The sequence below is a fragment of the Phocoena phocoena genome, chromosome 10 (genome assembly GCF_963924675.1).
Source record: "Phocoena phocoena chromosome 10, mPhoPho1.1, whole genome shotgun sequence".
NCBI classification, from domain to species: domain Eukaryota; kingdom Metazoa; phylum Chordata; class Mammalia; order Artiodactyla; family Phocoenidae; genus Phocoena; species Phocoena phocoena.
In genome coordinates, this window is record NC_089228.1 from 71273961 (window position 1) to 71344658 (window position 70698).

At 42.9% G+C, this 70698-nt stretch overlaps 3 protein-coding genes across 6 annotated transcripts; 2 read left to right on the forward strand and 1 right to left on the reverse strand.

Moving 5' to 3' along the window:
* Window positions 1–6553: 6553 nt before the first annotated feature.
* Window positions 6554–18342, forward strand: APOBEC2 (apolipoprotein B mRNA editing enzyme catalytic subunit 2). The gene is made up of 3 exons (XM_065886032.1): window positions 6554–6718; window positions 14687–15250; window positions 17906–18342. The coding sequence occupies exons 1-2, from the start codon at window positions 6588–6590 to the stop codon at window positions 15228–15230; spliced, it is 675 nt and encodes a 224-aa protein (XP_065742104.1). The 5' UTR covers window positions 6554–6587; the 3' UTR covers window positions 15231–15250; window positions 17906–18342.
* Window positions 18343–20295: 1953 nt separating this feature from the next.
* OARD1 (O-acyl-ADP-ribose deacylase 1) lies at window positions 20296–25722 on the reverse strand. 3 transcript variants are annotated; one of them, XM_065885555.1, is made up of 6 exons: window positions 25646–25722; window positions 25026–25105; window positions 24548–24692; window positions 23449–23507; window positions 22308–22420; window positions 20296–20931 (listed from the first exon to the last, which is right to left on the reverse strand). In XM_065885555.1, the coding sequence occupies exons 2-6, from the start codon at window positions 25062–25064 to the stop codon at window positions 20829–20831; spliced, it is 459 nt and encodes a 152-aa protein (XP_065741627.1). In that variant the 5' UTR covers window positions 25065–25105; window positions 25646–25722; the 3' UTR covers window positions 20296–20828. The 3 variants fall into 3 exon arrangements, with proteins under 3 accessions (XP_065741627.1, XP_065741629.1, XP_065741628.1); XM_065885556.1 differs by lacking the exons at window positions 22308–22420; window positions 25646–25722 and having other exon boundaries at window positions 20914–20931; window positions 25026–25064; XM_065885557.1 differs by lacking the exons at window positions 22308–22420; window positions 23449–23507; window positions 25646–25722 and having other exon boundaries at window positions 20882–20931; window positions 25026–25064.
* Window positions 25723–26359: 637 nt separating this feature from the next.
* Window positions 26360–56710, forward strand: NFYA (nuclear transcription factor Y subunit alpha). Of its 2 annotated transcripts, XM_065884980.1 has the most exons (10): window positions 26378–26492; window positions 32440–32587; window positions 34144–34230; window positions 36955–37101; window positions 40739–40870; window positions 41073–41178; window positions 42361–42509; window positions 44894–45067; window positions 45848–45949; window positions 56104–56710. In XM_065884980.1, the coding sequence occupies exons 2-10, from the start codon at window positions 32513–32515 to the stop codon at window positions 56155–56157; spliced, it is 1026 nt and encodes a 341-aa protein (XP_065741052.1). In that variant the 5' UTR covers window positions 26378–26492; window positions 32440–32512; the 3' UTR covers window positions 56158–56710. The 2 variants fall into 2 exon arrangements, with proteins under 2 accessions (XP_065741053.1, XP_065741052.1); XM_065884981.1 differs by lacking the exon at window positions 34144–34230 and having other exon boundaries at window positions 26360–26492.
* The last annotated feature ends 13988 nt before the right edge of the window (window positions 56711–70698 follow it).

A 70698-nucleotide genomic window follows, 5' to 3' on the forward strand; every position in this document is an offset into this window, starting at 1 on the left:
CACCATCTCATGTAGGCATTGCAGATACTTGCTACCACCTTTTATTCGTGTTGCCAACTAATTCTAGAAATGAAACTGGCCCTCCGAGAGGATGCACCATGCCTGTCACGTGACTGTGACTTCTGCAGGGCAAGCTGATACCACAAGTCCAGGGGTCCAGATGCCTCTAGTTTGGGATATTGGCCCTAGAAGGAAGCTTGATTTGGGCAGTGTCCCAAGCCCTGGAATAGTATGACTGCCCGGCACAGCTTCCTGGCTTTGTGCAAAAACAGCTGGAAAGGGCAGGATCTCCAACCCCAAACTCGTAACCTCTGACCCCAAAGTCATCCTTAAAATCCCCCTCAGCACCAGCTCCTTGGTTCCTGAGTGGGAGCCTCTAATCCTCCAGCCTCCCCACCTGCCTGGCCTCTTGCCCTTCCTCTACCCCGCCTCCCAGTCCTGAGCCCGGTCTGGAGCACACACTGCCCTCAGCCCCTCCTCTCTTGTTACCTAGAGTTGTGCCCAAATCGGATCGGAGCTGCCTTCTCTCTTTGCCAGATGTGTCCCGGGATTCCACCATCCAAATCACGTGTGTGTGCTTCTGTGTCCTTGGGCAGTGTTTCTCCATTTGCCTCTGAGTGGGCACCTGGTGTCTGAATATGATTCACTCGGTGGGTAGGGGAGAGGCAAGGCCTTCACCAGTGTCTGGAGAGGTGGGGAGCAGCTCCAGGTGAAAAAACAACCCCAGGAGGCAGTGTGATGTCTCATTCTACTGTATCCTAGTTCCCTAGGTTCCCTAGTTCCCTAGTTCTCCCCTGATCCCTTCATTCTTCTTCCTTTTGCCAATGTCTGCAGAATGGGGATACATAGGGGCAGGTGAAGTGGGGCAGAACGGTAGGTGTATGTCCAGTGGATAAACGTCGGTCGGCTGGGCTGGGAGGCGGGCAGAGTGCAGGAAGTGTTTTCTCTGTGCATCTCTGGTCCCTCCTACCTACGGGCAGGTAGAGGTGATGCCCTAGTGGAGGCGTAACTGTCAGGCCCGGGCCAGGGCTCCAAAGTCTTGCTTCCCTTGTGGTGGCCACCATCCAATCTATTTCCTGGGGTTTCCCTGCACTCCAAGCCCAGTTTCAGAGTCTTCCCAGAGGTCCCTTTTCCCGTTGTTCCAGAAAACAAGCACAAGACCCTTTTGTTTTAAAGATTTATCGCTGATCCTCGTCAGTGACGAACTAGTTACCCATCCAAACAAAGCCTGACTTTGGGGGGATCCACTCAGATCTGGCACCCCTGCCACTTCCATCCTCAAGCAGAGTCCACCGAGGCCCTTCCCCCCTACCTAGATTTCAAGGACCCTTCATAACAGAGGTCCCCTCTTCTGGCACGGGAGTTAAGAGAAGCCCTCTTTGTCACGCCAGGAGCCTCAGTGGTATCTAATCAACCCCATTTGTCCCTCTAGTGTCTATACCTCTGAGGTCCCCCAGCCTGCCCAGAAATGATCTGCTCAGAGGAGCACCCGAAAAAGCCCCTCCCCCCTCCACCTTCACCTACTCCAACACATTTCTAAGGGCTGAAAGTCTCTCTCAAAAGTTGATTGTTAAGTTTATTGCCTTCTCCCAGTAGGTTCTTCAAACACCCTTTCAAAGGGGAACACTATTAGTCACCTTAATGGGCATGACTCTTATCAGATCGCTCTCCTCGAAGACTCAAAGCACCAGCCACGGGAGCCGGGCGGTGCCAGGAGAGGCCACTGGAATGGAAGACCGCGCGGGGACCAGGAATAAAGTCCCAGGTGTCACCATTTTCCCCAGGGCGGTGTGTCCTGCATGGCCAGACAACCGTGATGTCCTGCACAGGAGGGGATTGGAAACTCCCACCTGCCCTGTGACTCTAGAGCCTCCTCCCTTCCTGGCCTCAGACTCTGGAGGCCCTTGGCCCCCATCCCACACCCTGCCAAGGCTCTTGGACACTCCTGTGTTTATGTCAACAGAGCGGTTGCTAGCGGGGTCAGGCTCCTGCCCGCCAGGGCTGTGCCTGGTGCCCGTGGCCCGTTGTTTGTGTACCTCGTCTTGGTAGTGACTGAGGGGCGGGCACGCCAGGGCTGGGTCTCTGGGGCAACGCATTGTTGGGGTCCCAGCTGTCCCTGCACATAAAGCACCCACTCTGTCAACGGGCTCGCGAGGTATCTTCCTTCGCAGAGTGAGAATGTAGACCTTCTCCTGGTGAGGCTGCTATTTTCCTCCAGCCCGCCACCCCACCCCGGCCTCTCTACTCCCTTCCCAGTGACGGCAGCTCGGCAGCCTGCCAAGACCCAAGGAATAGCCGTGCCTGACCCTGTCTCCTCCTCTCAGCCACCTCCTAGAACCTTGGAATATTTTCTGAAATGACCGTGGGAAATGGGGCAGGGAGAGGCAGGCCGCAGCCTACCTGGGCCTAACCCAGCTCCTCCCAGACACAGAGAGGGGCCTGGGGCCTACGGAGACAGATTGGGAGAATTCCCTTTTGGGTTTCCATCCCCACTCACCCGCTGTCTGGTGTCTCTATACCTATACCCCCTACACACACACACACACACACACACACACACACACACACACACACACACACCCCTCATATACTAATTGCTTCCAGAGCCCAATCTCCCTGCAAGAACTCCTTCTGCCCCTAGTCCCCTTCTTGCCCCTCCTCCCTCAGAGCCTGGCCTCAGGGGTCCTGGTAGCAGTAGGGACTCAATGGTAAAGGAGTTAAGACTCTGGAACCACAAAGCTCTGCTCTCACTAGCTATGTGACTTTGGGGGCAAGTCACTTAACCTCTCTGATCTCAATCTCTTCACCAATAAAATGAGGATAATAATAGTACCTACTCCAACACCCTTATGAGGAGTAAATGAGTTCCTTTGCGTGACCTGCTTAGAGCCGTGTCAAGCCCCAGGGCGGGTTGGGCCCGTGTCAGCTCTCATGTTACTGAATTCCAGCCAGCGTAACCCAGTGGGAAAAGCATGGAACTCGGAGGCTGACAGACTTGGGTTCAAATCCCAGCACTCCACTGACCCCACTGAAATAAATAGATACCTTATTTCCCAGTTTCCTCTTCTGCAAAAGGGGTGTATTGATAGAAACGGACCCAGCAGTGTTAACACGGGGGGGGTGGGGAATGCCTGCACTAAAAAGAGTATAGTGGCAGCTGCAGGAGCAGGAATCCGGCTCCTGGCACCTGATCCCCCAGATTAGCTACTGCGCTCTGGGCCCAGCAGGGGAGACTGGACTGACTTGGAAAGGAGAGCCACGGACCAGGCAGGAATTTGTGCCCCCAAGAGGTGCCATAATTAACCAGAGGGAGTCAGAGGGCCTCCAGGGAAGGAGGGTTGGAAAGGAGCAGTGGAAAAGGAAACTGTCAGTCATCAGTCCAGGGAGCGTCCAGGGCACTCTCCCAAATGTCAAAGGTAAAAGTGTATGGATGTGGTAGGAGTAAGGGGTCACATCTTCAGAGAGGATCAGCTTGGGGACCATCTCCCAACATCACTCAGAGTCAGAAAATTTCCACACTGTTCATCTCCACCCTGCAGGTCTTCAGGAGCCAGCCCTGCTTCCTCATTTTCATCCCTTTACCATCCTGGAATAGAGAGCAATAACTCAGCCTGCATCGCAGGTGGGAACACTGAGGCCCACCCAGAGATGCTAAGTGATTTGGCCAAGATCACACAGTGAATCAAGGATTGAGATGTGGATATGAACATGGATTTTTTTTTTTTTTTTTTTTTTACTCCTCCCAATCTAGGGTATACACTACAGCCAAAATATAAGAACCTATCCTCAGGGAGGAAGTCTTCCCCACAAGGGAACAGTGAGCTGAAAGGATCCCTTCTCCCCACTTTCCTCCCTGCAAGACATTTTACTCTTCCTCAGTCGATCCAAGCACATCACTGTAGCTGTGACCGGAACGCTTTAAAGATGTATTCATCAGAACTAGCTGGGTGCAGCCCTGGAAATAAGAATGTAGGTTCAGAAGACCTGGACTTAAATCTTTGTATGATCTTACACAAATCACCTTTCTGAGCTGCAGGGCCCTGACCTGCAAAATGAACACGATAATACACATCCACGTGAGACTGGCATGAGGACCAAAGGCGATAATGAGAGCCTGAGTGCCTGAATGACCCCAAATGCTATAAAAGCTGGGAGCTGCTCCTGGTGAGGTAGCACCTTATTCCTCTCTGGATTCCTGGTGTTTACTGCAGTAGTGCCTGGCATGTAGGAGCCCTAGATAAATGTTGATAAAATAAAAGAACGAAGGAAACTCTTTGCATTTAAATGCTGTATGTTTGTGTGATGATAATAATAATGTGTGTTTGCTATTTATCAGTTATCACTGCCTTTCTTTGTGGACACAGGCACTACTACGGCTACCCTGTGCTTTACATCCCTGGAAAAATGACTGAATAAAAAAAAATAACTTCTGGATAAGAATGCTTTTAGTAATAAGCCTAATAGGTAGGGTGACCATATAGTTCACCTATACTGGGGCACTTTGGGAGTGAAAGGGAAGGCAGTAGTAATTATGCCTGGACAACAGATATAAACTATGATTATCCTGGGCAAACCAAAATGCTTGGACATCTTACTCATAGGACGCAATGTGGCTCAGAACTCTCCGGAGGGGAGAGCCCCAAATCCTCCAAATCATCCTAACTCCTATTCTCTACCCCGACCATGGAAGGGGTCCCCTACCTTCTCATTCCCACCACCCACCTGCACTGGGAGCTGCGTTCAGATCAGGTCCCCAGCGTTCTTAGGTTCCTCACTTTCAACATCTAGGTGACTCTGACCCACACTTCTGCTGCCCTGAGAATGTCCTAGAATGTTTGCACTGCCCCAGACACAAAAACCCATGGCCCCGGCTAAGCACCCACCGTGTCAACTGCAAAAATCATCCAGCCCCTCCTGATGCTGTTCCAGCTCAGGGATTATTCCAGGGGCCCCAGTCATCTCTCATTAGTTTCAATAGTCTTAAAACCAGTTCTTCTGCTTCTGCTCTTTCTCACCTTTGCTCTGTTCTCAGCAAAGCAGCCTGGGTGATCCTACAGAAATATGTCAGACCATGTGTCCCATCTTTTCAAAGATAATGGCTTCCTATCTCACTCAGAGAAAAAGCCAAGGTCCTTATAACAGCCCTTAAGGCCCCAGCCTACTTATCCTTTGTTTATCTCTCTGACCTCATCTCCTAGGACTCTCCAGCAATGTGTATGTCCTTACTTGTTCCTCAAACACACCAGGAAAGCTCCCACCTCAGGACCTTTGCACCTGCTTTTCCCCTCCCTTGGAACACTTTCCCCTTAGATAACCCTATGACTATTTCCTTCACCCTCTTCAGATCTTTTCTCAATTATTTCCTTCTTCAAAGTTCTTCTCTGGCCACCCTATAAAAACATGTCACTCTGTCCCCCTTCCCTGCCTTTTCTCCTTAGCACCACCAAATAGACAATATATATTACTTATCCTGTATATTATTCAACCCCCTCAAGCTCCGTGAGGGCAAGGATTTTCATTTGTTTTGTTCTTTGCCATACCCCAGTACCTGAAACAGCCCCTAGCATATAGCAGATGCTCAATAAATATTTGTTAAATGAATAAAGGACCAACAGAGAGGGAACATACATGGCAGTTGGACATTTGGCCTCAGGAGTGAAAAGGCCTGGTTTTAATCCTGGCCCTGCCATTTTGGGGCTTATGACCGTAAAAAAGGCCCTTAACCCTTCTGTGCATCTTAGTTTCCTCATGTGTAACATGGGATGATCCACACTGCCTCCCAGGACTATTGAGAGCATTAAGTCCAATTTCACATATAAAACACTAAACTCACTGCCTGGCCTCTTTCCAAAACTAAGCTTAGTAAATGGCAATAGTGTAACTTCTGGAGGCGCCCAGTCGATGTGACATTGCTTATACATCATAACAGGTAAATCAGCATCCACTCCCTTTCAGTAACAACTCACAGTTTCTTTCCCAATTTGCACTACTCATCGCCCCCTGTCTCAGGACCCTCTTTCCCTGAACCCAAGTCTCCCCAGCCAAGCTGGCCTGGGTCTCTTTGCAAATGCCCCTTTCAACACAAGCCTTGTCCTGCTTAAACCTCTGAGAGAGCTTCCCTCCGAAAACTCACCCACCCTAGGTCCCTTCCACGATCTTCCCAGGCGAGCTGGGTGGGAAAGAAAGGTGAGGGATACATGGTGAGGGAGGGTGAGAACAAAGAGAATATGAATACATGTGTGACCTGGTGTGGGGAGGGAGAGCAGGCCAAGCCATCCCCACCTGCCAGCTTCCTGTCTGCTGCTGATAAATAGGGGATACCGATGGCCAGATTTTCCATTCCCCCCATCCCGGCACCCGCCGTCACTCAATTAAAAAAAGACAGAGCGAGAGAGCCTGGGGGAGGGGCCTCTGGTTATAAAGCCTGTGGGCCAGCGGGTGAGCACACTCCCGGACGGCCAGATCCTTTTCCTGTCACCCCCAGGCAGATTTAGCTGCTGACAGCTGCTTGGGACTCTGCCTCCAGGCCTTGGCCCAGACCCGCCGCCTCTCCTCTCTCTCAGAGACTCTCAAGCCTCAGCCCCTCCATGGCCCAGAAAGAAGAGACCGCCGCGGCCACGGCGCCTACCTCACAGGATGGCGAGGATCTGGAGAACCCGGAGGACCCCAAGAAGCTGAAGGAACTGGCGGAGCTGCCGCCCTTTGAGATCGTCACAGGGTGAGAGCTGGGTGTGCACTGGGTTCCTCCTCCCTAGAAGAGCACCGGCTGGGGACAGGCTGGGGGGACTTAGGATGGTAAGAGTAGGGATTGGGGTCACCATGCTGCAGCCATGAGAGTGCACACGTGTGCACAGCAGGGGCTGCAGGGGACGCAGCAGCAAATCTCTCTTGGCTTCTCAGACACCTCCAGTCAGGTGGGGAAACTCCGTGGAGGCCAGGGCCCAGAGGAGGAAACTACCCCGGAGGCATCACTTGCCTCTCTGGGTAGAGGTTGTTTAGTCCCAGGGAATTTGGTAAAAACATGGGATGCCACCGGTACATTTCAATATGGTCCCAGAGTAGCCCCCCCCTCAACATCTCTCTCTGCTTCTGAGTGGGCCTCTCCTCTACCTGTATGTCTCTCACTCTTTCTTTAGAGCTTCTCTCTGGAGTAGATGGTAAGACAGGAAAGACAGATCCATCCTTTCCCAAGCTAGAGTGAGAAGCGTTTTTTTTTACTTGCTGAATCATTTCTGAGTCTCCCCAGGGGCTGCCTACATCTGCCCCCCAGGGAAACAGAGAAGTTACAGGCCAGGCCCAGAGCTTCTGGGCAGAGGAGGGGTTCCAACACCCTCAGCCACAGCCTGCAGGAAGCAGGATCTAGAGCAAAGAGTGTTGAGGCTCCAAAGAGGGGGCTGCACACAGGGTCCCCCTGTCTTCTCCAGATTATGTCACTTCCAGGAATGAAACCAAGCTGTCTTCCTCCTCTTCGCTCTCTGTCCCTTTGGCAGAAGATTCTGCTAAGTTCCTAATCAAAGAATAAGAAGGGAGTATGTGGGGCCACTAGGATTCCTTCACAGGAGTCTCCAACAATGCCCACAGCAGACGAAGGGCCACAGGAAGAGAAACTTCAGGAAGAACGGAGGCCTGATGCCTTCAAGGGGCAGAAGGGGCCCTGGGAGGCAATTTGGACTTGCTGTTTGAAGCCGGGCAAGTGCTTTTCCAGTCCTGGCTGCAGTTTTTTCATTCGTAACATGAGGAAGTTATACTAGTTGATTCCCAAGGTCCCTTCCAACTCAGCGATTCTCCGATTTCTAACAGAACCTGAGGGAAATGCATCCTAGTTCCTGAGGCAAGGCTTCAGGAAAGAGCCCCGGAACTTGCACTCACCCATGGCCAACCAAGTAATGTCCCCTTCAACCCAGGATTAAAGGAGCAATGGGGCACAGATTAATACATTCACAGGGAGAGCCTAGGGCCACCAGGACAGGAGAATCCTCGATTCCAGTGGCTCTCTGCGGAAGGAGATCCTTTTTCTAATACCTAAACATGCTGGTCCATGCTGGCCTTGGTCACATACACACACACGGGCACGTGCACACCCACTCTGCACACTGCTGTGATCTTGTGATCTCCCCGGCACAGGGCAGGGTTGCTTCAGAACAGAATTAGAGTACGTTTGTTGAGTTGAACATGCTTTGAGGTCTCAGGGTGGTTGGTTTTGAAAGGTTAAATCCTCTGATGTCACTTGCATGTGTCTGGAGCTTTATAATCTCGGCACACTTCCATAGGCCTGAGTGCCTTCAAGCCTCGGCACAAGGCCAGGAGAGGAGCTATATCATTGCCACTCTACAGATGGGGAAGCTGAGAGTAGGGGAGATCCAGTCACTGCTCCAAGACCACAGAACCAGTAAGTGGCAAGTTTTCTGACTCCACCCTAGCATCCTTTCCACTGGTCTCCCATACAGAGCTCCAGCTCTCTCCATCCTCGAGATGGTGAGGCTCAGAGGCTTCCCTGACCCAAGGCTCAGAAAAAAAGGCACAGTAGGGCAGCTTTCTGGGCGCTCTGAGAGCAGTTCAGGGGGGAGGTGGAGCCCTTCGTGTTTCCCAGCCACAAGGAACAGCTGTGGAGATCTGTCTCCTGGGCCCCTCCAAGTAAACAGACAGCTTAAAATAGCCTAGAGGTGTGGCTGTGTCTGTGCCGGGACAGGAAGAGGGAACAGCTCTCCTCTCTTTCGCTCTCCAGGCGCCCTGGCATCAAAGGACCAGCAGAGCCTGGACTCCCACGGGGGAGAGGTCTAGCCACACTGACCCTTAAAACAGGGCCCCAGACTAGAACCGCAGATGGCTTTTCAGGAAACAGTCTGAGGGGAGGAGGGAGTACCGGGTAGGAATAAGGAGAGACATGCCCACTTATCGTGATTCTGGTTTGAATAGGGCACTCGGGATAGAAAGCAGATCTAAGATCCCTGGTGGTCTAGTGGTTAGGACTTGGAGCTTTCACTGCCAAGGGCCCAGGTTCAAACCCTAGTCGGGGAACTAAGATCTCACAAGCCTCGTGGCATGGCCAAAAAAAAAAAAAAAAAATTAGAAAGCAGACCTAAGAACATTAAAAATAATGTGGTAGGGCTTCCCTGGTGGCGCAGTGGTTGAGAGTCCGCCTGCCGATGCAGGGGACACGGGTTCGTGCCCCGGTCCGGGAAGATCCCACATGCCGCGGAGCGGCTGGGTCCGCGAGCCATGGCCGCTGAGCCTGCGCGTCCGGAGCCTGTGCTCCGCAACGGGAGAGGCCACAGCGGGGAGAGGCCCGCATACCGCAAAACACACACACACACACACACACACACACACACACACACACACAAATTATGTGGTAGAAAGTGCTAGAGAAAGGTCTGTAACTGTGGCAGTGTGCCCAGGCCCGCTCATGCCTCTCAGCTGAGGGGCAATCGGGTGCATCTCTTACCAAGTCTGTGTTCACTAAATCCTGTTGGTTTCCTGAAATCTCCATAATGGGTGTGTTTACAGGAATCAGCAAATGTTAGAAATCAGGGCTTTTAAAACACATTTCTTTCAGAGAGCTGTTAAACCAGCACAGCACTGAAAGAGAGAACCCTCTGAACAGGAGGAGAGCAGAGGAGGGATGTGCCTAAGGGGTAAGATGTGAGGCCCGGAGAAGGTACCATCCGTCGGCACCAGGTTTAATTTCTCGAGTGTCCACTGCTGTCCCAAATCTGAGAGGTTGGATTACTCAACCTATCTTTCAGATGAGGAAACCAATCCTCAGAGGGAGAAATAATTTGCCCAAAGCTAGTGGATGGAGTAGGGTGTGAACCCCAAGACTCTGATTCGCATCAGTGATGCAAGTACATCTAAAAAGGCCATAAAGAAGAGTCTTTTATATTCAACAAATATTTTCTGAATAGGAGACATTTATTTACTGCCGGTTTCCCCCAGAAATATTTAACCTCCATGAGGACGGGGACTCTGCCTTTTAGGTGCTTTCTCCCTAGCACCAAGAATGGTACCCAGCTCCTAACTGGTACTCAATAAACATTTGCCGAATAAGTGAGTGAACTCATGATCGAGCACCTATTGTGTGGTAGGCTCTCTGCCAGACATTCGGGTAGGGAATTAATTGCGGAGAGGGCTTCTTGAGGAGAGAAGTTCAGGATATATATATGAAGATCCAGCAGCGCTAGGCTCACAAGAGAATTCCACTGGATCATGCCTGCCTCTGAATTCGGCATGCTTGAGGGAAGCTCTGGGGCACCGGAACGGGTTGGCTCCCCATGTCTCCACCCCAGCTGCAGCTCTGCCTGGCAGCTCCCCTTGCTGTGTGTTTGTCTTTATCTCTAGTTACGTTGTGTATGATTTTACATAAGCTGAACCTGCTATCAAAGGGATTATTCTAGAATAGAGATAAATGGCACAGGCAACGAGTCTCCTTCCAACCACTTCTCTAGCCCCCAGTAGTTTACTCCACCCATGTGAGGAATGGAGAGGAGAAGCAGAGTTCAGAGAAGGGCCAGGCAAAGAGTGAGGGGCCTTCGACACCACTGTTAATGCCATGGCCCCTCACCCCTCACCTGGAGTCTGGAGCAGGCTGGGAAAGTTTGTTCTATAAAGAACAGAAGACGGCCACTGACTCTGGCCACCCTGGCCTCCACTGAGGGTTGGGGGAAGGTGGAAGCTCACGTGCAGAGATGGTGTTTCCCCGGGAAACAGGACGGGCCCAGGGCTCTGGGAATCCCATCCAGAACTGTCAGTCAGGAGCCGGCAGTTCCTCAAACCCCTTCTTAGCTCTAGGAAGTGGGGCTGTTAGGACACTCTGCTTCCCTACACTCCTCCTCTGACGATGCCCACTCCTGGCATCTTTGAAAAGTGGTCTGGAAAAGGGAAAAGGAAACTGAAACTGGCAATTCTGCCTCTTTCAAGTAGGTCACGAAAGGTCTCGTGAGCAAAGCGGAAACGAGTCAACACTCAATTACCTGTGAGTAGATTTTCCACTCCATGGATTATTTGGGGGCAAATGTTTAAACTTGGACTAGCTTCCACTGCCCTCCAGGTTGCTTCCTTTCACTGTCTAGATTTATGCTTAGGAAATGCAAATGTTTTTTAATGTGAAGGTGAGAATATATATATATATATATATATATATATCACATCTCTTCTCCCTCCATCAAGCAGACCTTTGTCCCACTTTTTTCTAGATATAAGGATCCTCCACTTCCTGCCTAGAGAATTGCCCAGAAACCGGGGTCTAAGCAGATGAAGTTTGAATGGCCTTGTCTGCAGAAAGTATGAGGAAGTGGTGCCTAAAGAGGTGCTGAAGTTGGCAGGAGGGGGCAGGAATCACGCTGTTGGTTTCTGTGCTTGAAGAAGGGACTGAGTCCAGGTGAAGGAATCTACCATCAGCATCTCTCTCCTGACCACCACTCCAACACACACACACACACACACACACACACACACACACACACACACACACACTTTAGCGTAAAATATCTGCTGGGGTTGACAGCAACAGGCTATAAGTAAGTGTGGTACTTGGGCATATCATGCTACTAGAAAATAAAAGATGTTTGTGATTATCTACGAGATCCCTGTCACTACTTCCTTCCTTCCACTAGTGGGCATAATAGCGTGATGTGATTCTGTAATGTAACCCAAGATGGCCGTGTTGGCTAGCTCTCTGGAGAAATTTCAGACCTCTACTGCCTCTGTTCTCCTGGTAGCCCTCCAGGGCCGAGCTGTTTCAGTCTGTGGGAAGCCCAATGAACCTCATTCAACCTTTATGCTCCTTCTAGAAGACCAAGAATCCCACTGGGAAGCCAAGCACGCTCGGTCTCTGAGCAAAGCCCAAGGAAAGACGGGGAGCCAGGATCTTCCATGACTTTCCCTTTTGCCCCTTGGATGCCTTCCGTTCCTGAGGTCCCTAGTCCAGAAGGCCCTGCTGAGGGACAGGGTAGACCATGGGGCTGTTGGCCCACGGCTGTGGAAACTGATATTTACAGAGAGGTGAACATTCTTCCTCTCCCTTGGGTTTCCGGTTTCTCTGGGTCCTCTCCTCTTGCCTAAAGAAGAGGAGGATGGGCTGAGAGAAGCATCAGTTGTAGACCATCCAGCCAACCTGCAACTGCACACTGGGCCACACATGTCCTCTCGGCTGGGCTGTACTTGGCAAAGTTGGAGCAATACTTTGGGGTTTCCAGAAGGAAACCTGAGGGACCAACAGGCAGCTATTGTGGAAGCCCCCAAGCCAACCAAGCAGCCATGAATCGTTCCAAAAGTTTTACCTGAGAATCCATCGTACAGGTAGCTCTGGACTGGACTTGGGGAAGTGGTCTGGCAAAAGGCCTTGAAGAAAGGAAATCCAAAAAAGAGGGGATATATGTATACATATAGCTAATTCACTTCGCTGTACAGCAGAAACTAACACAACATTGTAAAGCAACTATACTCCAATTAAAAAACAAACAAACAAAAACAATTTCAGCAAGAAAGGTAAGCTCTGTGCTTCTCGGGAGAAAAAAAAAGCCACTCTAGGAAGTGAAGGGATCATTTAGCAACTGGCTGAGTTCAGGAGTGGTCTGGTGGGGTGGGTTTAATGGGGGAAAGCCCAGTGTAAGTGAATTCCCAGCAGGGATTGAAAGAGGACAGGGGAATCATCTGGCCGTCCATCCTCCCCAAATGTTAAGTAAATATAAACACATTCAACCAGGGACAGAGGGACTTAGGGAGCTAAAGATAGTACCCGAAGGAATCCCAGGGCTGGGTCCCCAAACACATCCATCTCCACAAGGGAAACTTAACCTGACAGCAGGGGACATGGAAAGCTGGCTGGAGAAAATGTGGTGATGGGGGACGGAAGGACTGCAGGAAAATAGCTCAAGTTTCCTCAGCTCTTTGGCACCTGCCACTTACCCCTAAGAAGCCAAGACCCTGGGATACCAGGGATCCCTCTGCAGCCCAGGGAGCTGGGTGACCTCTCTGGGGGAAGGGAAGGGGTGTAGAGAAGCAAGAGCAGAGTTAATGGTTGCCATGGGGTATCTTCTGGGGCAACCACAGAGATTACATTTTTTAAAAGAAAACATTCAGCCTCTCCAGCTGGTCCTCATCCACTCCGCTCCTTCTGACCTTTTCAGTCTCTCCTGTTGCAGCCTCTTCATTCTCCTTGGACTTCAAACCTGCACAAATCTTCCCTATTTTCGAAAAACATGCACATACACGTAAAGATGAAAACAATCTTCACCTCTGATGCTTTCTTTAGGCCCTCTCCTTTATTCTCCCCTTATTACTACTAAACTTTTCAAAACACCTGGCCTTTTTATGCTGCTTTCATTTCCTAATCATCCATCTCCCCTTGGACATATTCATTACCAAGTCTGGTGCTCTAAGACACCAAGTGGGCTTTCTAAATTTCAGGCTTTTCCCCCAGCTTCCCTCTCTCTGCCTAATGCCACCCCGGTACTCCTCCATGGACCTCACTTTCATTATACCTTTCTTTCCTCAGGAACCTGTAACAATTCTCTATTGGCTACTGAGTCAAGGCTAACCTCTCAAGAACCTTCATCACATGTCCTCCACTCTACCTCTTCATTTTTAGTAGTCCTCTACTGTTCTCAGCTGTCTTCTTTACATCTTTTCTTTCCAGCTATAATCTAGCTGCTAGATTACAAGCATCTGGAAGGCAGGGGCCAAGTCTTTTATGGTTTTGAAATGTGTCAATACTATACAAGTTAATTCATATCAAGGTACCCTTAGGGTAGTCTGGCCTCAAAGATAAACATTCTTGGACACTTATATGACAACCCTTCTTTCACCTGAGGGAAAAGACAGACTTGAGAAAAACAGTCCTTGGGAGAGCCTGGGACTGCAAGTTTTAGGCCATCCTGTACCTAAGATGTAATATCCGTGACTGACAAGGAGAGATATGAAAGCATGAAATGTTATTACTCTGTCATGAGATATTTTACAGGCTTGCTACTTTGTAAAATTACTATTTGAACACTGCTTTTCAAACCTGGCCACATAGAATCATCTGGAGCACTTTTTTTTTTTTTTTTTTTTGCGGTACGCGGGCCTCTCACCGCTGTGGCCTCTCCCATTGCGGAGCACAGGCCCCGGACGCGCAGGCTCAGCGGCCATGGCTCACGGGCCCAGCCACTTCACAGCATGTGGGATCTTCCCGAACCGGGGCACGAACCCATGTCCCCTGCATCGGCAGGTAGGCTCCCAACCACTGCGCCACCAGGGAAGCCCTGGAGCACTTCTTAAAAAATGCTGATGCCTGGGCCTCCTCCAAATGTTCTCATTTAATTGGCTTGGCGTGGGGCCTGGGCGTGGACATTTGTAGCTCCTCAAGCGGATTCTAACGTACAGCCAGGTTAAAGAGTCACTGAATTAGAAATGTGAGCGTGTGCTGCGTGCTGGGAGTGAAGGTGGAGTGCTTGGAGACCTGTGCTAATGAGGTGTCCAGGATGCACACCTCACTCCAAATTCTCTCCTCTCCTTTAGATAAACATTTGAATTCCTTCGTGTCTTTTTGTCACTGCTGTCAGTGTAGGCAAGTTCTGTTTCGGTATTGAGAGTGAATGCGTCTCAGAGGTACTTATCTTGGAGAGCCATCCACTCCATGCTAGTCCTAGAACAAGAATTCATCATTCTCTCTCCTTCCCTGTGCCTTTGCCTCCTTGACCCACAGGGAGCGGCTGCCTGCCAACTTCTTTAAGTTTCAGTTCCGGAATGTGGAGTACAGCTCCGGGCGGAACAAGACCTTCCTCTGCTATGTGGTTGAAGCGCAGAGCAAGGGAGGCCAAGTGCAGGCCTCGCGGGGATACCTAGAGGACGAGCACGTCGCCGCCCACGCGGAGGAAGCCTTCTTCAACACCATCATGCCAGCCTTCGACCCGGCCCTGCGCTACCTGGTCACCTGGTACGTGTCCTCCAGCCCCTGCGCAGCTTGCGCTGACCGCATCGTCAGGACCCTCAACAAGACCAAGAACCTGCGCCTGCTCCTCCTGGCGGGGCGGCTCTTCATGTGGGAGGAGCCTGAGATCCAGGCGGCTCTCAGGAAGCTGAAGGAGGCTGGCTGCAAACTGCGCGTCATGAAGCCCCAAGACTTCGAGTACGTCTGGCAGAATTTCGTGGAGCAAGAAGAGGGTGAATCCAAGGCCTTTGAGCCCTGGGAGGACATTCAGGAGAACTTCCTGTACTATGAGGAGAAGTTGGCCGACATCCTGAAGTAGGCGAGTGGGCTCAGCCTCACGTGAGTCTTTTCACTGTTAACTTGGGTAGAAGGTCAGGTGGAACGAGTGGTCTCTTTGATTTTCCTTTGATAGGATTTCATCTCTGTTTTTGGTTGGTTGTAAAAACATTCTTAGAAGATCCCTCCTTGTTTTCTCTTTCTTCTCAATTCCTCTCCCTAAATCCTTTTCTCTCCTACTCTTTTATATCAAACTGATTTTCCCCATAACTTGGAGTGCTCAAGGGTGACAGGAATCCAGAAGCTTTGATGAGACAGAATGACTTTCATAGTAAGATTTAGATGGTGCACGGACCTGTTACTGAACAGCAAAGATATTTCAGCCCCCTAAGCATGTCCTCATGTCCACCTGTTCAGACTTACTAACTCTGGACACCTTCTAGACGCCCTGCCGCCACCCCATTTGCAATCTTACCATTCCATTTTTCTCTAATGTAGGTTCTGCATTCCTACAGGGGCATTTTTTTTTCATTTTTGGTACTTTTGAAAGTCCCCGAATGGATCTGTATTCAACTTTTTGGAAGCCAGAGAAGCTTTCATGTTTTCAGACAAATGGTTCTGCTTTGAGGGAGACCAATAATTGCTGTTTGAATGTACAATGCAAGAACATTTCCCTAATGTTGAGAAGACCTCATCAGAACTTGCAGAAAAATGATGACTGCGGGGAATGAGGATAATATAGCAACAAGTTCTGCTATACAGCAATGTTTAAAGGGTTAAAAGATGTTTGTAAATTAGGCAGCAGCTCAGAAGTAGCCTCCTACAGATATCAAGATGTGATAGGAGAACTGGAAGTAAAGATTAGCTATTTAAGCAAATAATTAGGATACCATTAAGGCAAATTTGGCCTCTTGCTGAGGGTAAATTAGACGGTTAGAGAAACAGGCCGATTGCTCTCAGGAAAGAGGGTAAAGGATCCTTTACTACCTCCTTTTGAATTTCATCTGATCTAGTTTGCTCCCATAGAAGTGCAATGACTAAGTCTCTTTACAAGACCTGAGTTACCGATCAAAATTTTCCCATAACAGAGAAAGGGTCTTCACCACCCTCTTATCCAACTTTAATTCTGGAACACCTCACTTATTAATAAAACATGAAAGCAGCATGCTTCCATGAAGATATTAAACTTATTTTTGGTGTCTCTCACTCATAATAGTCTAAAGAGATGTTGCTTCATGGACACCTTTTGGAAACCTAAGTGTTCCAGGGCTTGATGTTGGCAGGTGTTTGCTATTAGACATGCAGACAGGGTACCTGATCATTCTCCAGCTGAGCGTTCACCAATCCATGAAGACACAGTTTTTGGCCATTTCTTACAAAAAGCAGGACCCATTCACTGAATTCAGTGAGACTATGGTCAGGTAATGCCACATGGTACTTTGCTCACACAAAATAAGACCACTCTGAGTGGTGGTGAGTAGTAATACAAACAGATTTCTAAGGATGGCCTCTGAAAATACAAAATTAACTTAAATTCCTTGAAGATTTTATTAGTATAGGGACTGTCACTCGTAATTATAAACCCTACATAGATTATGTAGAATGATGACTGGTAGCCTAATTTTAACTCGTGTACTTTCCTCTTAAGCATCTTTCAGAGTCACAGGCCACTTCTTCCAGCTGCCCAACTAACCAGACGTCAGAGATGGATGTGTGTGTGTGTGTGTGTGTGTGTGTGTGTGTGCGCGCGCGTGTGTATGTTGTCCATTAAGTCAAATAATTAAATAGCTAGGGCTTTCCTGATGGCGCAGTGGTTGAGAGCCCACCTGCCGATGCAGGGGACACGGGTTCGTGCCCCAGTCCGGGAGGATCCCACATGCCGCGGAGCAGCCGGGCCCATGAGCCACGGCCACTGAGCCTGCGCGTCCAGAGCCTGTGCTCCGCGACAGGAGAGGCCACAACAGTGAGAGGCCCGCGTGCCGCAAAAAAAAAAAATAATAATAATAATAATTAAATAGCTAAACCTGCTATAAAAATTAAGCATTTCAAGGAGGATTAAAAAGAGCCTTTAATTTTGGATAACTGAGAGTTATATCTTTTGCTAATCTAAATAAACAAGTAAAATAGATAAATCAGTTTGAGGGAAAAGTCCATTTCTAAGTCAAATTATTTTTAAATAAAATATTATTGGACATGTTCCACATTATAAGCCTCCTTCCGTTAGTGTACATAACCGTATTACCTGGACCCATTAACATGCTTCCCTGTACTCTATTTTAGTTGCTCATATTCCTGAAGGGAAAGGTTAAAATGTACCAAGTTAAAAAAAAAACTTGGCATGAAATCAAACTGTCATCTAAAAGCAAAGAACTCCGCTTAATTAAAATACTCTCAAGAAATGAGCATTTGTTAAAGAAAATTTGTCTCGTATTTCTTATTCCGTCTTTTTGAAAAATGACAGAATAGGATTTAACCATATATTTAACTCAAGATAACATATTTAAAGCAGATCTCTTCTGGGGCTTTCTCTGTGCGAACCACACCAAAACATGAATGAAACAAATCCAGTCCTGAGTAAACCGGAAATCACAGGAGACTATGGAGAAATTCAGGCACTTGCTGGCAGGGGCACAAAGAAACCCTAACTCAAAAGGAAAACCCTTCACTGTTTAGGGCCAGCAAGGCTCTCAGTAACATGCTTTCTGTTTTCTCACTAAGGTCTGTCTGCTGCCACCAAGAGACAGCAATGACACATGTGGCCATCTGGGACATGCCTGACTTCCCAATACCACTTGGAGCTGGACAACATTTGACACGAACCAATCCTACTGCACAACGCCCTCCGAGGACTCAAAATACACCTATGCTGTAAATCATTTAAGCTGTGCCTCTCTCTCTAAGGCTGCTCTTGGGAAAGAGGAAAATGAGCTGCGAAGAGAGAAACGGCAACCATATACGGGCACCAGGCATCCACGGGGCTGAAGGTCCGCATTTCCCTCAACTGGGCTGCTTAGGTCGAAGAGCCTCAGACCCAAAGTCTGCACAGATCTTTGAAATATGTCCAGAAATGCATCTTAAGTTGGGTTCTTTTTTTAAGAAAAACAGCAACATTAATAAAAGAGGTGGTGTGGTCTTTCTGTGACCAAGTTTTTTAAGGAACTTGGACATTTAGAAGTTATTATGGACAGTAAGCAAGTCCCAGGAATAGGGATGTCCCAGGCTATGAAGCAAGCCATGACAATATATAAAGTGGGAGGAAGGCTTAAACCAGAACTTGCCTAGGCAACACAGGATGTACTAACTCTCCCATGCAGACTTCACACCTCGGTCTTGACCTTCATGAAATATTTTCTTCTGAGATTAGCTGTAAATGAGTATCTTTTCCCTCCTCTGAAGACAAGGAATATGGCAGAGGATGAAACAAGAGGCACAAGAAATCTGTTTCTAAGGTATATAAACATCCCAAGTGCCAATTCATAGGCAATTAGCACCTTGATTAAAGAGGAAAGGGCAAGAAGTAGGATTTCAATGTTCAGATACACATAATGTAAGAATAGTCAGTATGTGGTACTTGATGGCAACGGCAGGATGGTGTCAAAAGTCTCATTTCTTAAAAGGCTTGTTTGAGTCCTATGTAGAAGCAAAATTTCACATGTGAATTTCTGGGTGTTTCCCAAACTCTAACTAGGTTTCCAGGAATAATGTGTCCATTCTGAGTATCAGGCCATGCCTCCTTTCCCCAGGCTTCAAGTGTGATAAGTCATTGGAATTTGACCCCAAGACTATCTGCAAATGACAAAGCACTTTATCACATCCCTGCTGAATTCCACTCACAGCCAGACCTCCACAAGACTAGGTTTTGTTAAAGAAATATGAAAGAGGCTCATACTCCATGAAAAAAATTAACCCTAATCCCTTAAAATGTAGAAGCAGCCTAGAAAATCAATGTTTTGACCCAGTGTTAAGATTTATTTGCATAGTTAGGCAAAATACTTTAATTCTAACTTTCCTCTTACCACTCCACTCTCATTTTGTTTTGTAGAGACATTCTCTCCCTTTTTTTTCCCCTTCAATTTTACTGTGTGTATGTGGACAGAAACAAAGCTCCAAAAAAGTCTTAGTCTAAAGGTTTGACAATGAACTTGCCCCCGGCACTGCCCCTACCCCCAACAACATGGAGAACTTGACTGTTACACATAGATACAAAAGAAGTGAAACACTTTTTGAAACTGCTGCCTCGTTCAGGCTGAGATGCAATAAAAACACAAGTCTAAGGTACAAAGATTATATTTAACCAGTGCTTTCCTGGTGTTTTAACAAGTCCCTTCTAAAATCCAGTTCTTTTACACTTGGGAAAGCAGCAAGTCCTATGACAGACCCAGAATTCACTCTAGGGAGAAAATCAATAGTAGGTCTGTCTCTTTGAACTCAACACCACAGTAAGGGGGTGGAGGGTTGAAATACTCTACTAGTTTTCCCCACACCTCTGATACTGAACCACTGGCTAAATCCGTGAACCTTATTCTTCCACCATCGAAATCAAGAGTGGACAAAGCACTGCTCTCTTAGCTTAGAAGAAAAGGGGACTAATATTTACTGTTTTCCATCCCAGGTGGCTACACATCAGAATCCTCTGGAGCTTAAAAATACAAAGAAACCCGGCCACTCTCCCCCGCCCCCACTACCAAATTAGAATTCTTTTTGGAGGAAGTGGACCTTTATTTTTTTTTTAAGGAGATTCATAAGGGTTTTGTTGAGAACTACTGATTTATTGACTCATTACGCCACACTAGGAACTTTGCCACATATTTCACAGAGTATTTTATTTGTTTCATGACTGAATTCAAACAGGTTCAATCACAGAACCTATGTGGTGGACAGAAGAGAGCAGGAGTTCGCCACGGGGAGATTCTAAAAGCCTGCCTTTCCCGTGTGCTGACCCACAGTTCTTGCCGTTTCTGATGTCTTATTTCTCACCTTGCTGCTCTTCGTACTGGACCCTCTATCTGACTCCTCCGGATTAAGTTACAGGTGAATCTTCCATTACCCAAGTCCAGAACAACACAGACATGTGCACAGAACCTCACCGCCCGCCCCCCCCCCCAAGAATTTATTTTTCCATTCCTGTCACCACAAATTCCTTGTTAACAACATAAAACTCTTTCTTGTAATTTAAACTGAACCCATAATTCTCTCCTAGGATGAATATTATGACATAAGGATAATACCAGGTAAGTGCACAAATGACAAAAGATGCAAAATTAACTGAAATGTTCATCCTTCCTGAAATTTCTCTTAAACAGCAGAAGTAGAAGCAATGCTGACACCTAGTGGCAACCCAAACAAATCAAGTAGCATCCCTAGCAAAACAGGGGTCATAGGCCCAACATTTGGCTTCCCCACCTAGTATCAGGCCATCTAGGCCTTACCTTCCTGGAAAAAAAAAAAATTCCCAGCAACACTTCCCAAGCAATCCCTCCTCCAGATTCCCAGTCCAATCGTGAGAATACAGCAACCAAAGTCTGGCCTGTGAAACAGACTACTTCACATGAAACTTTCCTCTGACCATTTTAAGGTCAGTTTGCTCAGTCCTAAGGCCCAGATGACACAGAAGGTAGACGTATCCAAAATGCTCATCTGATCAGAGTGTGTACACAGTAATTCTGATGTCTGTTGCCTCAAAGATCTCCTCAATCATCGCAGATACATTTTCCCATTGCAGACGATCAAGACCACATCCAATCCTGAAAAAGACAAAACATCCCCACTGGTTGTGATGAAGGTATCTGGGAAAACACTCCTTCCTTCTTCCTCTAGGCTGCATCCACCCAAATCCTAAGGTATCATCTGGTCTCACACCTATAGGCATCCCTGGTGGGAGCTGGGAAGTTAACTCCTATTGTGAGTCACCTAAGGCTGTTTCCTAGAGCGCCCTAACATCCAACAGCTGTCACTTCTCTTTTGCCTAATAAAGTACCACTTCCCGGTTGCTTCAGGCTACGTTTAGAAATGTATAACTGCCGTGAGATGGAAGAACTTACTATCCTTCTATTTCTACTGATGAAAACTAGCTGTGGGTGAATGGCAAAAGGTTGGTATTTTTAAAATACACTTATGATAATGAAATGTTAGGAAGACAAAAAGGAGAATGACAAAGGACAGGATCTCTGCACACAGGAAGTCAAGAGGGAATGTTGGGAAATGCCAAGCTGATTGTAATTCGGAACTTTGCAGCACTCTGGTGAGAAACCCCAATCGGCCCACAAAACTCTTACTACCTGGCACCTTTCTTCCAAGATGTTACTTAACTGATCCTCAATATCCCTAGGGAAAAGAGATGCGTAAAATTGATAATTTTCTATAAATGTGGTTAAGTACCTGAAAAAATTGTGATTAAAAAAAAGTTTCTGGTACATAAGCGATGAACATATTAAAGACCAGCGTAAGATAAGGGACCATGTAGCCACGCTCGTAAGTAACTTGGACCTTGGAATAAACCTGCATGCATGCTCAGCACTGACAAAACTAGTCTGACAAGAAGAGAAGAAGGGACCCCAAGCCTATTTTGGGGATATTGAACCCCTAACGTCAGTCCCTTAAGTTCCCAATATCTAGGGTCTAAGACATTACATAAGGGACCTATCCTCTGGCTATTGTCCACACTGAACACAAACAAGCATGCAGTTTAAAAAGCAGTGGTAACTTACAACTTTCTTCACACAGAATTAACAGGCTTGGGACACCTGAAGTGGCCCAGAGAGAAATCACAATTGCTCAGTCTTTGCTCTTTAGCTGTATTGCTTCAGAAATAGAGGCCAAGCTTCAGGTAGAGGACGCCCAGAATTCAACAAATGTCTGTGAACAATGGTTCCTCCCTACTAAGTAGGCTGAGGCAGGTCTGTGGTTTAATCATCCTGATTCATTTAGCCCAGGCTAAAAGATGGGCACACCTTAGGCTAAGATCTGACAACTTGTTTACTGATGATTTTTAAATGTTTTGAAATTTTTCCACCTTTAAGTCTGTATTTTAGGTTACATTAAGCTTTTAAGTCACTTGTCTTTGGGTAAGACAGTAAACCCCACTAATCAAGTCTTCATTTAGGGCCCTGGATTTCCTTGCCTTGGCATGGAGAGGTCGGTGACTCCATTCTTCAGACAATGGGACTTCATGGCCTCTAAACTCTTCTGTAAGTTTTCATAAGTTGGCTTGTGTGAAGCCCTTTTCTTTGTAATCTAAGTACAAAGAACGAATTCAAATTTCCATTAGTCCAAAATGAGAGCCAAAGAAAAGTCATCATATTCTCCCAACATCCTGATAATTCAAATAATAAGTATATTTTTATAGAACAGTCTAAATGACAAATGTCATACTGTCCCTTCCAGTTACGGGAGCTCCTCAGAAATCCACTACATAGAGCCTGAGAAACCCAGACACTGCCATATAATAATCTTTCCTTTTCCCAAGAAAACCAGATTAGCAGGTATGCCTATTGTCTACTGTTTTTAAGCAAAGTAGGTGAAAGTTTCTGTGCCACTTCCAAGAGATAAGCTGCATATCTGTAACAGGAAGAATCCATAACACCTAAAAATTTCCTGTTAGGTTTATTTATTTAAAAACTGTGCTTGCCTTTTATTTCCCTATAAAAGAACAGAGACAAACTGGTAGCATTCCAAATAAGACTGGAGGTCACAGTAGCATTAAGGACATTCAAAGAGGCTAGGACATGTCCCCACTCAGTGTGCTGTCCAAATCAGGCTCGTAGTGACTTGGCTATAAGTCATCCAGCACCATCGCCAAAAAGCTGCACTCTTTCTGAGGCCAAAGACCCTTTGGATAGTGGAAGAATGCCACACTGAGGAAGCAGGCAGGAAAGGATATGAGTATTACTTGGCACTGCATTTGATTGGGAAGACTGAGAGAAAAACTCCTTTGGGCAATCTATCTCTTGAGACTTTATTGTCTCTATCTTACTATGATTAGGAAGGAATTAAACTATGGGAGGCATCCCTAACTTTTCCAAGTCTCACAGCACAGGTCTTTGGTGAGTATCACTACTCTTTCCCATAGAGCTGGGATGCAGCTCATGTTCTTTTCTAATCCAGGGCACCAAATGGCCACCACTTCCGGATCTGAGTTGGCATGAGGTCAGCTTTTTGACATCTCTGGTTGTCTGGAATGAAACACTGTGATCAACATAAACGCAGTACAGCCCATTGGTTTACCAATCCTTAGAACTTACTGAGAATTGGCCCCATCTTACCAGGTAATATATATATCGCCCATCTCTCTTCAGAACAGCCACTTCTCCAGACTTCTTTTCTAAGAAAAACAGTTATTTAATAGTAAAAAAGAAAAAGAAAAAGAAAACCGAAACACTGATCTCCATTCTTAGATTTTTAAAAAATCTTTATAAATTTGAGTCTACTTCAGAACTAGAATTAATTTTCAACCCTGAAGAACACTTTGATCCTTATCAGCCTTCCTAAATGCTGTATTCCTTAACTTCCAGCTTTCTTATTAATGTTTTCTGAATCATGTTTTCCTCACACCCCATCTTCGGTCCTGCTGCATTTTCAAATATACCCTTACTTGTTCACTTAAAAAACTTTAATGTCTATTGCCGTGAAATGTTTTAGAATGCACAGCACTTTTTACTTGCCAAATGTGTGTTTAATAATAATCCTTTTACATACAAAAACAGCTAATGCGTTAAGCATTAAGGGGAACATAGATGTATTAAAAAGTTCTTAATTATTAAAGAGATTTCAATCAGGAAAACATGTCATGTTTAGAAATAAGTATAATACAAAGCAGTAAGAAGTTGCTTTCTTAAAGGCTGGGATTAGAATCACCAGTGGAAACTTTGATTCAGTAAGCCTGGACTGTGGTCTGAGCAACTGTTTCAGAAGCCCACGTGTGATTCTGATACACATCTCTGGTTTAAAATCACTGGTAGAAAGTGATGGGAGGAGTCTGTAAGGAAAAGGTTCTAAACTCTTTGAAGCATAGCACAATATGGGTAAACAGAGGATCTTGAATGTCAAGCTAAAATCTGTGGACTTTTCTAAGCACTTCAGAGTTATTAAAGGTTTCAGAGAAATGGAGTAATATTATCAAGAAAGATTTATAAAAGAGGGGGAAGAAATTTAAAACATTTACAGGAATTCAGGTTTCTTGTGACAAGGACCCAAACTAGAGGCCATTTTTGTAGAGGAAAAACTTAATCTGCAGAGTTAAAAGGACTCAGTAGTTAGGAACCCCATCTGTGCATGTATATCTTGTTTAATCATTAAGTATAACAAGAGCATCAAAAGATGCTCTAGCCAGGGCAGATAAGTTCAGCTGTTTTCAAAACTCACGTTGATTTAACAGTTCCTGCACCCCTCCAAATTTCTTCTTGAAGTGGACAGCTATCCCAGCGCCCATTCGACAGTCCTCACTGATACAGTGGGCTAAGGAGTCTGTTTTGGGGCATGCAAAAAGGTCTCCTTTCACATAAGTAATCTAAAATGTGCAAAGGGAAAGAAAAGTTTCATTAGTGACAGAAAAATACTAAGCTACTTCTTTTCCTTTACTGTGCCCACCGCCACTTCTCCGTCCCTCCTTCATTTAAAGACAAATCCTCAGACTTCAATTTAAGGGGTTATCTAAAGCGAATTAAAGCATGTGCATAAGAAAGTGATGGGTGGTCTCTGCCTAGGACTGTATCAGCCTTTCTAAAGTAAATCAGGAGAGAGAAAGACAATTCAATTACTGGTTTAATTAAAAAGTGTTTATGCTTTTGACCTCAATTATTCTGAATTTCAGTTCACCAGTAAATTAATAGTTGTTACGCACTCTGCTTCCTTCTGAATCTTCATTAGGGCTGCCAGCCATGATACTGAGTCGCTATTTCCAGAATTTAAGTGTTTCTTCCACTATAAAAAGGGGAAAGGAAGTAAAAATACTTAGGCAACCTGAATATATTACGTTCAGACTGCCCTGACCACCCACGTACAAGCATTTCCCCCCCACCGTTTATCGCTGAAAGTTACGTTCGCCTCTAGGAAGTAATGCAAAACTCTTCTGGGGCAAGAAAAAGAAAGAATGCCTGGTTTCGTAGGCGGACGGGCCCCGCTCGCATTTCGCGCTTTCCTGGAGCGGAAGAAAGGCGGTGCTAGGACCCGCCTCCTACTTTCCCCGCGCCCGCGCCAAGTAAGGCTGATTCAAGACAGTCTCCTTTTCCCTGCAAGATGCAAAAGTATTTCCCCATTGGATTTGGCCCAGAAGCAAAAAAGTGGGACTTGGCCACAGTCCCGTTAAGCCGCATCTAGGGAGTATACAGGCCTGGGGGAGTGTACTGCCGAGGCGTGGGCAGGTGAAGAGGGAAGGCGGCCTCTCAAGGAAGGCTCACCCCCATCTTTTGGGGGGAGCTGCGGGAAGAAGTCTAGAGAGGCCTCCCATTCTCTGTTTCCTACCCTAGGGCGGATCAGCAAGGGCGTGGGGCCTGTCCCGGGGTCCCGTGGTAGGGAGCGGGGAGGCTCGTGCAAAGCCCCAACGTACCGGGGTTACCCTTCACCTGGAAAGGAGTCGGCGTTAGGAGGTCCCGCCCCGCGGGGAAAGGCTCTGGTAGGTGGGGAGCAGGAGAAGAGCCCAGATGTGGAGCCAATCCCGCCAAAGCTCTTAATTGCACGCACTTAAGATGGCCGCCCACCACCTGGGAGCGGGGCGGAAACGAGCCCCTCTAGCTAGCTAGCCGAACCTGGACTCTTTGGTGATGGCCGCCGAACTTCCGTTGGTAAATTCCATAGAGTACCCCGCCGCCGCCCGGGCATGCGTAACGAGACAGCGAGTTGGGTAGAACAGCGCTTGCGCATTAGCCCCAGGAGCGTGTCTCCAGGGGCCGCATAGACGGGGGAGGGCAGTTGGCAAAGGAGTTACTTAGCGCCTGCGTGGTACTATGCTCAGGGCGGTGTTTGAAGGTTGAAGGGTTGAAGGGTCTGGCGTGTCTAGAAGGCGCCTGCGTATTCCTTCGGCCGGGGGGTGTGATCCAATCAGGGAAGTGGGCGTGGCTTCAGGGGACGCCTGAGCAGTGCTCCTTCAACTGGGGGTGGGGCGAGCCCGAGCTCGGGTTAGGGGGCGTGATCTCAGAGGCGCCTGCGCGGAGGCAGTTGGAGGGAGGCCCGATTCCCCTTTGTTCGGCTTCGCCATTTTGCTAGGCAGCGGCAGTGGCGGCGGCAGCGGCGGCTGGAGCCTCTGATTGGGTTTCGGGGTCCGGTACTGGAGCCAATCAGCGCGGGCAGCGAACCGGGGGAGCGAGGCACGGTGAGTGTGAGGAGCCAATATCCAGCGGCCCAGAGCCGGCCCCAGCGCCCCGATTGGCGGGTCTCGCTGACCACTCAGGAGAGGCCCAGGCGCCCGTCGAGCCCGGGGAGTCAAGCTGAGCCTAGCCGAGCTGGGCTCCCGACGGCCCAGGCTGGAGCCTGCGAGCGCCCTAGGGCACTCCCGGCCGAGGCCTGCAGGGGGCCGCTCCGCGCGGGGATGGCGCCCTCGGGAGCAGGCATCTCGGGGTCCAGAGCCTCGCAGGGTGCCAGAGCCAGTTGATGCGATGCGTCCCCGTCCCCCCGACCCTTAGGCACAGCTTCTCAGGCCCCAGGCCGGGGGGTGTTGGGTTTGTCTGCCACCAAGGCCCCTAAGCTCAGGTATACACACACACGTGCGCCCGGGGCCTTGGCGGTTTCCTCCTGGTCCTTCCGGCCTCACAGTTAAGCCCGCCCTTGCACTCAACACGCTCTGGCCCTCGGGACGGGAAGTCTCCCCCCGCGGGGCCCGCGCACCCCACCCCTCCGTGAGCGGGTTTGTCTGTCTGCGGCCCTTCTGGGTCGGGAGGCAGGCCCGGGGAAGACGCGCGCCGCAGCCATCGGGCCCTGTGTGCAGCGCGGAGAGGGGGTGGGCCGAAAGGGGGGCCCCGCCCACCCCGCCGTCCCCGCTGTCCCCCTGATCGGTGGAGGGGATCCATTAGTGCACCCACTCCCCGGCCCCGCTGCGCCCCACCTCCCAGCACGCTCGTCCCGGGTCTCCGGCCCGGCGCCGTTACCACCCCCTTTTGGCTCGTCATTTCCTCTCTTCCCCGCCCCGATCGCCGGGCACAACTGCACACCTCCGTCTTGGAGCGCAACCAGGCGGTCACCCGTCCTTGCCCGGGCTGTAAGGCCTGTCCATTCGGTGCCTGGAACCTCACTATAGAAGGTGGCGAGCCCTGTGCATTCCTTTTCCCGGAGGCTGCACAATTTGCTTTCATTAGTCTTATCTGTTGTTTTTCATCTTGTGAACTCTCGCTCCCTTGGGAATGCACAATTATTTTCTTTTAACCTTTCTGTGTCACTTTGAACGTGTCAGGTTTCACGCATTAGCTCAGTCCACAGCCATCTCTTGGTTTGTTTTTTTCCAGTATGTTGATGTTTTCTCAGCAGGTATTTATAGAAACGTAACAGTCTTGTGGGGTTTTGGTTAGGGTGAAAGGAAATCTCCGTTGACAACCAAGTATCGAACAGTTAGTATGTACCAGGCGTCCATCTGTGTACTGGGGAGGGAGTGGTTAGAGGTCGATAAGAACCTTCCCAGCCTGGTGGAGATTGACAGGTGAACAAGTAATTAATATCTCACGGTTAGTGCTGTAACGGGACCAAGTTCAGTTCTGTGGTGCACTGATGTGTGAGCTACCAACAGCCCCGGTGGAAGGCCAGCATTGCCACACTTTTGATTGGCCTTGAAGGATAATGGGATTTCTTCGGACAAGAAAGAATGGAAGAGCGTTGCTCACAAAGAGAAAAGCAAGTGCAGAGGCACCAAGCTTTGCTGTGTGTTCAAGGGGGAAGAAAGTATAGGGCAGTGGGCAGTTGCCGTGAGAGTTTAGGCTGGAAAGCCCAGTTGGTAAAAACACTTGTATATCTTGCTAAGGCATTTTTCGGAAGCAGTTATTTTGTAGAAATTCGGATAGGAGAAATCTAGAAACACACTTTTTTCAAGGTTGGAAAAATAAGTTTCTGGCTTATGGGGTTCTGCTTCACAATAGCAGCTGACTTTGGGGGGAAAAGGAAGATTTTTCTCCTAGGACTTTAAAAGTTTTTACTCATGTGAAGCACCGAGTGCAGCAGTCCTTGCCGCATAGAGTAGGCCTTTAGTATAATCACAGTTACTAAGGTCATACAACTGGTAGGTTGCAGAAAACTACTCCTGAGGAGTAGTGCTCTTTCCACTACTAAAAATTTGGGAACAGTTTTTGTTTTCACTTTTTGTAATGAGTTTTTCATTGTTTAAGTCATTTTTAAATTTTATTTAATTCTTAAAATATCTAACAGATGGAGCACTGTGGTTTAGATATTTTTTAGAATGTTTACATTTGCCTTTGGACTGGATGAATACCTTGGTACTTAAAAATGGTTATATCTAGTCACTAAAACACCAGCAAACATTTTTGCTAGACTTCTTTCTAAACGACAGTTATAGTCTGGTCACTTTTTTGCTAAACCCTTCTAGAGACTCCACCTATCTGCAGAAAAATTTAGCCTGGAATGTTGAGATACAGTAATCTGGCCTTAGCTTTCTCTTGACATGTGGCCTTGTATATACTGTTCATATGTGGAAATTTTTCTCTCCTTGTTTTTATGCTCTATCCTCATTTGGAGCACTCCATTCCCTCCCACTTCATTACATATACAAATCCTGCTCATGCTTAAGACCAGGTCAGATGCCACATTTTTCTAAAGCCTTCTTATCGACCCCCAATTGGAAGAACTCTGTGTCCTCCATACTCCCATACTACTTTGTTTTTCTCTTAGGGGTTCAGTACAGATTTTTACTCCTTTACTAAATTTAAAGACTCTTTGAAGTTAAAATCTTAGTCACAGTTTTACTTTTATTTCTAAAACCTTCAGGACGGTGTCTGACAGGTGGTACATCATTAGTGGAGATTAAGAAGCAAATTAGGAACTGCAATCCAGAACCTTTTGGATGATGGGGAAGCTGGACAGTCCTTTGTTCTCTAGTCTTTTATCAAACACAGATCAGAACCTGTTTGTTGAGTTGTGAAGTCAATTTAGTGGGCCAATGCTGGTAATTTTACAATAGAATAGAAACTATCACAGTTCATCTCATGTTATGAAGGTAAATATTCATGAAACTTTTGTTTTAGTTACTTTTTTAATATGTTGCATGTGCATTTGTGATGTGAAATGTTTTTCTTACTGTGAGTTGTCAACAAAGTTTGAAAGCTGCCGTTCTAGTTTTTACCTGGTAGTGATTGTCAAATATGATAATTCTATGGGGTTTTTCACTTGCTTATAGTTGAGTTTCTGGAAGTTTTAGCTTTAAAATAAAAATGTGTGTGGTTCCACAATGAATGGATTCCTAAGTAGTTAGCTGCATTTCAGGTTCTGCAGCTTGAAGTGAAGAGGAAGGGAAATTTTCTTGCTAACCGGAATAAACATACTCACTTTCTCTCTTTGAGGAAAAAACATTCAAACTTTGAGTTAGGAGTGAGAGCTAGACAGACTAAAGCTGGCTGGCTTAATTCTGTCAGAATGTGGCCGAAAGGCACTTGAGGAAAGACGACGATGTTTGCAGTTCTGCTAATTGAAGCTCACAGTAAGGGGAACACGTGGCTTCATAGAAGCCAGTTGCGTCCAGCCTTCACCATTAGCAGTCTCAATATCATGCTCCACGCTGAATCGCTCCCTCGTTAATATGACAGAGAATTGCTGTTAGACTTGAAGCTGCTTCCTTTTGACCCTTCAAAGTATAGTGGACTTCAGTGTTTTTAAATTGCAGCATTTGTATTACCAGGATAAACTAGTTAAGAAGAAAATCTGCATGACGTTTTATTAGTCATTTCCCTGCACTTCCAGTGCTATGTAAACTTCTGGAAATTAGCGGTCAAGGAAAAAATCTTATACAGGAAGGGGATTTGGGGTGGGGTGGGTTGTTAAAATATAGAGGACATTCCTTCCTGATCCTTATTTTTTTTAATCAACTCTTTTGAGATATAGTTTAGACATAAAGGATAATCATTTTAAGTGTACATTTTGATGAATTTTGACAAATTTACACACCTATGCAACCACCAGCACAGTGAAAATATAAAACATTTTATCGCCCCAGAAAAGTTCCAAATGCTCTATTCCAGTCAACTTCCCACCTTCCCCTCTTCCCCTTTTCCATTTCCAGGAAACCACTGATCTGCTCTCTCTCTCTAGATTACTGTTACCTATTCAGGGTTTCATATAAATGCAATCACACCACTGTTTTGTATCATGACCCTTAATTTTTAATTTTATTAGTTTAGAAATATAAATGCAATGTGTATATTGCAGTTAGAGACAAGATAGAGTTCAGGGAAGACCATTCGCTTCCCTGGAAGAGCCACTTCGTCTGGTTGCAAATCTGATTTTCTGTACTGTTCCCAGAATCTCTCAGGAGCCAACTGAGTCACCCAATTCAGAAGAGACATAAAAATCAGAAAGCCAGTTTTTCAGTATGCAATGAGAAATAACTATCAAGTTTACTTGTGTTTCTGATCATATCTGCTCCCTGTCGGCTACTGTATATGTAAATCCAAATTATAGCTAGATGTGTGCTTGGTGAGTATTCCATTAGAGCAAGGGTAGTGAGGTGAAGAACCACATCGCCACACACCATCATGCTGTGATGACGTAGTCATCCTGTCACTTGTTTATAACTCTTACACTCTTATACTACGTACCAATTTGGTTATGAGTAATAGGCTCAATCGATTTTTATTAGATTTTCCTCCCAACATTTTAGTATAAAAATTTTCAGACATACAGTAAAGTTGAAAGTGTTTTACAATAAACACCTGTATACCCTTCGTCTAGAGTCTACTGTTAATGTACTATACTTGCCTTTTCAGAGAGATACCTATATATATCTATCTCTCCATCTATTCATCCATCAATATACTTCTTCCTAATATTTGGGCACGCACTTGAATATATTTTGATTTCTTCACATCACATTGAGACACCTTACAATCATGGTGGGTGATTCATATCATCCACCAAGTGTGGATTTGTGGAGAGTGGTGCACTGCTTTGCTGCTGTGATGTGCAGATCATGTAACTCACATAACTTTGTCATTCAAATTTTAGAATTCATGAAGCCCTGGAGAAAAGTTTGGGGAAAGATTTATCTACATTTTCCTTATATACAGCTGTACCTCCCCCATGTTTCCAAGGTGAATTACCCTTTGATAATTTATATAATTTAAAATTTTTGAATCAGGTCTTTATTCAAGGTTCTCAAATATCACTTCAGTTTATCTAATTGTGTGCTTATTTCAAAAAGGAGCTTTCAGCTGTTAAAGTGTATGAGAATAGTAAATTTGGGCATTGACTGCATATTTGATATTAAGAGCTTAGAAATTTTTTAATGTTTTGAAGTAATTGTAGAGGCACAATGTCATTGTGATAAAACGATAAAGAAAAGAATCTACTCTTTGGAGATAGATGCTGACATATTTTTGGAGTTTGGAATAATAAAGTGTCTGGGATTTGCTTCAGAATAATGCAGGGATGGGTGGAAAGTGGATAAGATACATGTGGAATAAGATTGACCATGGGTTGAAAATTGTTGAAGTTGGGTAATGGCCGTAGGGGTTCATTATAATGTTCTCACTATTTTGATACATTTTTGAAAATTATCATAGTAAAAGTTAAAATTATACAATAAAGGGTGGGCTATTACTAGGCATTCAGATTCATGACTGAGGAAAACTTAAACTCTTTTCAGAGAAAATCATAGCCTGCTGTTTCTGTAATTCCTTTTTATTCCTTGCTCTAGATTAAAACACAAACTCCTAAGCCTTTGCTCGGTCTTTCTTACTTAACACTACTTAATGGAGATTTTGATAAGCAACGTGTTTGACTTCAGGTCTGGGTAATTACTTACTAAATAGTGAACCCTGAAATTTTTAATTGCTTGCCATATGTAGTGCAAACGTGTTACAAATTAAAGAAACTGTTCTCTAAAGTACATGTGCAGACCTGAAAATCAGTGTTAAATAGGCCTTGTAACAAAGTGATGTTGTAGCTTAATGAGAATTTCTTAAGTGTTGCTCTAGTAGTATTGAAAGGAAAGTTTGCTGATGAGAAATGACAAAGCATTTTTTACATATGTTAAATAGCGTTATCAAGGGTAAGCATCTGGTGAAGCCTTTATTAACAATCTCACTTTACTTTTCCTACCTTTCTAATAGGAGTGCATCCTGAAGTCTTCTAGGATCTCCAGAGTGAAAATCACTGTGGTCAAGACTCTAACTTGGAGGGACCATGGAACAGTATACAGCGAACAGCAATAGTTCAACAGAACAGATTGTTGTACAGGCTGGACAGATTCAGCAGCAGGTATGGAAGTAAAACTGCTTTAAACATCACAGCAAAAGCGCTGATAATAGCACTGCTCAGTAGGAGAGGTCTCAGATCTTACAAGAGTGGGTCTGGTGACTTGTGCTGAAGTGCTTTTCAAAGATTGGATTTTTTGCAGTTTCTCTCATTTTCTCTGTTCAGAAGTCTATATCCAGTCCATAACCACTTAGAATTTGATTTCATGGGAGCCTGGTTTAATAGTAAATTGCCCCCTTTTCTCGTATTAGAAATCAAACACCTAGTCTGTTTTCAGATGGAATTATGGAGGGGTTTTTTTTGTTCTTCCTGGATTCAATTTGGTTGTTTCTCTTATTGATTAAGCTACCTTGTGGTCTAGTAAGGCTTTGGCCACAATAAACAAACCAAGATAGCTTCTAAGAAATCTACTGTCCTTTGATTTGATCCGTCACAGTGCTTATTTTGAAAAGCTCTAGTTTAACATGAGGATAATATTTAGATAGCCACACTTACGGATAAGCACATATTAGAAAGGAATTCCCTGCTGCTGGTTTATCCTAATTAATATAGGTTGCCTTCTTGAATTTATAGACAGATTACATTTTCTGATGATTTATACCTGGCTTTATTTTAGGAAAACTTCACTGGTTTTTTCTCCCTGGAAGAAAAGAAATTTATTACGCATTGATTTAACCTTAGGCCAAGATTGGGAATGTTTTATTTCCAAAATGGAACTTAGATAATATAGAAAAGTAGTTAGTAGGGAGGGCAGAGGATGTTTTGATGGTGAGTTGTTCCATCTAATGATCAAAGAAAGGAGCTGCTCTTGATTAAAAGAGATTAATTATCGAAATTCCTTTGCTGGCTTTGGCTTCCACGTAACTGCAGCTTCCTTCAACTGCCTTGGTAGAAAAGGGGATTCCACAGAGGACCCTCCATTCATACCAATGCCCTGGTGGGTGAATTCTTGTTCTGTCAGAACTTACTATTAGGAGTAATAAAAATTAGGTTGAATCTGTGAAAACATTGCTTCTAAGGTAGTCCAGCTGAGTAGGAGTAATCCTAGTTTGGGGACACGAGCAGTAACCTCTTGAAGATGATTTTGGCTCTAGTGATTACCTTCATTCTTCCTTTCTGGGAATTGCATTTCAGTTCCAGAAATTCTTCATTGTAGCTTCAAAGCTGCTAAAACCTGATTAACTTTTTTGTTCTTGGGAATTCATTTGAGGAAATAAAAAGAGCTTTAAAATAACTTCACGAAGAAGGATCAAATACCCATTTTTGGAGGGAAAGACTGTGTTAAAAATGTTTTTGTTAATGATGTCAGCTATATTGGGTTTTTTGAGTCATGGAAGTGTGTTTTGAGTTCCACTCTGGGGACAAAGGGCTAATATCTGTAATCTGTTACTTCAACAAAACAGCTTCAGTATAGGGAGTCTACAGTTTGAAAGTCCTGTGTAGGGTGGGGCTATTGAAAGAAGACCCTCCCTCTCCCATAAGAGGTAAGGTGACCTCATGTCTTGAACTATACATTTCCTTCCTGACACATTTCAAGCTCTTCCTGTTCCTGTTCTCAGCAGCAGGGTGGTGTTACTGCTGTCCAGTTGCAGACTGAGGCCCAGGTGGCATCCGCCTCAGGCCAGCAAGTCCAGACCCTCCAGGTAGTGGTGCCCTCTCTGATTCTCTGTAAGCACTGCATGAACTTCTCCTCTCCTCATGTTTGGTGCTGTTTGTGGTAGGATCTCATGGAGAAATGGCAAAGTCAGTTGCATGTCTTTGATGCTGCTAACTTGTCTTTGAGGCTTAGAAGATGCCAGTTTCCTAATGTTTCATGCTAAATCATGTAGTGACCCCAGTATCAATTTTCTGAAAAGTGCCGTTTGGCTAATGTTTCTTTGGGAATGTCTGGGAAAGAATCAGTATAAGGGACAGGAAGAAATTCTTACAAGTGGCTTTAGAACCTATTTAGAGATCAAACTGTAATAAGATTGCATGGTAACTTTTCTTGAGTTTGTATTATGATAGTGGAGAAGAAAATATATACATTTTACTAGGGTAGATTGTGCTTTATTTTTATTAAAAGGACAACTTGGCTGTCCTGTCCTGCAATAATGATTGCACTTGACAAGATTGATCTAATCTCTGAATCTTGTTAATCTCTTAACTGCTATCTTTTCATTACCTTTCTTGGGGAAATAATGACTTGTCTTATTGTTAGATCTGCAGAGATTGCCCCATAGCTCTTGGACAGAGGTGGGATATGCTTTCTGTAAGTCTTGAAGTATTATAGCCACCATAAGAATTCCTACTTAAATGATGCAGTTTCCTAACATTATGTATGACCAAGTTAAATATGTAAATTGGGGTTATATTTTGGCCGGTTCCTATATAAAGATAAGTGAAGAAGCATAAGTCTTTTCTGAGTTTATAGGTTACTTTAACTAAGATGACCATATTTTTGAGAAATTGACAAGATTGGAGTACCCTGCCTTTTTCCCTCCACTGAATGGAAATGATTCAGAGTAGGACCTAGAATGTGGAACTGGCATCTCGCTTTATTATTAGTGCTGCTTAGCAAGTATCCTGCAGTGAACTACCCCTTATTGTAATCATTTCACTTTACCCTTTCAGCCCCACTCCCAAACCTGCCACTCATAGTGTTTGATGATGATGTACAGCCAATTCCGCACATAAATTAAGCTGAAATAAGCTGAGCTCATAGGTACTCCCAAACTATATTCAAATCTCAGTTCAGCAGTTTGTTATTCATGTTTCTCATGCTTGCTTCATCTTATTGAAATATAAAACAGTACTGTCATTAACCACTTGTGGAATGGGAATGTAACATGCTCTTAACTGTATGGCTTCTTGTCTGATGCATGCGTGCTTGTATTCATTCACATGTTGTAAAAACAGTGGGTTCCTTGGAGTCTCAAATAGTTCATCGTGTGCATATATAGGGAAAAGTGTGTCAACGAAGGGAAAAGTTAAGATGATGGATAGCCAGAAAATTACTAATAGCTGTGCCTTAAAACTTGTGTTTCCTACTTAGGCAGATTTTATTTGAAGAAAGGGAGGTACTTTATGAAAATAATGGAAACCTTTCCTCTCGCGCTCTCACTATTTTGGAGAATTTTAAATACTTCTTTCAGTTAGTCATGCAATAAATATTCTGGAAAGTCTTTCCTCATAGAGCATATGCAAGTCTTTAAAAAGTAAAGTGGAATTTCTCAATGCACAGTTTGACAAAATACAGGATTTAAATGTTCCTGAAGATTATGATATGCTTGGGGGTCGGGGGAGGCTTAATATCTAATCTACTAATCTAGGACAGAATGGTCTTTTAACTAATTCCTCTTATTTGAACATACTTTCACTAGCATTAAGAATGATTATTTCAGATATACAGATTTTCATTTGATCTGTTACAAATAATTCCTCGAAACAAAGATAGAAAGTTTGGACTTTTAGCTATTCTATTGAACTAAAGTGGCTTATTTTTTGGCTTTCAGAATGCAGTTGGCTAGATATTTTTATATTGAGACTCAAGATGTCACAGAGCACTTACAATGCCCCGGCTTCTAGAGTAATCCATTTACTCATTGGAGCTTGAAAGTTGGGAGTTTTTGGTGCACTTGAGTGCTTTGTATAATTTTCATATTTGTTAAAGCTAAAATAGCTATGCAGGTATTGCAGGGTCCAGTGTGAGAAGTTCCACCACAGAGATTGCAAACTGACCAGCAATATATTTCTAGGCATTTTTGCTAGTGGGCTCCTTGAACAACCACAGGATTAGAATTCTCAGTGCGGTGGAGAGGGTAAAAGATACATGTTTCATTTATGCTTGAGAAACTGTAGGGAGGAAAGGCATTCTATAAAAGCTCCCAGAGCTGCTCACTACCTAACCTGGAGTGGTTGCTAGGTTCAGTTTGATTTACTCCTTACAAGTTACTTAGAATTTATTTGCAGTCAACCACCATCCCCACCATCAGCCCTCCCTCTCATTGCCTCCTCTCCAGCCTTCACTAGAGAGTATTCCTGGATATTGGTCTAAAAACAAAAATAATAGCCTTGATGATTTGATTAAATACTTCTCATGGGTTTAGCCTGTATTTGATGATAAATGCCTTGTATCTATTGAGACTTCCCAAAGACTCTGCTTATTCTCCATTATATCTGACCCTAAAGTATTCAGCTTGGCATTTAGTCAGATACTGTATTTTCAAAGAAGACTACTTGAGGATGAGGACTTGAGACTTATTTTCTTAGTGTCTCTCCTACCTTCTCCTCCTCTAGCAAGGCAGCAGAGTAGATGCAGTGATTGTCTTTTGGTAAAAAACATTTTGTGTCTTATGTTATTTCATTGTTCTTATTTTACTTTATTTTAGGTCCAGGGGCAGCCATTAATGGTACAAGTCAGTGGAGGCCAGTTAATCACATCAACTGGCCAACCCATCATGGTCCAGGCTGTTCCTGGTGGACAAGGTCAAACCATCATGCAAGTACCTGTATCTGGGACACAGGGTTTGCAGCAGGTGAGTGGTATTTTTAAAAATGTTTAGACAGAATAATAGGATACAGGTTTTAAGAAATAGGTTGTTGCAAACTGAAAATTGATATTGCACTTAATTGTTTCTTACCTTCTGTTCGCATTTAGTCGATTTCCCACCTTTGTAGTGTCAGTGATATAAAGCAGGGCTATACAGAAATTGGACAGCTCTGGTAAGGACTAAGATATTGGACGTGATCTCAAATCAATGTAAAGAATATAAAAAGAATCTAGTTTAATAAAATAATTCATTGGTGTGATCTCAGTTGGCACTTCTGGGCACTGGGGGAGGGAATTTTATAGTCTTCATTTCCTTCCATGTAATTTATAACTTGAGTTATCTAGGAAGTGATGGAAATATTTCAGTTCAGACCTGTCGCACACACCTCAAGCTGTACTTAGAGCAAAATTTATAAACTTAAATATTTTAAAAGAACTGCAAATAAACAATGGTATTTCTCTTAGAAAGTTAGGAAAAGAACAAAATGAGCAAAAGATTGGTTAAAATTAATGAAGTAGAAAACCAGCAAATGTAGAAAAGTAAATAAAAGCTGATTCCGTAAACAGACATATAGTTAGGTAAATCCACTGGAAAGACTGATTCGGAAACAGAAAACAAAAGTAAACAGGACACACAACTCTGTGGCATAAAATTTTTAGAGGGATTTTTATCTTGTTGGCAAAAATTTTAAACAGTAATTATATCCAGTGCTAGAATGGGTGTGAAGAAAATGAAACACTCATTATTTTTGGTAATTTTCAAATTCTAAAGTCATTTTGGAAAGGTATCTCGCTCTTAAATACATAAGCCTTTTGATCTACCTGTCCTGCTTCTGAGAATCTATTCTATAGGAACAAAATCATCAATATGTAGGGAAAAATGTACAAAGACATTTGTACATGCAGCATTCTACTAGCAAAAAAATAAATAAAAAATTGTAGCCTGAGTGTCTGTTAATAAGGATAAAGAAACGGTTGAATACATCATACTATATTCATATGGAGTGTTATGTCCTTGTTAAAAAGGATGAACTGTTGACTTTGGGTGAGGGGTTAATATTGAAGTATTGTTAGTGAGAAATAATTTTCAGAGAAGTATATACTTAAGTCATCTCACCTTTGTAATTAATAGCTAAATCCCAATGAGTATATATGTTTATGAACTTCTTACTAAAATTTTCTAAAGCTGTTTATATCTTTAATTTGTTTTAACAGTTACAATTATTTCATTAATGTCTTCATTTTTCTGGAGGAATGTAATATAAGTTGAAAAAATTTGGCTATGCTTGATAAATCAAACTTTTAAGCTTTGCATATTCCCTTGTAGTCTTGCGCACACCTTTCAGACATAGTTATACACATGCATATAGTTTTCATTGTTGTGTGTCTGGTGTTTTTGTTTGTTTTACTTAGCTTTTTTTTATCCCCCACATGATTTTCTTATCATTTTTAATTCCTTCATAATGGTCAATTTGATGAATCAGAATTTCTAATTTACAAAGTGTATTTAGGGATTTTTGTTTTATTTTTCTTTTTTTGCTTTTATAGGTAAGATTACTATAAATGTATTTGAATTTTATAGCTTTATTTTTTCAGTTGAATTTAATCTTATGGTAATTTCTTTGGATTGGAAGAATTGGTTGGGCAAAGGGTAAGATCATTTTTAAGGCTATTGGCATATGTTTGCCAAGATAGAGTTTTAGTTAGGATTAAAAATAGTTTCCATGTTTCTCCATGCATAAATGTGTGAGCCTTTAAATATATTTTAGTGTGTGTACTTGCCTCAGTTTCACACTGCTGTTTCATTTCTGTCCTTGCTGTCATTGTCTCGTCTCCAACGCCCCCCCTTGCCACTCCCTCTTCTCTGTTGAATAGAAATGGTGTGATTCAGTGCTAGGAACATTGTACCACGAGTGCGATGACCTGACTTCATTCACAGGTCTGCCATTAAACAAACTTTCTGATCTTGGCCAAGTCATTTGAGTGTCAGTTTTCTCATTTGAAAATGCAGTTTATAACAGGTGATTACTAAGGTTCATTTCAGCTCTAAATTCTGTGATTTTTCAGCTCTAAATTTTGGGATTTTTTTTTTGGCCTTTAAGAGACATCGAAATGGTTATTTTATTCCCCTCCCTCCAAGCAGGACTGTAACTAATCAAACCATCTTGGAAAATTTATTTTCTGTTAATGTTATATAATATGGCTCTAGGTAAGATCCCATAGCCTCCCTTAGAATGCTTAAAATTTCGATCCATTTTTATTAGAGGTTGCTTTAGTGTTTTTTGAATAACCGTGTCTTTTAGAAGTGTACTTAACCTTTTTTTTGGATTGCATCTTCTGTTTTAGGATTCCAGTGAAATCTGTGCTCTCAGATTAATATCCCTGGCTTGATATAGACAATGGAACTAAAGTAGAGAGCCAAAAAATAGATGCAAGAATATTGGAAATTGGTATATAACAAAAATAGTATAAAGTATCAGTGAAGAAATGGTTTAAGAATGATATCAAAAAAGAAAATTATTCTCTACCTCACGCTATATCAAAACTACTTGCTAGATAGATTACAAATCTAAATGGAAAAAAGCATACTTGGAAACATTTATATTCTCTTTACAGGAATATTTTCTTTATGCTGTGGGGTAGAGAAGGATTTCTTCAAGACAAAAAAAAAATTGATTTGACTACTTTAAAATAAAAACTTGTATACATCAAAATATATCATAAAACAAAGGTAGAAGACAAAATTTGGAGAAGGTATTTTTAACACTTAACTGGGTTCGTATCCAGAATACATTAAAAAAAAAATTTTATGTATTAATATGAAAATAACAATCCAGGAGAAAATTGGGCAAAGAATATGAATAGATAGAAGAGGAAACCCTATTGACCAGTAGCACATATTCCTTGCTATCCAAAACAGGTAGAAAAAGATCCAGATAACCAGATACATTTCTTTGTTTATTTACCAACACTTTCTAATTTAATTTGTTAAATCTCAGTTTTGACTGCAGGGATGTCTGATATGATAGTCTCAACCTTTCTGTACAAAATCTTTTAAGGATTTTGTATATGCATATTTATAGAATCCCAGTTGGAAAAATTAGGAATTATTTAATTTTTTTTCAATATGTTATTATAAAAAACTTCAAACAGACAAAAACAAAGAGAATGGTATGGTGAATCCTCATCACCCATTTTAACACACAAACTAGTATTATGTTTAAGTAAATCCATTTTCATCTGTATTCCCCTACTCAAGGGTTATTTTGAATATATGTAGTACCATTTCATCTATTAAAAATATGGTATATTAGGTATATTTAGGTTATATTTTTAAATGAACATGCCTTTAAAAATATATACACATGCCAGCCTATCATCGTTTTAAAAACTGACATTGATTCCTTAATATCATCCAATATCTAGACAGTGTTCAAAATTCCCCCATTGTTTCATAAATGGAAAACAAGTTATCTCTAATTCATAATAGAGCAAAACAGGACTTCTTTTTTTTCCTCTTTAGGGCATTCCCTGCCTTCTAGAGGAATTTGGGTAACTAACACTCCAGAACCATAGGAGGCCAGTGTCAGCAGGATACTAATCTTTTATGTTCTGTTCCGCAGATACAGTTGGTCCCACCTGGACAGATCCAGATCCAGGGTGGGCAGGCTGTGCAGGTACAGGGCCAGCAGGGCCAGACCCAGCAGATCATCATCCAGCAGCCCCAGACAGCCGTCACTGCTGGCCAGACGCAGGTAATTCCACTGTCCACTGTGTCAACACAGGAGCACAGCTGCTTTGGGAGGGTTAGACAGCTGAGTCAGATATTTCACATGTAGTAGAAATGGGGAAGAAAACCATCCAAAAAATTTCTTTTTCTTAAAAAGGACTACATAGTCCTTTTCTTTGTGGTGTCTTTGGAATCCGTTCAATTGTGGCATTATTTATTTCCTACAGACGCAACAGCAGATTGCTGTCCAGGGGCAGCAAGTGGCACAGACTGCCGAGGGGCAGACCATCGTCTATCAGCCAGTTAACGCAGATGGCACCATTCTCCAGCAAGGTACGTGTGCCCGTCATTTCTGCGGCACTTTGGGGGCATCCTGTTTATCCTGAGCAAATGACTGCTTTCGACATTTTGTGGTGACCTCTATACGACCTATTTTTGAAAAACAACAAAATTTCCTCTAAGTCTCCATTGATTGTTAGTTCCTTGTCATCAATATGCGACCAATGTTGATTCCATTTGTAGAACTACAGTGGTTGTTAAAGACAACCACTAGGACCCTACGGATTATATAAGCTTTTTATTCTTTCTGGGGAGAAATGTTTTCTAAATAGAAGATTAGAAATACGGAGTTTCTTTAGTGGTAGAGACATACATCATAAGTCAAGTTGGCATTTATTGCTCTTGCTGTTTCCTTTTTTTTCTGGGCCACTCTTCATTATTAATTTATTCCAAGAAGACTTATATGCCCACTGTGTATATGTAGCACATTACTAAAGTAGTTTTCTTCTCAAAGACCCTCTAGTCTAGTAAGTGAGACATGCATGTGACCAAATAAACACAGTGCATAGCCCTTATTAGAGGTATGTATTCTATGACTAAAGGTTTGACCTGTGATTAAAATTTGGCAGTATACAAGATCCAGTGAGTGCAGTAAGCGTGCTCTCCCATGACTCGGGCCTAAACTGGCAGGAGCTCAGAGAATGATGAACAAATTCTCAAGTGCTGCTGTTGATAGCTTGGGGGCTTGGAGTACCTGGTTTAATTGGAAGTTTTAGTCCTGCAGCTGTTTGACTCATTGTCAATTTAGGGTAGACAAATTAAAAGTTGATAAAAATCTTCATCCTGAAGCAGGTTCTTCATATATATAAGAACAGTTGATATAGCTGGAGTCATACTGACCCATAGAAAGGGAAGCCTCCAAACTTTTTGGTCACCCATTGAAAACTATTATTGGAATACCCAGTGAATTACCCATTTCAAGGGTAGTTTTATTCACAACTGGAACCCAGATAGTTAATAGAATTTCTAAGATTGTGATTACTTGGATTATCTACAGCAAACCAGGGAGAGACTGGAGGAGAGCTTTTTTTCCCCTTGTGCTATGGAGTATGTTTTTCCAGGGTGAATAAGTGTGTGCCACATAGAAGAGGGACTAACTGTGTTCCCTCCTTTCTGTGTACCTGTTTTTTGTTTGTTTTATGTTTTCTTTTCTTAAAGTTACAGTCCCTGTTTCAGGCATGATCACCATCCCTGCAGCCAGTTTGGCAGGAGCACAGATTGTTCAGACCGGAGCCAATACCAACACAACCAGCAGTGGGCAAGGGACTGTCACTGTGACACTACCAGTGGCAGGCAATGTGGTCAATTCAGGAGGGATGGTCATGGTAAGAAAATTGATTTTTCATTTCACTGTTCTCACCTGTAATTTGTTTTTCCATGTATCTTTGTCTTTGAAAATTTCTTCAACTTGCAATTTGATATCTCTCATAAAGCTTGCTTATAATGCTGACCTCTTGGGATTGCAATTAATCCCTTAAGATACTTACAGAGATCTACTTTTACAATAAACATTACAACAAACCATAATTCATTCTGGGCACCTACTATGTGCCAGAGACTATTCTAGGTGCTAGAGATATAGCAGAAGATAAACAGATGTATTTGCTTTTCTCTAATCGTATTCATAATTCAAATAATGAAGGGAGATACAAACTACTGATCTTCGGGAAGTGGAAAGTATATTGCCCAGAGTGGGTAAAACAAGAAGTAAGTTCAAAATTAGAAAGATTGTAATCAATAGAGAGACCAAAAACTGTGATGCAAATATATTGGGAAGATAGGGAAGGAGAGTTGGGTGGTATGAGTGAAAGCTAAATCCTCATATATGTCAAAATAGGGTGTCAGTATACAGTACCTAAAATGGACAAATTAAGAATGAGAGTAGAAACCTGCACAGAAGTAGAGGAACTTCCCCAGAAAACAATACAACCATTCAAGGTTGTTATAGTTGGGAAGGTAGTGGGGCACGGGAGCCCATTACTTGTTTCCTCACACATTTAGTACAGTGTTCTGTTTTTGTTTGTTTAGGAAAATATGGGTTGAATTATATAGTAAGTTGACAATTTAATTAAATTATTTATATAACTAAAAGCATTTAGTAGCACTTGGTCAATCTGAACCTATGTTTCTTTGTGTTTTCCTTGTGCTCTTTTATTGCCTTACGATTACCGTTCATGACCATTAGATGGCAGCAGACATTCCTAGAAAATGGAGCAGTTGTGTGGACAAAAATTTGGACATGGTTGTGTCATTTCTCAGTATGGCTCCTTGGCCCCTATTACAGAATCATCTGGAATGTTTGTTGAAAATGTAGGCCTTCATCATCAAAAAATCTACAAACAATAAATGCTGGATGGGGTGTGGAGAAAAGGGAACCCTCTTGCACTATTGGTGGGAATGTAAATTGGTACAGCCACTATGGAGAATAGTGTGGAGGTTCCTCAAAAAACGAAAAATAGAACTACCATACCACCCAGCAGTCCCACTACTGGGCATATACCCTGAGAAAACCATAATTCAAAGAAGAGTCATGTACCACAATGTTGATTACAGCTCTATTTATAATAGCTAGGACATGGAAGCAACCTAACTGTCCATCAACAGATGAATGGATAAAGAAGATGTGGCACATATATACAATGGAATATTACTCAGCCATAAAAGGAAACGAAATTGAGTATTTGTAGTGAGGTGGACGGACCTGGAGTCTGTCATACAGAGCGAAGTAAGTCAGAAAGAGAAAAACAAATACCGTATGCTAACACATATATATATGGAATCTAAGAGAGAAAAAAAAGGTCATGAAGAACCTAGGGGTAAGACGGGAATAAAGACACAGACCTACTAGAGCACGGACTTGAGGATGTGGGGAGGGGGAAGGGTAAGCTGTGACAAAGTGAGAGAGTGGCACGGACATATATACACTACCAAACGTAAAATAGATAGCTAGTGGGAAGTAGCCGCATAGCACAGGGAGATCAGCTAGGTGGTTTGTGACCACCTAGACGGGTGGGAGGGAGGGAGACGCAAGAGGGAAGAGATAGGGGAACATGTATATGTATAACTGATTCACTTTATTATAAAGCAGAAACTAACACACCATTGTAAAGCAATTATACTCCAATAAAGATGTTAAAAAACAATACCATATGTTAACACATATATATGGAATCTAAAAAAAAAAGGTCATGAACCTAGGGGAAGGACGGGAATAAAGATGCAGACCTACTAGAGAATGGACTTGCAGACGTGGGGAGGGGGAAGGGTAAGCTGAGACGAAGTGAGAGAGTGGCATGTACATACATACACTACCAAATGTAAACCGATAGCCAGTGGGAAGCAGCTGCATAGCACAGGGAGATCAGCCCGGTGCTTTGTGACCACCTAGAGGGGTGGGATAGGGAGGGTGGGAGGGAGACGCAAAAGGGAAGAGAGATGGGGATATATGTATATGTATAGCTGATTCACTTTGTTATAAAGCAGAAACTAACACCATTATAAAGCAATTTTACTCCAATAAAGATGTTAAAAAAAAATAAAATGCAGGCCTTTGGTGAAAATGTTCTCCAAGAATCTGCATTTAACTAAGTGTCCTATAAAAGCTGCTTTTTGTAGCATTCAGAAGAAAACTAACAGGGGCCAATAAACTGTCTCCCATGTCCATACTTCATGTCACTATTTAATAAGCTCTGATTTTCTTTTCACACAGATGGTACCTGGTGCTGGCTCTGTGCCTGCTATCCAGAGAATCCCTCTCCCTGGGGCAGAGATGCTTGAAGAAGAGCCTCTCTATGTGAATGCCAAACAGTACCACCGTATACTTAAGAGGAGGCAAGCCCGGGCTAAATTAGAGGCAGAAGGGAAAATTCCAAAGGAAAGAAGGGTATGTATAGCACTGGGAAGGATACAGGATGAGAACGGCAGGGTTCTACTTTTGAAATTACCTTTTATGTAGTTTGTTTCCTTGAATACCTTCCAAACATTGAAGTTAGATAGCTGTTAACCTTTTGTAAAAGCATTTATTATTGCTATATGGAGCTGCAACTGCAATATTTAAAAAATATGACATAAATAGGGTGTTTTTTTTATCTTACATAAAAGAAGTCCAGAGATAAATTGTCTTGGGCTGTGGTAGCACATTTCCAGTCCTCAAGACCCATTCTCCTCCTTTCTTACTGTCCTGATATTCTTAGTTTGCTGTCCATAGTCCAAGATGACTGTCTGGGCTCTAGCCTCGGAGCAAAGGGAATAAGAAAGGCATTCTTTCAAGGAAACATTCAAGAAGTTCCATACATCTCACTAGCCAAAATTTAATTACATGGCCACACTTAACTGCAAATAAGTATAGGAAATGCAGCCTTTTTACTGAGCAGCCAACTAAAATTTGGTTTGTTATTAAAGTGAAAGAGAGGATATATATTGGGAGGTAGGTAGTGATCTCTCTTATATCTTTGGGGAATCTTTATTTAGTTATTACTCATTAGGCATTTACATTCTTATGATAGTTCGATATGGTTAGCTGCTGTTTATGTTTTCTCCAAAGATTTCTCCATAATACAGGGTCATAATTGCCCCCGGTGGCTTTGATCACAGCTGTCCTAAACTTTTGAGCATTAGACAGCTATGCTAGTTTCAGCTAGTAGTTTTATTTTTCTTATTTTAGAAATACCTGCATGAGTCTCGGCACCGTCATGCCATGGCACGGAAGCGTGGTGAAGGTGGACGATTTTTCTCTCCAAAGGAAAAAGATAGCCCCCATATGCAGGTAAGAAGATCTATACCTTTTATTCTTCTCTTTACTGCCTTGTATTTTCTTGGGTGGAAGCCTTCGCATTGTCCTCCTGATATTTTCAAACTAGGGGCTCATCAGTCTCTAAACTAGATGCGACATTGTGTGTCTTGGAGCCCTTCTCACCTTAAAAGAACTAAGGTCTTTAATCAGTGGCCTTTTTTCCTTCCAGTCTTTGCCAGTTATTACTATTAATTCCTTCCTGAAATTCTCACTTTTCTTGATTTTCAAAGAACAGGTTTGTTTCTTAGTGTAGCAGTAGCAGCTAACACTTAACTGCTATGTGCCAGCCATTACGTTAAGCGCTTTTCTTTTGTAAGCATTGAATCTTTACAACAAGCTCAAGCCCCATGAGGTAAGAATTATAGTTTCCATTTTACATTTGAATCTGAGGTTTAGAAGGGTTAAGTCATTTGCCTAAGGTAAAATATTTAATAAAGTGGTGCAAGTGAAATTCATACCTAGGCAGTGTAATTCCAGAACTTAGTCCGTAACCATACTGGTTCTTACATCTAATTTCACTGATTGTATCTTATTGGCATTTCTAGTCAATGTGTCCAAAATAGAACTGTTGGTTTTTATTTTATTTTTTTATGACTAAACCAAACACTCATCTCAACAAGTGACACGTCCATTCACCCAGTTATTAAAGCTACAATTGTCCAATTCTTGAAGTCCTCTTGGTTTTAACTCTAAAATATACTCTGAATCAGCTTACTTTTTTCCCTCGTAACTGCTGTCAGCCTGGTCTAACCTGCTCTTCTTTGCTTCAGTTACAGCAGCTGCCTAGTCTCCCTTCTTCCCCTCTTGTGCCCCTCTAGTTCACTCTCCACATCTTAGTGTGATCTTTCTAAACGTGTATCATATCACATCACCATCCTGCTCAAATCCCTTCTACTCCCACCCTTTTCCATTTGCACTTAGACTAAAATACAGAGTTCTCACCATGGCCAGCAAGGCCCTGCATGATCTCGCTCCTGCCCACTTCTGGCTTTGTTTCCTCCTGCTGCTTGGTCTTTATGCTCTTGCTATAGTGTTCAGGAACCTTTGTCTTCAAAATAGTAGCTGGTCTGTAAAAGCTTTTCACGCGAACTCCTACAGAACTCCTACTGAAGGCTGGCAGAAGACCTCAGACCTCCCAAAAGGCAAGAAACTCCCCACGTAACTGGGTAGGGCAAAAGAAAAAACAGAGACAAAAGAATAAGGACGGCACCTGCACCAGTGGGAGGGAGCTGTGAAGGAGGAAAAGTTTCCACACACTAGGAAGCCCCTCCGCGGGCGGAGACTGCGGGAGGCAGAGGGGGGAGTTTCGGGACTGCGGAGTAGTGCACAGCGACGGGTGCGGAGGGCAAAGCGGGGAGATTCCTGCACAGACGATCGGTGCCGACCAGCACTCACCAACCCGAGAGGCTTGCTGCTCACCCACCGGGGCGGGCGGGGCTGCGAGCTGAGGCTCGGGTTTTGGTTTTGGACGGAGCTCAGGGAGAGGACTGGGGTTGGCGGCTTGAACATAGCCTGAAGGGGTTAGTGCACCACGACTAGCCGGGAGGGAGTTCGGGGAAAAGCCTGCACCGGCCGAAGAGGCAAGAGACTTTTTCTTCCCTCTTTGTTTCCTGGTGCGCGAGGAGAGGGGTTTAAGAGCGCTGCTTAAAGGAACTCCAGAGACAGGCGCGAGCCGCGGCTGAAAGCGCGAACCCCAGAGACGGGCGCGAGCCCCCGAGACGGGCGCGAGCCGCGGCTGAAAGCGCAAACCCCAGAGACGGGCGCGAGCCGCGGCTAAAACCGCGGAGCCCAGAGACGGGCGGGAGACGCTAAGGCTGCTGCTGCCGCCACCAAGGGGCCTGTGTGCGAGCACAGGTCACTCTCCACACCCCTCTTCCGCGGAGCCTGTGCAGCCCGCCACTGCCAGGTTCCCGGGATCCAGGGACAACTTCCCCGGGACAGCGCACGGCGGGCCTCAGGCTGGTGCAACGTCACGCCGGCCTCTGCCGCAACGTCACGTTGCCTCTGCCGCCGCAGGCCGGCCCCGCATGCAGTGCCCCTCCTTCCCCCATCCCCCAACCCCCGGCCTGAGTGAGCCGGAGGCCCCAATCAGCGGCTCCTTTAACCCCGTCCTGTCTGAGCGAAAAAACAGACGCCCTCCAGCGACCTACACGCAGAGGCAGGGCCAAATCCAAAGCTGAGCTCCTGTGAGCTGTGAGAACAAAGAAGAGAAAGGGAAATCTCTCCCAGCAGCCACAGAAGCAGCGGATTAAAGCTCCACAATCAACTTGATATACCCTGCATCTGTGGAATACCTGAATAGACAAGGAATGATCCCAAATTGAAGAGGTGGAATTTAGGAGCGAGATCTTTGATTTTTTTCCCTTTTCCTCTTTTTGTGAATGTGTACGTGTATGCTTCTGTGTGAGATCTTGTCTGTATACTCTAGCTTCCACCATTTGTCCTAGGGCTCTATCCGTCCATGACTTTTTTTTAAAAATTCCTTTTCTTAATAATTAAGTTTAATTGTAATAACTTTATTATGCTTTACCTTCGTTCTTTCTTTCTTTCCTTCCTTCCCTCCCTCCTTTAGACAACGAATCACCCCAAATTGAGGAGGTGGTCTCAGGGAGCAGGATTTATGATTTTTCCCCCTTTACCTCTTTTTGTGAAGGTGTATGTGTATGCTTCTGTGTAAGATTTTCTCTGTATAGCTTTGCTTCCAACATTTGTCCTAAGGTTCTATCCATCCCTTTTTTTTTTCCTAAATATTTTTTAATTCAATAACTATATTATACTTTATTTTATTTTTACTGTATCATCTTTCTTTCTGTCTTTTTTTTCCTTCTTTCCCTCCTTCCTTCCTTCCTCCCTCCCTCCCTCCCTCCTTTCTTTCCTTCTTTGCTTCTTTCTTCCTTCCTTCCTTTCCTCCTTTCCCTCTTTCTTTACTCATACTTCTACTAATTCTCCCTACTTTTTCTCCCTTTTATTCTGAGCTGTGTGGATGAAAGGCTCTTGGTGCTCCAGCCAGGAGTCAGGGCTCTGCCTCTGAGGTAGGAGAGCCAACTTCAGGACACTGGTCAACAAGAGACCTCCCAGCTCCACATAATATTAAACGGTGGAAATATCCCAGAGACCTCCATCTTAACACCAGCACCCAGCTTCACTCAACGACCAGCAAGCCACAGTGCTGGACAACCTATGCCAAACAACTAGCAAAACAGGAACACAACCCCACCCATTAGCAGAGAGGCTGCCTAAAATCATAAGAAGGCCACAGACACCCCAAAACACACCACCAGACGTGAACCTGCCCACTAGAGAGACAAGATCCAGCCTCATCCAGCACAACACAGGCACTAGTCCCCTCCACCAGGAAGCCTACACAACCCACTGAAACAACCTTAGCCACTGGAGACAGACATCAAAAACAACGGGAACTACGAACCTGCAGCCTGCAAAAAGGAGACCCCAAACACAGTAAGCAAAATGAGAAGACAGAAAAACACACAGCAGATGAAGGAGCAAGATAAAAACCCACCAGACCTAACAAATGAAGAGGAAATAGGCAATCTACCTGAAAAAGAATTCAGAATAATGATAGTAAGGATGATCCAAAATCTTGGAAGTAGAATGGACAAAATGCAAGAAACAGTTAACAAGGACCTACAAGAACTAAAGATGAAACAAGCAACGATGAACAATGCAATAAATGAAATTAAAATCACTCTAGATAGGATCAATAGCAGAATAACTGAGGCAGAAGAACGGATAAGTGACCTGGAAGATAAAGTAGTGGAAATAACTACTGCAGAGCAGAATAAAGAAAAAAGAATGAAAAGAACTGAGGACAGTCTCAGAGACCTCTGGGACAACATGAAACGCACCAACATTCGAATTATAGGGGTTCCAGAAGAAGAAGAAAGAAAGAAAGGGACTGAGAAAATATTTGAAGAGATTATAGTTGAAAACTTCCCTAATATGGGAAAGGAAATAGTTAATCAAGTCCAGGAAGCACAGAGGGTCCCATACAGGATAAATACAAGGAGAAACACGCCAAGACACATATTAATCAAACTGTCAAAAATTAAATACAAAGAAAGCATATTAAAAGCAGCAAGGGAAAAACAACAAATAACACACAAGGGAATCCCCATAAGGTTAACAGCTGATCTCTCAGCAGAAACCCTACAAGCCAGAAGGGAGTGGCAGGACATACTGAAAGTGATGAAGGAGAATAGCCTGAAACCAAGACTACTCTACCCAGCAAGGATCTCATTCACATTTGATGGAGAAAATAAAACCTTTACAGACAAGCAAAAGCTGAGAGAGTTCAGCACCACCAAACCAGCTTTACAACAAATGCTAAAGGAACTTCTCTAGACACGAAACACAAGAGAAGGAAATGACCTATAGTAGCGAACCCAAAACAATATATAAAATGGAAATAGGAACATACATATCGATAATTACCTTAAATGTAAATGGACTAAATGCTCCCACCAAAAGACACAGATTGGCTGAATGGATACAAAAACAAGACCCTTATATATGCTGTCTACAAGAGACCCACTTCAGAACTAGAGACACATACAGACTGAAAGTAAGGGGATGGAAAAAGATATTCCATGCAAATGGAAACCAAAAGAAAGCTGGAGTAGCAATTCTCATATCAGACAAAATAGACTTTAAAATAAGGACTATTAAAAGGGACAAAGAAGGACACTACATAATGATCAAGGGATCGATCCAAGAAGAAGATATAACAATTGTAAATATTTATGCACCCAACATAGGAGCACCTCAATACATAAGGCAAATACTAACAACCATAAAAGGGGAGATCAACAGTAACACATTCATAGTAGGGGACTTTAACACCCCACTTTCACCCATGGACAGATCATCCAAAATGAAAATAAATAAGGAAACACAAGCTTTAAATGATACATTAAACAAGATGGACTTAATTGATATTTATAGGACACTCCATCCAAAAACAACAGAATACACATTTTTCTCAAGTGCTCATGGAACATTCTCCAGGATAGATCATATCTTGGGTCACAAATCAAGCCTTGGTAAATTTAAGAAAACTGAAATTGTATCAAGTATCTTTTCCGACCACAACGCCATGAGACTAGATATCAATTACAGGAAAAGATCTGTAAAAAATACAAACACATGGAGGCTAAACAATACACTACTTAATAATGAAGTGATCACTGAAGAAATCAAAGAGGAAATAAAAAAATACCTAGAAACAAATGACAATGGAGACACAACGACCCAAAACCTATGGGATGCAGCAAAAGCAGTCCTAAGGGGGAAGTTTATAGCAATACAAGCCCACCTTAAGAAGCAGGAAACATCTCGAATAAACAACCTAACCTTGCACCTCAAGCAATTAGAGAAAGAAGAACAAAAAAACCCCAAAGCTAGCAGAAGGAAAGAAATCATAAAAATCAGATCAGAAATAAATGAAAAAGAAATGAAGGAAACAATAGCAAAGATCAATAAAACTAAAAGCTGGTTCTTTGAGAAGATAAACAAAATAGATAAACCACTAGCCAGACTCATCAAGAAAAAAAGGGAGAAGACTCAAATCAATAGAATTAGAAATGAAAAAGGAGAAGTAACAACTGACACTGCAGAAATAAAAAAAATCATGAGAGATTACTACAAGCAACTCTATGCCAATAAAATGGACAATCTGGAAGAAATGGACAAATTCTTAGAAATGCACAACCTGCCAAGACTGAATCAGGAAGAAATAGAAAATATGAACAGACCAATCACAAGCACTGAAATTGAAACTGTGATTAAAAACCTTCCAACAAACAAAAGCCCAGGACCAGATGGCTTCACAGGTGAATTCTATCAAACGTTTAGAGAAGAGCTAACACCTATCCTTCTCAAACTCTTCCAAAATATAGCAGAGGGAGGAACACTCCCAAATTCCTTCTACGAAGCCACCATCACCTTGATACCAAAACCAGACAAGGATGTCACAAAGAAAGAAAACTACAGGCCAATATCACTGATGAACATAGATGCAAAAATCCTCAACAAAATACTAGCAAACAGAATCCAACAGCACATTAAAAGGATCATACACCATGATCAAGTGGGGTTTATTCCAGGAATGCAAGGATTCTTCAATATACGCAAATCTATCAATGTGATAAACCATATTAACAAATTGAAGGAGAAAAACCATATGATCATCTCAATAGATGCAGAGAAAGCTTTCGACAAAATTCAACACCCATTTATGATAAAAACCCTCCAGAAAGTAGGCATAGAGGGAACTTTCCTAAACATAATAAAAGCCATATATGACAAGCCCACAGCAAACATCATCCTCAATGGTGAAAAACTGAAAGCATTTCCACTAAGATCAGGAACAAGACAAGGTTGCCCACTCTCACCACTCTTATTCAACATAGTTTTGGAAGTTTTAGCCACAGCAATCAGAGAAGAAAAGGAAATAAAAGGAATCCAAATCGGAAAAGAAGAAGTAAAGCTGTCACTGTTTGCAGATGACATGATACTATACATAGAGAATCCTAAAGATGCTACCAGAAAACTACTAGAGCTAATCAATGAATTTGGTAAAGTAGCAGGATACAAAATTAATGCACAGAAATCTCTGGCATTCCTATATACTAATGATGAAAAATCTGAAAGTGAAATCAAGAAAACACTCCCATTTACCATTGCAACAAAAAGAATAAAATATCTAGGAATAAACCTACCTAAGGATACGAAAGACCTGTATGCAGAAAATTATAAGACACTGATGAAAGAAATTAAAGATGATACAAATAGATGGAGAGATATACCATGTTCTTGGATGGGAAGAATCAACATTGTGAAAATGACTCTACTACCCAAAGCAATCTACAGATTCAATGCAATCCCTATCAAATTACCACTGGCATTTTTCACAGAACTAGAACAAAAAATTTCGCAATTTGTATGGAAACACAAAAGACCCCGAATAGCCAAAGCAATCTTTAGAACGAAAAAAGGAGCTGGAGGAATAAGGCTCCCTGACTTCAGACTACATTACAAAGCAACAGTAATCAAGACAGTATGGTACTGGCACAAAAACAGAAAGATAGATCAGTGGAACAGGATAGAAAGCCCAGAGATAAACCCACGCACATATGGACACCTCATCTTTGATAAAGGAGGCAGGAATGTACAGTGGAGAAAGGACAGCCTCTTCAATAAATGGTGCTGGGAAAACTGGACAGGTACATGTAAAAGTATGAGATTAGATCACTCCCTAACACCATACACAAAAATAAGCTCAAAATGGATTAAAGACCTAAATGTAAGGCCAGAAACTATCAAACTCTTAGAAGAAAACATAGGAAGAACACTCTATGACATAAATCACAGCAAGATCCTTTCTGACCCACCTCCTAGAGTAATGGAAATAAAAACAAAAATAAACAAATGGGACCTAATGAAACTTCAAAGCTTTTGCACAGCAAAGGAAACGATAACCAAGACCAAAAGACAACCCTCAGAATGGGAGAAAACATTTGCAAATGAAGCAACTGACAAAGGATTAATCTCCAAAATTTACAAGCAGCTCATGCAGCTCAATAACAAAAAAACAAACAAGCCCATCCAAAAATGGGCAGAAGACCTAAATAGACATTTCTCCAAAGAAGATATACAGAATGCCAACAAACACATGAAAGAATGCTCAACATCATTAATCATTAGAGAAATGCAAATCAAAACTACAATGAGATATCATCTCACACCAGTCAGAATGGCCATCATCAAAAAATCTAGAAACAATAAATGCTGGAGAGGGTGTGGAGAAAAGGGGACACTCTTGCACTGCTGGTGGGAATGTGAATTGGTTCAGCCACTGTGGAGAACAGTATGGAGGTTCCTTAAAAAACTACAAATAGAATTACCATATGACCCAGCAATCCCACTACTTGGCATATACCCTGAGAAAACCAAAATTCAAAGAGAGTCATGTACCAAAATGTTCATTGCAGCTCTATTTACAATAGCCAGGACATGGAAACAACCTAAGCGCCCATCATCGGATGAATGGATAAAGAAGATGTGGCACATATACACAATGGAATATTACTCAGCCTTAAAAAGAAATGAAATTGAGCTATTTGTAATGAGATGGATAGACCTAGAATCTGTCATACAGAGTGAAGTAAGTCAGAAAGAAAAAGACAAATACCGTATGCTAACACATATATATGGAATTTAAGGGAAAAAAATGTCATGAAGAACCTAGGGGTAAGATAGGAATAAAGACGCAGACCTACTGGAGAACGGACTTGAGGATATGGGGAGGGGGAAGGGTGAGTTTTGACAGGGCGAGAGAGAGTCATGGACATGTACACACTAACAAACGTAGTAAGGTAGATAGCTGGGGGGAAGCAGCCGCAAGGCACAGGGATATTAGCTCGGTGCTTTGGAACAGCCTGGAAGGGTGGGATGGGGAGAGTGGGAGGGAGGGAGACGCAAGAGGGAAGACATATGGGAACATATGTATATGTATAGCTGATTCACTTTGTTGTAAAGCAGAAACTAACACACCATTGTAAAGCAATTATACCCCAATAAAGATGTTTAAAAAAAAAAAAAAAGCTTTTCACGCCATCCTTTTGCTTGGCTATCTCCTTCTCTTAGGTCTTGGTTTAAATCTGAGAGGCCATATCCAGAGGTCTCTTCTACCCCATTATTTTCTCACATCTTCCTTTTCTTTTGAGTGCAATATTGATAATAATCATATTGTTTTATTTGTGTGATCGTGCAGTAGTTGTCTCCTTCACTAGACTGTAAGCTGTGTGGAAAGTCAAGGATTGTTGTTCTCGATTGTACTTAGCATGATGCCCACTTAAGAGCAACCACTCAGTAAATGTTTGTCGAATTAATGGGTTCCTCCCGTTTACTGATGCTTTATTCTGTATACCCATCACATCCCACCTGCACTACTGTCAAATCTGGCTTTATAAGATGGTGCTTTCTTAATCATGTCAGTCCCGTGCTTAAGGATGCGTGCTAGTTGCTCACTGCTTTCTGCAGCAGATCTCAAACTATTTCTGTAAGTTACTCAGCCTCACTTCCTTCACCAGCAAAGTGGGATGCTGTTGATACTTTATAGGAATGTTGGGGTTTCATGCAGTAAGTCGCATTAGGCACCTGTTTAGCACAGTGCTTAGTGCATGGTGAGAGCTCAGTAGAGGCTGGGTATTGTTCATGCTCACTGATCAAGACCCAGCCTCTGGTCCTACCACCTCCAGAAATGTTTCAGCTTTTTCTTGGATCACACCAGTTGAGGCTTCAGAGTGTTGGTATGGAGGAACTGAAGGTGGTTATTGTGGAGTGTTGCAAAAAGCTTCCAAGGACTGATCCCCTCCCCACTTTTTTTGCCACACTGCACGGCTTACAGGATCTTAGTTCCCCGACCAGGGATTGAACCCAGGCCATGGCAGTGAAAGCGCCAGATCCTAGCCACTGGACCACCAGGGAACTCCCAAGGACTGTTCCTTGTCTGAACACTGCAGGTTTTTTGTAAAAGGCAGGCAGTAGGCAGAGTTTAATGGAAAGAAGATTAAATCGGAGCCAAGAGATTTGGGAGTTAGTTCTTGCTGGGCTCCTCACTAACTTTTTGACTCTAGTCCAGACAAATCACTTCACCCAGCCAGGCTTCAGGTTTCTCTACAAAATGAGTGCATTAAAGTAAATAAATTCCAGCGTCCTTTCCAGCCCTGCTAAGTGCTCAGTATTTAAATATGATGATCAGAAAATATACAACATGACTTGGTTTCTCTGGGTCTTTTTCTTAGCCGCCTAAGGACCCTTACTCCTTAAGCATAGAGCACAGTACAGGTGCTTAGAAAAGAGAGATACTCTCAACTCTGGAGTGTTTATTAATGGAATGCCAGGCCAGACTTGGAATCTTTTTAAGAATAAGGTGTATTGTCTCTTCTTTGCTAATGGAGCTGCGTTTCAATCCGTGTGTGCAGACTTAGATACATCACAAGCCTTTGGTTTACTTAGTTTGTGTATTTCCCTTGGTGATAAGTAGTGAGAGCCATGAGTTCCCAGTTCTTTTGCAAAGGACTTTAATTGTTATGCTTTCTTTGTAGGATCCAAATCAAGCAGATGAAGAGGCTATGACACAGATCATCCGAGTGTCCTAACCCCAGGCCATGCGATGGAACTGATCAAGGTCATGTTCCTGCACTGTTTCCCACTGTTCCAAGGAAACTGATCACCTCTTCCAATGGGACACTGACGATTACATTCTGCCCTTTTCTACAGGACAGAAACCACTTAGTTTTTAATAAGTGGCTTAGTATTATAATTGCAAGGATGTCTGGCAAATTGAAGTTGCAAGCCTTTGACTCACCCTTTCAGTCAGGACTTATTTCAGACTGTTGGTGACATTGACATTTCATGGATTGGGGTGATGCAGGGGACCCATACCAGCCCAGCAGTACCACACCTAGCACTTAATGTTGACTGGTAATGCCAGCCAGCCATCTCAGCAGAGGAGAACGACCTTCTCAACCTAAACTGCAGTCAGGGAAGCTGCAGCCCACTCCTTCCCATGGATTCCAAACAGCACCCATCCCTCTGATGGGGGATCTCAGGCTGACTAATGGACACTTTGTATTCAGAGATGGTTTCCAGGCAAGGAAGCTTCATCTCATGATATGGAAACAATAAATTCTCTGAGATACATTCATCTAATCTGTGGTAATAATAAGAATCCCTTCTACCCAGATGATAGGTTGGTATTTTTGGACTCCAGCCAAGAAGAAGCTAACTCTGGGGATAGACTGATAAAAGACTCAAGCACTAAAAATATAGCTGAATCTCTTAGCTTTGACAAGTTGTGGTCTGCTTGTCTGTCGACAGGTCATATGGACTGTAGTTCTTGCTGTGGTTACTTTTAAGACAATTTAGAGTGTGCTGGGCCTTGACACTGCCTTTCCTAAGTAGAGAACAAAATTATAGAACTTCTGTGCCGAAGTGCTGAGGACATTTGTAGTAACTCCTAAACAGAGCAGAACTAGAGATTTTCAATCACAGGCTTTGTGACAACATTTGGGGAATAGAAAGGTTCATGTTTGTTTCAGTCTAGAAGGACAAAGGGTAGTATGTATACTCTCATGTTGTCATAGCACGATTCACCAGTGGATGGATGCCTGGGATGGATCATTAAGATGAAGAGAATAATTTACATTTATACTATAACCTTTTAACAAGCACGGAAAGGGAAAAGTCTGAGATTTGGTCCTTGACAATTTCTGGAAAGCACTGTTCAATCAAGCTATCCTGGACATAGTCCAGGTTTGCCTACTAGAGCTTGAGATGTATGTTGGCTTCACTCCTGCGCTTTGTGCTGGCCCTGGAGAGCGAATATTCTCATTCTTCCCATGGCAGCTGATTCTTTGGTGCCAGTTTCCGTTTGTTTCCCCTTTTCTCCGTAGGCATTGTGCGGAAAGGTTTTCACAGTGCATCCATGTTCTGGGGATAAACTGCGGACTGGAAATAGAGATTCCTGCAGGGTCAGGAACAGGACCACAACTCCCAGAGTGGGTTGTGCCTCAGTAATCTGTTTCTTTTCTAAACGTGGAACCCTGGGAGAACTAAGATGATATTTCAGAAGAGTTGCTGTTTTCTTGGAAACAAAGAAGGAAAACAATCCTTTTGAAGAACATTTGGGTTTGATTTAAATACCAAGAGTAGAGATTGGCTCTTTCTTTGATTTCACTCTAGCTGTATTAAGAAGGAAAAGAAATTAAACCCTCTAAAGAAAACATCACAAAGGGAAATCACTGTAGTGGTACAAAATAGAGGTACAGAGCTATGCAAAGAAAGCAGGAAGTGAAGTATCTCCCTAGTCCCTTGAATCTAGTCATCTGTCCTGGCTTGCAGATGTTAGGCAGGGTTGACCTGTGGGCTCACTAGAAACTTCTGGCTCTTTATGTGAGTTTCAGGTGTTAACTTTATTCAGTAAGCCCCAAGTTCTTCAGATGATAGATTACTAAAAACAATGAAGAGTTTATATCCTTTGGTTTGTTTAGGAACCTTCAAGATGCAGAGTTCAGAAATTCCTCAGACCTAATTTCTAGTACTTAAGCCAACAACAGTTCTAAGATGCTATTTATTTGTGTCTATAAGTTTGTACATAGTAATACCAACCTCATATTGTTGCGGATTTTTTTTTTCACGAGTTTGAGTTTGGTTTTATTTGAAATGCTTCAGTTGTCATTTTGTCATTGCCATTTCAGGTAGCTCATGGCCCTTTTATTGTGGTCATTTTAGCACATAATAACCCACAAAGTGGGGGTGAGGTTTGGATTTTTTTGTTACTAGAAGCTCTTTTATTCATTTGTCCTTGTGACTAGTGATGGCTTCATAGATGCAAGAAGAGTGAATGGATGAGTGAATAACTGGTTTAATGCATAGTTCACTTCTTGAGTGCTTTTTTTCGCAGGATAATTGTAAATATATATTTTAGTTGCACTGGTACATTGAACATGTCAGTGTCTATACCACTGGACCAACAGCATTTTTCTGGCTAATGGGTGCCTGATAATAATGTCTTGATTTTCCTTTGGGACTCAACTATACAGAAGGTGTTTTCCCTCAGCTGTAGGGGGAGCACAGGTGATTGATCATTGATGTCATTTCAATTGTTATTTTTTAAAATAAATTTATAAAATGCTTTAAAAGTGTCTTGAATTTTGAGGAGTCTACATCCCCTGGGTTCTGGGTTGTGTTTATAATGCTGATATTGTGAACTCTGTAAACACACATGTAAGCTCTGTGGACAGTGTGTCAAACTTGAGTGTCCAGCCTTTCAGCTGTGTCTCCCCTTGATCTCTTTTCCTTCCCTTTTGGCCCTCCCACCCTACTGAGGAAATATTTTCTGTCGCCTGTGGACTGATCATACATTTGGTCTTCCCACTGTAAGTGTTCATGAAAACACGATGAATTAATTCCATGAGTAAAATTAGCCCTTCAGTTACCAACAAAACAGCATTGTTATATGATATATTGTAGAACTAAGAACAGTAAAGATGTAATTTTTAGATTTATTTATGCAGAAAAACATAGATGCATTTCTGATTGTTAAAAATCCACAACACGCTCGTCCTTTTATTGCTTTGTGTTCACCAACCTGAGCCACAGACCGGCAGCCTCAAATGGGCCATTACCACACGGAAGTGTGAGAAAAAGGGCTCAGGGGGAGTACTCCCATGAGACCAAATGACCTGTCCTGGCAGACAACAGAAGTGGAATAAGTTGCCTAACAAGGAAAAAGACTTCCTGTGTTAAACGGCCTTAGTCTAACGGTGTTAAATTTAAAAACCATCCTGAGTTTGCTTTAGTCAGATGCCAATGGAACTTGTCCTTAGAAACTAATACGAGGAAAAGACCACCCTATTGATACTTATCCCAGGTAATCAGTTTCATCGTAAAAGCAGCTTCACGTTTGAAAGAGATTTTAAAACGTCAGGCTTCGCTCCTTCGAACGCGCCGCCCTGCCCTCCTTCCGCCCCGCCACCCCCGGAATCCAGAGCGAGCGCAAAAGCTTTGAAAACAGGTGGGCGGGGCCCCAAGGAAGCCCGCACTGATTGGTTGGCGGGAGGGACCCGTCAGGGCCGTCGTTGCGGATTGGCTACTACGCGGAGAAACGCTGTTACAGGTCGTTCGGCGAAAAATTTCGCCGCTGCCGTGGCCGCTATGGCGACGGGCAAGGGGGTGGCGACGCCGCCTCTGTGGCCAGTAGAGGCCCGGCTGGCGGCGCTGCTTCCAGACCTGCTGGTCTTCAGAAAGCCCCGGGAATCGGAACACGAGCTTGCCACGGCCCAGGGCGTCCTCCTTGGCGTCCACGTGACGGGTGAGGGCGAGGGGAGGTGCGTCGCTCTCCCGACCCGCCAGAGGGGCGGCCGTTGAGCCACAGCTGGTAGAGGCCGCGGCGGTTATGGGCCTGGCCCCGGGGCTAGCTAAAGGCACGGTTTCATTGCGCTTTCGCCGCCGCCGCCGGAACCTGAGGGTCATTTTCCGAGCAGGAGGACGCCTCTTCGGACGACCTGTCGTAGCCCTGGAGTTCACTTCAGCGATGATGAAATTGAGACTCAGAAAGGGGAAAGGGCTTTTTCGGGGCCATATGGCAGGCTTTGGACCCAAGTTTTTCCCCAGTCCCGAGCATTTTCCAATAAGCATTCTGCTTCATCCAATGATTTTGTTTAGTTATTTCCTTCTTTGGGCCCATAAGTACGTTCCCGCCATTGTTCTAGGAGTTGAGACCTAGCAGCTACTATGAGAGCCGTTCCTTTAACAGGTATTTGTGGAGTTTATGTGTCACGGATATGAAGATGAGTGATTCGGGTGCCTGTCCTCGGAGGAGCTCACCATATGAGTTCTCTACAAAGCTTTCATCCATTCTCCTTGTCAGTGGTTTCTCTATCCCTCACGTGGGTGGGGAGAGGGGAATCCTACAGGTTCCCTTGGCCAGGGAGCCTTAAGAGAGTATGATGGGAAAGCAGTAGTAGCTGGATTCCAATGAAAAGGGCACTTGTGGGTGAATCTGCCGCTTCTAGAAACATGGGGAGGGTAGCCCTCTGGACTCCCAGAGGCAGCAGCAGCCAGCCTGGCCCTGAGTACTTGCTAAGTAACACCATGTTAAAGGATAATGAAATTACTCATCTTGAAAAATCTGCTTCTGTTCCACTGGCCTGATGTGTGGAGGGAATAGAGCCTAAAAGTTTAGGATTTGCAGCTAACATAGTAATTTTTTCTTTGTTGGTCAGGGTTTACAGCATTAATGGACAGGTTCAGCCTGAGCTGCAAGTCGGAACATGACATGGACACACTGGCCCACATCTTCAGTTATTACATTAGTGACATCGTGGAGCGTGAGTGACCGTTGTAGGGGAGCAAGGAGGTGTGGTGATGGGCTCTTGAGGGTTTGTAAAAGAAGGGGGCTCGGGGGCACTTCAAAACATACTAAAGTGACATCCCTTTAGTGTCACTCATCCTTTATTTCTTCAGGTTGCCTCTGACGAGCTAGATCTTTGCCTGTATCTGCCATTCTACGCAGTCGCACATCCTGTTGACTCGGTGTTCAGAAAGGGGGGAAAAATGCTGATTTTTACTTTGTATGTTTGTGTTTTATTTCAAAATAAAGTATTCCTCAGGTTGTGTCTTCTAACAGTAATATAATGTGCCTCGTGTGTATATCAGATATAATTTACAGAACACCTTCCCATTGTATTACTGCATTTTGATCCTGTGAAGTAGGACTGAGTGTTTTATTTTCTGCCATGTATCAATACTAAGTTTGTGGATATTTGCCTAATCTGAGGGGGAAAAAAAAAAAACTTTTCATTTGTACAGTAAACATGTTTTGAGTACCTACTCTGTGACATAACAGTGTAATAGGTGCAGGGAGTGCAAAAACCTATTCTTCGAGGAGTTTTCAGTCTAGTTAGGTCTACCGAACAGAAATTACTCTGGCCCTATACCCTTTAGTACTAATATAACATTCCCTTCATGTACTGACAGTATCCTGTTATGTCCATCATTCTGAGATTCACCAGAATGATTACTTTGTGGCATCTTCTTTAGCCACATAAAGTGGCTATGTGACTCACCCCTTACCCCTGAGGAACAAGTATAAAAAATACTTTGGGAATTCCCTGACGTTCCTGTGGTTAGGACTCTGCGCTTCCAATGCCGGGGCCGGGGTTTAATCCCTGGGCCAGGGTTCAAACTAAGATCCTGTAAGCCAAATGGCACTGCCAAAACTTTTTGTTTAATTTAAAAATAAAAAGTCTTTCAATTGATCTCATCAAGTTTAGATGAAAGAAATAGAAATTATGTATCATGTGTGTATGATACATAATCATGTGTATGATAACACCAGGAGTTGCTGGGTACTAGAAATACATGGAAAAATAAGAAAGACACAGTGTCTGCCCTCATGGAGATTGTATTATTGTGATCTGATGGAGGGTAGGTGGTAAGAATGAAAGCTGGAAGAGGCATTTGGAGCAGCTGTGGAGAGCTGATGGAAATTTCATCTAGGTTAGTGATTCTCAACCTTGGCAGCACATTAGATAACCACTTAGGAAGCTTTTAAAAATCCTGAGGTCTAGGCTTCACCCCAGTTAAATCAGAATGTCTTGGGTTTGCCCCAGGAATAAGGATGTTTAAAGCTTCATAGGTGATTTCAGTGTGCAGTAGAAGTTGAAACCATTGGTCTAGATACATGCAATGAAGGGAGCTGTATAGAGATGAATTGATTTGAAATATATTTTGCAGTTCAGCAGACAGGATTTTCTAATGTGTTGGATTTCAGTGGGAAGTGGTGAGGAAAGGGACCCTCAAGTTTTTTGCCTTTCATAACTGAATTTATGGTGATGTCACTTATCAAGATGGGAAAGATGGCTTTGAGAGAAAATCAAGGGTTCTGTTTTAAGTATATTGAGTTTAAGATGTTAATAAGTCAGTCAACTGGAGAAATGAAATTAGTAGGTATGATTGAGCCTGGAGTTCAGAGAATGGATCTGTTAGAGATGAAAAGTGAATTGATGGCATAAAGAGGTTACTTAAAGAACTGATTGAGTCCACGTGGAGAGAGTGTAAATGAAGAAAAAGAACCTAAGACTGAGGAACTCCAGGGGGGGATTATGATTAGGAAGAAAGAACCTACAAAAGAGACTATAAAGCAGCCAGTCAGGTAGGATTCTGTGGTATTCCTGAAGCCAAAGGGGAGATAGTGTCTCTAGAAGAAGAGGGCCATTCCAGCTGGGTTGAAAATGAAAAGTGTCAAATATAGTGATGTCTGAAAAAATACTGAATTTAGCAAAATGAATGCTGTGATGATTTTGATCATTTTACTGAAGTGGTGGAAATGGAAGTCAGATTGGAATAAACTAAGAAGAGAATGGTAGAGGAAAAAAATTAAGCATGAATTTGATAGGAGGAGAAACTTGTATATCGCCAGCTCTTTTGAGAATTGTTTTGCTGGGAATGTAACAAAAATTGAGCTAGTAACTAGAGAAGAAGGCAGAGTCAAGACTAGGTGGGTTAATTTTGATGTGTTTTGTTTTCTTTTAAAAAAAAAGATATTAATGGGAATGATGGAGTAGAGAGAAGATAAGGAAAGGAGTTCTTGGGAGGGTGAGAGGGACTAAGATGCAGAGCACGAATAGGGGGATGGCTTTGAAGATAACAGGAGGACTTTTCTTCCATTTTAGAGAAGATGGATATGGGAACAGACAGATTTGAGGAGAAGCTAGGGGAAAGGAAGAAGGAGTCTAAGCCTTGGAGTGAATAAATTGACCAGAAAAGATATGAGGAAAAACTCTGTAGGCCATTCTTTTCATCCTATATTATTCTGCCATGATCTGGCACGTCTCTGATTTCGACTCATTTTCCTCTCTCTCCCTTACTTGATTTCAGATGTGCTCTGTTTTGGAGGGGATATCCTAAATATCACAGGTATTTTTCTTTTTTTCCTGAATATTTAAAGCACTGTAAGCAAGGAAGACTGTAGGTAGAATTTGGCATGTTTGTTTATTCAGCATTCTTTGATTATTTAGTATGTGCTGGGCCCTGGGGAAACAAAGATGAGGAAGACACAGTCTCTGCCTCACGTGATCTCCCAGTCTAATGGAAAAGCCTTGTCCATATTAAGCTCCCAAGTACTTTACATTTTGTTCACATTGAATGACAGGAAAATAAGTGCCTATAAAAGCATTCATGAGAAAACTAATGAGAAACTTGGTCATTAATAGCAGAAGCTAAGTAGGGAAGAAGTCTAGCTTGTCTCCTATCTGGAAAACTCTTAGGATTATTAACAGCTATATGCCATAGAGTTGGCCTATCTTTTCATTTAAACTTAAACAAACCACTTAAAATCTTAAAATTCAACTTGAATGTAAACCTACACTTTGTGAACCTCTTAGATCTGTTAGTATACTGATGGAGAGAAGAGTACCAAAAATAGCCCTAGGTTTTAGGAACATTTCAGCTTCTACTTAGTCATGTTTTTATATGCTGGATAGTTTTAAGGATCTAAGGCCGTATTTTAACCTAGTATGATGTATAGGGCCAAGAAACCTTGTCTGACACCTTGCATGATATCTTCTGCATTATTGGGGGCTTTGCTCTGGCAAGTGAATCCAGATGTTTGATCTCTGTCAGCCTATCTTTGTGTCTCTACAGGGAATGTGCTCCTGGCACTCTGGACAGTGGAACAGGATCAACTGAGTGACATCATTACCCTGGTGGCAAAATGCAGTCTGGAGATACAGGAGAAATTTGGGATCTACCATACCAGAGAAGGCCAGGACCTGCAGCTAAAGATAGGTATTAGCTACTAAAAGAGTGATCAGTTGGGGAAAAAAAAAAAAAAAAAAACAGTATAAACAATTCAAAAGATAAATGACAACCTGGAAAAAAATATTTGCAACTTATATCACGTAGACAACAGGTGAATTTTCCTAACATAGAAAAAACACCTAGAAATCAAGAAAAGACTAACATTCTAACAGAAAAGTGAGCAAAGAACATGAATAAATAACACATAGACAAAGAAATCATCCCTTGTAACTTGGGAAAAACTGGTCAACTTCATAATAAGAAAAATGCCAATTGAAAGTACCAATTGAGATCATTTCTTACCTATAGATATGGAAAAATTCAGATGCTGAACACACTGTTGATAAGGTTGTGAGGAATAAGCCTTCTCACACAGTGCTGGTGGGAGTCAACAGTGGTACAGCTTCCCTGGAGGGTGATTCAGTAATCTCTACCAAGATTACAAATGCATTTATTCTTCAACCCAGCAATCCTAACATTTATCCTTCAACCCCAACGTTTATCCTGTGGGTGTACCTGAGTATTTATAAAATATCATATGTGTAAGATTATTGATTGCAATATAGATTGTGATAAAAGGTTGAAAATTATCTGTAGGAGACTGGTTAAATAAACAATAATAGGTCTACCCAATGAGACTCTCTGCCACTTTACAAAAAGTTGTTTTGATATAGCAATATCTCCAAAATATAGATGAGAAAAAGCAAGATGCAGAGCACTGTGTTTAGTATGCTACCTTTTGAGTAAGGAGGAAAAATAAGAATTTTTCTTATTTGTTTATATTTGTATAAAGAAACACTGGAAAGATATGTAAGAAACTAATAAAAGTTACCTATTGGGGGAAAATAGTGTAGATGGGTATATAGGTGGAATCAAGACTTTTCAATGTATATCCTTTATATAGTTTGGTTTTTTAATTATGTTACTGTATTACATTATCAAAAATATAATGCCATAGAAATTTAAAAGCTGTACACAGAGGCCATAGTTTCAACAGAGTCAGGATTGAAGGCGAAGCTCTATACGAAAAACTGCTTCACAGGAGTCCAGAAACCTCAAGGGGTTTCTGAAGTTAGGGCAAAAGTTGGCTCTAGCTACTCATTTGTATTTTGAGGAACAGAAGTGAAGAATCATATTGTGAGTTGTATGGCATCTCTCCTATCCTACCATCTTTTTTTTGTTCTTCTGGTTTTTGTTTTATTGATAGGCAATTCATAATTGATACTGTACATAGACATATTTATGTACTTTTGAAACCATCACCACAACCAAGATAATGAACATATTCAACACTCACTGAAGTTTCCTGTGCCCCTTTATAAACTCTCCATCCCACTACTCCCCTCCCCGTCCCCAAGCAACCACAGATCTTTCTATCATTGCTTTTTTTTTTTTTGGCCAGCTTGTGGGATCTTAGTTCTCTGCCTAGGGTTATTTATACACTTTTTGACCTACAATAGGATTATTGTCAGTTTTTGGCTATTACAAATAAGGCTGCTATGAACATCTGTATACAAGTCTTTGTGTAGACTTATGCATTTATTTCTCTTGGTTAAATACCTAGGAGTGAAAGGGCTGAGTCATAACGGTAGATGCATGTTTAACTTTTTGAGAAATTGCTTATCTTTTTTCCAAAGTGGTTGTACCATTTTACATTTCCACCAGCAGTGTGTAAAGGTCCCACTTTCTCCACGTCCTAGTCAACATTTATTATTGTCTGTTTGTAGAACTTCCTTTGACGTTTCTCATAGTGTGGGTTTGCAGGAGATGGGTTAGTTTAGCTTTTGTGTGTCTGAAAAAAACCTTTATTTCACCTCTGTTTTTGGAAGGTATTTTCCCTGGGTATAGAATTCTAGATTGACAGGAATTTTTTCCTCTTACATGAAAGCTGTTGTTCTGCTGTCTTCTAGCCTGCAGGATGTCCAACAGGAAATCTGCTTTCATCTATATTTTTGTTTCTTTGTATATAATGTCCCTCCCCTTCCACCCCAGCTGCTTTTTGATTTTTTCTTTATCACTGGTTTTAGGTAATCGGATTGTGATGTACCTTGGTACAGTTATCTTCATTTTTCTTATACTTGGGACTCATTGAGATTCTTGGATCTCTAGGTTTCTAGTTTTTATAAAATTTAGAAAATGTTCTGCCATTATTTCTTCAAATAATTTTTTCTCTCTTCCTCCTCCTCTGTGTAGTTACACACATATTAAGCTGCTTGAAATTGTCCCACGACTCACTGATGCTGTGTTCATTGTTTTTCTATCTTTTTTCTCCCTGTGTTTCATTTTGGATGGTTTCTATTGCTATGTTTTAAAGATTACAGATCTTTTATTTTGAAAAGTCTAATTTGCCTTTGATCTAATATATTTTCTTGTGTATTTTTTAGTGTATTTTTCATCTCAGGCCTTGTGGTTTTCATCCATATGAAGATACCATATCCTCCATGTCCCTACTTGTTTAGTATCTCTCTAGTTCTTGAATATATGGAATATAGTTATAACTTTCAATGTCCTGTCTGCTAATTCTTTCATCTATGTTATTCTACATTGGGCTTGATTGATTGATTTTTCTTCTCATTGTGGGTCATATTTTCCTTTTTCTTGGCATACCTGGTAATTTCTGGCAGGTGCCAGGTGTGAATTTAACCTTGTTGAGTGCTGGATTTTTAAATATTTCTGTAAATATTCTTGAACTTAGTTCTGAGATGTGGTTAGCTTAATAGGTTTTGCTTTCAAATTTTGTTGGATAGGACCAGAGCAGTGTTTAGTCCAGAGTTAGTTTTGCTTTCAAATTTTGTTGGATAGGACCAGAGCAGTGTTTAGTCCAGAGCTAGTTTTGCCCCACTGTTGAGGCAGACCACTTCCGAGTACCGTACCTAATGTCCTGTGAAGTATGAAGGTTAATACTCTGGCTAGTGGAAATGGGAACTATTCCCAGCCCTGTGTGATACTAAGATTGTTCCCGCTAATCTTTTCCGGGGGCTCTTTCCCTAGCCTCAGGTTGTTTCCTCACACTGATGCACTTAAAGACCCGAGGGGGACTCAGTTCTCTGGAGTTCTGTGGTGTTTTCTCTCTGCACACTCTCCTCTCCAGCACTCACAGTGCCCTGTGAGCTCTAGCTAGCTTGGCCTTCTCAGACTCCTACCTCTGTCCCTCAACTCAGGGAGTCCTCCAGGCTGCACCTGGGCCCACCCTCCCTGAGCTGTGTACTGGCAACTCTCTCTAGGCGGTGAGCTGGGGTATCAGAGGGTTTGCCTTGTTTCTCATCTCTCAAGCGTACTGTCCTTAATGTCCAGTATCTTGAAAACTATTGTTTCTGTTGTTTTGTGTATTTTTCCAGTTCCTTGGTTGTTCCAGGCATTAGAGTAAATTCACTGCCTGTTGCTGCACCTTGGCCAAAAGTATATGTCTCTGCCATTCTTTTAAAACTGCTTTTTCCCTTGTTTTTAGTGTGGATTGGGTGACTTACCTAAGGGCATACTTCTCCTGGTTATAGTAATTTCTTCCCTGGCAAGCAAACCCATTTTTCAGCTGTTATTAGCAGTAAGAAATCCCCCAGGACAAGAAAAACAGGAGGCAGAAATAAAGAGTATGGTGAAGCCCATGTGTGGTAAAGTACTGATTGTCTACTCACTGAGCCCTGGTTACATATGAGGAGAGCTGGTGTGGTCATGGTGGCAGCAGCTTCTGAGCATAATCATTTGGTCTCTGCCATCAGGACCTAGCTGTCCATTAGAAGAGCAATTTAGAGACAAGACTCTTGGATGTCTAGGATCCAGGAGTTTCTTCCCTCATACAACGCAGGCGTGTCTGAATGTCTGTCTCTAGGTGTGTTTAAGACAGAAGGAAATCTGGGGCAAGGTATTCTTTTTGAGGGGGAGCTCACCTAATATTTCTGCAACTGTGGGTAATAACAAGATACAGTGTGATGCATAAAGCAATGTGAGGATTCCAGACCCCAACCTTTGAGTAGTTTTCCAGCTGAGTTTGTCTATTCGCCACTTGTCTCCTTTTCTCTGGATAGGTCTGTCTGCAGGTCGGATTTCCCAGGTTATTGTTGGAGACGAGCAGCGACAGTACCTCTTGGTGATTGGGCGTGATGTAGATGGTGTCCAGTTAGCTCAGCGGTTGGCTCAGGCAAATGAGATTGTCTTGTCCTGGAACTGCTGGAAGCTCTGTGAGCAGTACATGTTTGAAGTGGAAATCATGAGGGAGGACGAAGCTGTAAAGGTAGGAGGTTGGTCACATCCATTGAACGTCCTGAAAAGGCCTTCCTACTGCATAGGGCAGTGCTCTGGTGGTGCTCAACACCAGACCAGACCAACCACTGGAACTTTATTTTGGAGGGAGGTGAAGGGTATTCTCCCAGGAGGACAGACGAGGCAGAATAGTAAGGCTGAAAAGATAAGTGATAAACAAGGGAGATGGCATCCTTAGCCCCTCTATTAAGGAACCAAAGGTAATCCAGTTGGTGGGTGGGCACAGAATTGAGCAGTTTCCTTTCTATAGTTAAGAGATATGCGGATCATTGACCCATTTGATTTTGATGAGCATTTTTACAAGTGCCTCGATTACCTGCCACATTACCGGACAAGTGCTGGTAAGTTATTTTGTCCTTTATTATACCCATGCCCAAAATTTCAAAGATTAATTTTCCACATGGCTGGAGACATTTTGTTTGCTTTCCTTCTCTCAGACATTCTAAGAACTGCCCTGGAGTTGGATCCAGACTCTGCACTTGAGCAAACCCTGCGGAAGCACATAATGAAAAACCTTTTGAAGAAGGTTATTTCCTAGCTCTTGAGTCATTGTGTGAAGACTGTGTGTGTGTTTGTGTAAACAAGTGTACATGTACAAATGTGACAACCATTTGATTGATCCAGTTCATCTCCCGCTTCCCATTGTAATACCAGCAGACTTTCCCATCTGCATCCTATAAGTTTAGATTTCTCAGTCCTAGAAAATAGAAACCATATTTGGTTTTTGTTTGTTTGTCCCTCTAGAAACTAGTACACTGTAAACAGGGTATAGAGTATGTGCTTGGTAATTAAGTGTTGATTGATTGTTTATATGTGAATCCCTTAGTAAGTGATATAATGACTAATAGAACTGGACGTATCAAACTGTGTCTTAGAGAGGAAATATAAAAGCTTGGCAAATTTCATCAGTGAATTAGGTTTAAAGTCAAACGATTTTAACTCCAAGTGCACTGGTTGTATATCTTCTATACCTCTTGAAGCTGAATTTTAAGTTTTTTGTCTGGCATCTATAAGTCATTTTCTCATGTTTACCATGCAATATAGAATTTAAATGCCTAAACATGGTACTAAAAGTTGAAGTTACAGTCAAGGTAACTCACTGTGTCTTTGTAGATTGATGAAGGCCAACCTATGGAGTATATATCCGAATTCCGTACTGTGACTATGGTTTTGGTCAGCCTAGAATTCCACAAGACAGCATGGATGTTGCATTTGTGTCATCTTATCCAGGAGGCTGCCTTATACATCTCCACAGTGATAGAGAAAGGGGGTGGCCAGCTGAGCCGGATCTTTATGTCTGAGACAGTAAGTACAAGGGAACTTGACATATCAACATTAAAGGTGAGTGAGGAATAATAGTCTTAAGACAATTATACTAGTCTTATGTTATTATTATAACATCTTATGTTATCTCTCACATAACACAGGCATAAGTCAGACTCTCCGCGGTTCTTATTTTGTAATAAGCTATGTTACATTAAAACTTCAAGTAATAATATTTAAGGAACGAGATGTTCTAGGTAGTTTAATTTTCAGGGTAACTGAGTGTTATCCTCCATATCTTTTTTATTCTCTTCTTGTTGAAAAATCCTTATGAAAGCATGAAGAATGTTTTTCTGGCTCTATTAGTAAAGTAAGTATAATCAGATCCTTCTGAGGTAATTTAGGAGCTTGAAAAAGAACAGTATCATACTTGACATTATAGGTAAACAAAATATAGGCAGATGGACTTAGCTGAAGGTAGACACTAGAAATTGAATTTTTGAAAAGTTCTTAACATCGATTTTTCTTATGTTTTAGATTTCAGTTCTTTAAATAGTTAAATCAAGATTTTTTTTCTTTTTTTTTAAAATGTCCATGTTGATGTGGCCTAGAACGTCCATTTCATGAATCTTATAGAATCCTACATTCCTAACAGAAAACCAGCCAGGAAGGGGTCTGGCTTCATTTAGGGAAGTTGGTTCCGTTGAGGCGGGCCATATTTCTTCCCCAGGTCAATTCCCCTTTTCTTTCTTTGTCACCTGTCTCAGGGCTGCATGTTCTTCTGTGTTTTCGGCCTTCCTGGGGATAAGAAGCCA

Bases quoted from the DNA above. Each gene is read 5' to 3' on its own strand.
- NFYA (XM_065884980.1), top strand. From the start codon at position 32,513: ATGGAACAGTATACAGCGAACAGCAATAGTTCAACAGAACAGATTGTT. The intron at 40,871-41,072 runs GTAATTCCACTG...TATTTCCTACAG, and splicing joins TCACTGCTGGCCAGACGCAG to ACGCAACAGCAGATTGCTGT. The intron at 45,068-45,847 runs GTATGTATAGCA...TTCTTATTTTAG, and splicing joins AAATTCCAAAGGAAAGAAGG to AAATACCTGCATGAGTCTCG.
- OARD1 (XM_065885555.1), bottom strand. From the start codon at position 25,064: ATGGCTGGCAGCCCTAATGAAGATTCAGAAGGAAGCAGA. The intron at 24,693-25,025 runs GTGCGTAACAAC...TGCACATTTTAG, and splicing joins AAGATTCAGAAGGAAGCAGA to ATTACTTATGTGAAAGGAGA. The intron at 23,508-24,547 runs GTGAGTTTTGAA...TGTTTTTCTTAG, and splicing joins GCAGGAACTGTTAAATCAAC to AAAAGAAGTCTGGAGAAGTG.
- APOBEC2 (XM_065886032.1), top strand. From the start codon at position 6,588: ATGGCCCAGAAAGAAGAGACCGCCGCGGCCACGGCGCCTACCTCACAG. The intron at 6,719-14,686 runs GTGAGAGCTGGG...CTTGACCCACAG, and splicing joins CCCTTTGAGATCGTCACAGG to GGAGCGGCTGCCTGCCAACT.